Here is a 60,948-nt window from a genome sequence, read left to right as displayed (position 1 = left end):
CAACACAACTAATAATACCGGTATCAAAGCATCCGATAACCATTTCTTGTTTGTGTCATTTTTAGCCACCATCAAACATGGGTATATACTTTCTATTGACCGGCAGTTTTTTTAAGCTGTTCATCTGAATTTGGAATTGTATAAATGCTATTGCCTTCGGATTTCCTGATTTGTTTTAACTTTAACTTTTCGTTGTGTCCATTGAAATTCCTGTATTCTGATTAGCTGAATTGGTCACGTGTTATTGCATTCATTTCGCCCATACGCGGATTCATACAGTTTGCACATCGGTTTTTCGATTCATACCTCAATGAACCGAAAAAAGTGCTAAATGAATGTAAAAAAAATAAGCCACGCCCACCGAAGCGGACTACTTTTATTGCTACGGAATGTCGGGGAATCCCAATATTACAGTCGAGGGAAATCCCTTTCTCCTCACGTGTATCGCCATACACAGGACATGTAGCGACTTTCATGCATAACCGAAGGCCGAGAATGAATGAAACAGCAAACGAGTTTTGAATAAGGTGGGAAATTCCCTGTTTTGTGATATCGTCTTGGGCATTTTAGGCCAAGCAAAAGTACTGAAAATGACCTCTGAAAATTAGGTACATCCATTATACAAGTCCGTGGTACATCGTAAATGTCGCCATTATTTACACATTACTAAATCACCACTCACGGCGTTATTTACAGCATGTTTTGAAATCTAAATTTCGTATATTTACTCGGAGAAATGACTTTCAAAAATAGCATATTAGTGATCATGGGTATCTGTCTTTTATGAAATCACCAATGACCATTCCAAAACGTCTCCGATAACCCTAGAATCGTTTAGAATGTTTTGGAAAATACGTAAATACGAACGCCGAAGTGAGCTTTCCGCCATATTGGATAGTGTTTACAAAATCACGTTTCAGGTACATTGGTTATGAGGCGCCTGTAACATCACGTATATTTCAAACTTAGCTGCCATACACACATCCTTGAATTCCTCATACATTTTAGAATCAAATGACCAATGGTGTTTGTCACCACTATAAAGTGGCTGGATGAAATCAAGCAAAATAAGTTAGGTGTGAAAACGAACGCTGTGCTCGAAAAACTACATTTGTTTGAAATGTAAACAAAGAAAAATACAGATTTTATACAGTGTAGCATTTTCTCCTATTTTGAGCTATCCATTCGTCTATTCGTTCAAGATATTGGCTCAACATTTTCAGAATATGCATGGGAAGAGAATCGTAGTTTTAATTAGGGAATATAAAATAGATACATTGCAATGATTTGATATTTTCAACAGAAATTGTCAAAGTTACCGTACTGTGTGGCGCCATGACTGACGCAAAATCACGCACAACGACAACGGTATTTATCGAAATTTCTGACTATTTCGGTTTGTTTCAATGAAAATTATAACCACAAATAACAGGACATAGATTGTCAGAATGTTTCTGATTACTTAAATAGCACATTTATGTATATGCGATCCCTGAATCAACGAAAGTCCCCTCGTAAAATCCCGCGTACTGTTGACAGTGAACAACGCCATTTTGTGAAAGTCGGTCACAGGTAGTGATGTCATACGTCAACATTGTTTTACATATTTGGTAATTTCTATGAGGTGAAGGTCCTTGAATGAGAGTGCACACGATCATTGTATTATGCTGTTTACAGTTTCAGTTATAATGTAGATTTTGCATATATTTTATGCATTTTTTCACACAATTAATTTCACTTTGGATATTTGTCAATGTTTCGTATTTCTTGGGATGTGTGATAGTCAATATTATAAGTTCATATAACCAATGTCCTTGAATAGCTGTTTCATTTTATTTTATAACTAAAACTGAATATATTACTTTAACAAAATGGATAATATTTTACGGTAAAATATATGCACACATTTCTGAAAGAATTGTCTCGGTCTTGGAATTGTTTTTTATGTCGTTTGATACACAGAACAGTGATATCTAACGATTCGCCAGGTGCTCGTTATATTAGTCACAAACAATTTACGAATTATTCCTCTCGTTTTGCATTATATAATCAATGGGTTCATTCTTGTTTTCAATATTGTGATCACAGGATAGTAAACTGTTTACTTCTTTCTCTCCTAGAATTGTAAAAAGTATAAAAATAAAACCCATGCCAGGTACCCCGTTTGTTCAAACTTAGACGATTATCCCAATACCAATTGTATACCAATAGAGCTTTCTTCGCATCTTTTATTGTGTAACAATAGCATAATATTGAACAAATATATGTCCAATATTGAATATAATTTTGGTTGTTATGAAATATTCTTTGGGGTATTTCATTACGTAAATTGATGCCAAACAGGTGCGTGTCTTGTCACCATAAACTATCCAATTGTTTACATATTCAAGACATTATTTACTTGGTGAAAGCAGTCATTTTATGCTGTGTCGAAAAAGCGTCAAATTCCGTTTTACACATCGAGATTTTCCATTCCATGAACGAAAATTAAGGGGGATTTATATTAATCAAAATACCAGTGTCGTCTTTCTCCGACGTTATCAAAGACATAAAACCAGCTATGACGTCAAAAGGAATTATGTTATTTTGGGTATTTCATTACATTTGATGATAAAGCTTGTGCTCCATTAACAATGATGCAACATTAGTCAAATGACACTTACACAATCAGGAGAATGTTGGAATCTAAGGACTAAGTTATAGGTTAGATAAGGCCATCCATTTCTCTATTACCTCCATTTTATGAAATACGATTTCATCATTTCTTTTGGGTATATTTTATAACTAAACGTATACAGTTTCAAAATTGATATTTGTGTTGGAATACTTTGGTTCCTCATGAACACACCACACCACGAAAATATATTGTGCTTACCCACAGCTAATTCTCATCAAGTGACCTGAGTTACAATAAACTAGTGCTAAGCATAGCGGAGTTATGCCCCTTTTCTTTGTACGTGTGTAACCTCTCTGTCCCTTTCTGACGTCATAGAGAAAAATCAGTTTTCGTCATTTACGGCATGCTATTTTTGGCATTGAATGTATGTCGTTATACATACTCATATAACTCACATTTGATATGTAGTTATGTCGTTCTGATATAAGGCAGTTTTTTGTTCGCTCACAGTCTCCGTAAAGCTTCTAAATCTAAAATATCGTCGCACAGTACTTTTATCGCTGTACGATAAAAAGCGGAGAAATTTACTATTTTTCAACGCAGAATAATGAGTGAGTGAGTATGGATTTACGCAACTTTTAGCAATATTCCAGCAATATCACGTACACTTAGAAGTGTCCTTTTTTAAAAACCGATTTAATATGTGCAGTTAAATTTACACCATCAAAGAGGAAATTTAATATTCTCCACCTCTGCGTAAGTTTATAGCCAGAGGTAGACCCAGTGCCGCGTGAGCGCAATTCTCGCACAACCTTCACTTTTCCGATCTTAGGAAAATATGCGTCAGAAAAAAACCTCGGCATCCAGAGGGTTCTAGTACAATCTGTGCGACTTCTGACCAAAATAGCAGTAAATCGCAAAGTGGCGTTACCTAACCAAACTGCATGTCACACAGAAAGTCATTGGTTTATCGGTTAATATACCTCAGATAACGGTCGTTAAAATGTTTTTTCTGTTTTGGAAAAAAACCATAATTCATATGTCATCAAATAGCCTTACGTCAGAAGTGTTAATCATACAACTATTTCCGTCCATAATGAGAAAAGACCACGATGTTTCTGCATTATCGTCAGATTACCTTGTTGGATCAATACAACTCGGCGCTGGTGAAGATTTTTTTTAAAGAAAGTTCACCATTTGAATAATATTATTGAGATAATATGTCTCTTTTAAATGTTCGTGTTACTCGTTTCAATCTTGAGTACCCTTTTCGCGAACACTTAATGCTATGACTGAATTTCAGTGATCCATTCACAAATTATATCGTCCAATGGAATCTGTTTCGGTAGATAATCGAGACTGGTTATTCTCTGGCGTTGACACATTGAATTTGTTGAAAGTGTTTTAACTTTTTCCCTTTCGTGCTGGTATTGACTCTGTCACATCCTAAAAATCACGTCTGAACCAAATAAAACTGACGGATTACGATTTGACAATCTTACCATCTTATCATTCGTGACCAACTCGTGTTATTCCGGGACAAGCCGAATAGCGACTCGTGCCCCTATCATGGCCATTTTTGCGACCGGGTTCCGTCTTTGCACAAACGAGCATACCTAAAACAATTGTCAACTCGTTGCGTAATGGTTCACATATATTTCCCCATGTATTACATATATTTCAGATGCAATTTAAAGCACATCGGGACGTGCGGAATTATACAGTATGACTGAAAACATCTAACTATGTCTTCGGTATATTTTAGATGCAAGACATATGTGAAATCAAAAATTATTTCTGAGGGATTCTTTGACAAAGAAATTGAAATCATACGCGCATTCTGATTGGTTTGTCGTATTTTCGCACATAACATTCATCGTTAGGGGGACGAGTATTCTTGCAGGTTACGGAAAGGGGCGAGTGGTGACGAATTACCATCTTAAATGAAAAACGTGTTCTGGACTTATCTTATGGCGTTTTAACTGCACCGGACCTCTTTTAAGGGCGACACCATTTGTCACGCTTCAAAACAAACTACCGCCTCCGTGGTCTAATGGTAAAGCGTACGCCCGGAGAGCGGAAGGTCCGGGGTTCGATCCCCGGCCGCGTGATACCAAAGATGTTAAAAGATGGTACTTGTTGTGACCTTGTCATGCGCTCAGCATTAAGGGGCTAAAACAAGGACTGGTCGGCTCGGAGTCAGTATACTGTTTCTGAGTGGGGTATTCATGTTAAACTGCGGCATGGTATCTCAGTGTGCATCAGTCCGGACTAGTACAAGCAGCCACACACACACGTACATGCACGTCGCTATATAAGTGCGACGTTAAACCCATTTCACCTCAAACCAAACAGAACTCTTAGTGCTGAAATAAATAAGTCTTAGTAACTCAATAGATATGCTATCCCATCTAGCTTTCGTCTTTTTACTGATTGGCAAACCATATTTGCTTTTTAACCTTTGTGGCTATCTTTTTATGTCGTGTATTCAAATCATATGTGTTAAATAAGTCAGCCCTTTCGCATGTTAAAAAAATACCGTTTCGTGTTAAAAAGTATTGTAAATGCAACACTGACAGAATGGCAGGCGGCACTTGTCCATAGAAGTCTCCATCATGACCCTCGTCTTTCAAAACCTATCCAGACAGTGAGTGGGTCACATGACTACAAACCATACCTGACACCCCTTGGGAATTCAGGGTCAGAACTGGTCTCTAGCAACCTATACTAAGTGGTCAGGCTTGCTGACAATGTTAATGGCTTATCAACGTACCCCAAGGGAGTGTGTGGCGTCAATCACTGGATTGTCCGGTCCAGACTCGATTATTTACCATCTTCCCGATTTTGATTAGACTATTGGTCCAGCCAAAATGTAACTCCATAATTCCAATCTCATTAAAATCAGATCTTAGTTTTCGCTATTGCTGAACAAAGACCTGAGGACATCCCATTACGGGTCACGTCAGAACGACCTTTCATCCAACCAATCAGAGCATCAGTTACCAGGTCATGAAAGTGACAGTCGGAATGTGTTTTCTCATCGTGCAACCTCGAAATATTTAACAATATTTAACAGAGGGTATTCCGAACGACAGTTACAGGTTTTATGATTATATCCATACAATCTAGGCCATCTATGAGCCATTTCCAGAATTTTCTTTTCATCAGTTTAAAAAAAATTAATCGAGAATATGTCAAAATATCTTTCGAAGCGTAGTCGCCAGTTTGAAACTAGTGTCGTGAAGCTCGAGAAAGCTGCCTTCTGATTGGCTAATGTCGATTTCTTGTCAGTCATTTCATTGGTCGATCAAAGTTCGCGAAAGGTCGTTCTGACGTGACCCGTAAAGGGATGTCGGCAGATCTTTGTTTCGCGGTAGCGAAAAATAAGATCTGATTTTAATGTGATTGACATAATTCTAGCCTAGTTCGGCAAGGGTGGTAACTGGACGTTTATAGTCAGTTAACTCCCTTGCCTCAGGAAGATGAGTATTTACAGGCCACCGCCAAATAGCTGGAATATTGTAGAGGGCGGCGTTAACAATTGAATCTCTTACTACATGCCAACAATGAATCGTTCCTGGAATATACCTCCTTTCTTTAATAAAGTCACAAAAGGACAAACTTAAAAACTGCTATGGAAATACTACAATCATAGGTTTTATTCTTTATGTGTTGTAGAGTGTTTGGCGGTGATAGTTATGGACTATGCACTGTAAAACATGTGTAAACACGTGCAAGATATCCTAAACGGGATACCCATTTTGTGTGCTCTATCTAAACACATTTAGGGTCTAAACACATGATTTAAGGTATTCCTTCATAGCCTAAACATGTACCATATTCTAACGTCTATTGGTATATGATGCGGCCGGGAATCGAACCCCCGACCTTCCGCGCAAACGCTGTACCACTAGACCACAGATTCGGTCTAACACTTTATAAGTGTAGAACAGTTTGATCATTGTGATCAAACCCAGAAATCATCAACTCATGCAACATGCATACACAACAATATCGACCCAACTAATCCACGTCAAAGATCAAATTGGTAGATTGCTCGCTGGTTAATTTATTGTTGCAGCAGTAACGCGTGTACGCACTTCACAACGTACCGTATTTCCTCTATTAGACGCGGCTTCTATTTATTTCGGACAAGCGGCGTCAATTAGAGGCCCGGCGTCTATTGGAGGCCCGGCTTCTATTAATACCTCCATTTCACTATGACCACGAATGTCCCGAATCGTCACGAAATGGAAATATTTTGTGTTCGTAGATATCCGTAAGATACATTCGTCACCACTCGCCTCTTTCAGTAACCTGCAAGAAGACTCGTACCCCTATCGATGAATGTTATGCGCGAAAATACGACAAACCAATCAGAATGCGTGTATGATTTCAAATTCTTCGTCAAAGAATCCCTCAGAAATAATTTTTGATTTTACATATGTCTTGCATCTAAAAATATACCCAAGACACAGTTAAATGTGCTCAATCATACTGTATAATTCCGCATGTCCAGATGTGCTTTAAATTGCATCCGAAATATATATAATATATGGGGAAATATATGTGAACCATAACGCAACGAGTTGACAGTTGTTTTAGGTATGCCCGTTAGCGCAAAGACGGAACCCGGTCGCTAAAATGGCCATGATAGGGTCACGAGTCGCTATTCGGCTTGTCCCGGAATAACACGAATTGGTCACGAATGCCCTAAGATATTGACCGACCCGACGTCTATTGGAGGCCCGGCTTCTATTTTTTGCACTGAACAATTGACCCGGCTTCTATTAGAGGCCCGGCGTCTAATAGAGGAAATACGGTATTATAAATAGCTACGCCGGATCTAACGCATTAAACTGTATCTGTAGCATACAGGGAAGACCCTGATACATAAAGATAAAACACTAATAAAACCTGGTCTCTTTCACACTTCCTGAAACATATTATTTTCCCTTCCGCCTAACCCTCGTACTGTAACGCTAAAGCTCTAAATGAAGCAAGTCCACAGGTTCAATCTCTAAAAACCCCAATCTTACGAGGGATTCAATTTAAATGGTGTTGTTTGTTTCTATCAAAATGCTATATTTCAAATATTTTTGTTGTTGGTGTTGTTGTTTTGTCGTTTAACAATATTCCAGCTATATGACAGCGGTCTGTAAATAATCGAGTCTGGACCAGACAATCCAGTGATTGACATCATGAGATTCGTTCCACGCAATTGGGATACGATGTATCAACCAAGTCAGCGAGCCTGACCACTCGATCCTGTTAGTCGCCTCTTACGACAAGCATAGTCGCCTCTTACGACAAGCATGGGTTCCTGAAGACCTATCCTTCCCCGGATCTTCACGGGTTATATTTCAAAGACCAAACGTTGGTTTAGAATTATCCCAAAAGACGTAAATAGATTCAGATGCTAACAACCATGTATTTTAATCTATCCCTGCTGGCGTAAATAGCTTTGTTTAAACCAACATATACAAACGGAACATCTACGCGTGTGTTTTAACCTTCTTCACATTGTTTCGATCAGCATATAAATGAGTCTATGCATACGAGACTGCACTGACGAGGTATAAACAGATTGCGTTAGCCCTTGCATGTGTGGGAATCTGCCGTCGTCAGCACGTGAATCATTGATGCCCCCGTCAGCCCGTCTCCATCCATCCGGCCGTACGTTTGATGCAATGCATGGTGGTTAGACTTGCAAAGTCTCTAAGGCAATAATTCTTCGTTTAAATCATAATTTTCTAGATTATGTAAATAATAAGAACATGTTCCCTATACGTGACTGGAGTCCTTTGTACTGTCCACATATCTAGACTTGCATATTAGGAGGATAGAATTACTACACATCCATGGACGTATCCTTCAGTACAGCATTGAAGCAACTCTAGATGGTGGTGTTTACGCGTCTGTGTATTCTTAAGGTATTTGATTTGTTTTCAGATGTTTTGTTTGGGAGCTCCTTGAAGATAGTGTTTAATTCTGTACAGAAATACTACAAATGTAAACTCATTGTAGTCTGTGATATAAAATATAAGACCACGGTAAGTTAATTATTAAGATTTACATTTTGTTTCAAAATGATTTGAATATAATTGCCATAGGATTGACATTTAGCCTGAGTCTATTCTCCTATAGGCAGGTATCGTATACGTTATACACCCTAACATAGTCGTACTGACTTGACTGATGCACGTCATCGTATCCCATTTGCGTGGATCGATGCTCATGAACTCAATCACTGGATTGTCTGGTCCAGACTCGATCATTTACAGACCGCCGTCATAAAGCTGGAATATTGCTGAGTGCGGCGTTAAACAACAAACAAACATAACATAGTCGTGCACGATATTGTGCCAAGCAGCACTTTGGAAACAGGCCGAGACAAGAAATACTTTGCATGTAAACGTGTAGAATACTTGAATCTGATGTAGGTCAATAATTGAGCTGTGAGGCCAAACCAAAATTGTTTAAAAACTTAAAATGATTATTGAATTTTTTATTTTTTAGACCTACCAACCTAAAATATACCGATTTACGACAGTCGTATATTAACCACAAACTCTGCTTGTGAAACGAGGTACGTATCCTAAATCACAAGGCTTACGAAGATTTATAAGACTGCATGTGGAAGCTCGACGGTCGTATAACTTTGAAAACGGGGGCATGTTTAAGTTGTTGTGAAGTACTGGGTTACTGATAAACTATTCACTAAGCTCTATGCCCGTCGACATGTTCATTCATGTTCCGTGTGTACTACAATACATATCCTTATTGAAGATTGAAGTAAGTCAAATGAAATGTATTCTATATAAAAAGGTCAAACGCTTTCTTCCTTCATCGAAAAGGGACTCTCGCATGCATGTGTATATGTTTTCCGCGAAGTATAAGCTCATTGAAGTAGGCTTAGTCTTCAAACTAAAACACCTCTGTCTTCCGTCTACACCGCCCTCACACTAGTCCCTATTGCATTTCCGTATGCACATGTGAGGTCAAAATAACCTTTGTTATATCCACGCCAGGCAACTTCCAACAATACCTTGGCCTGCAATCAATAAAATTCCGTCGAATGAAACAACATTGTGCATGTACGTAGACATGGTCTTCCTCTCTTTTACATCCGTCAAAATATCGGGAAAATTAATTATATGTACTGAATATAATTAAACTGAATAACTGAATAACCTGTCGTCTATGGACAGTATACTATTGTTTGTTTATTTGTTGTTTTACGCCGCACTATTTTTAAGCTATATGACGGTGGTCTGTAAATAATCGAGTCAGGACCAGACTATCCAGTAATTGATATCACGAGATCTATCCACGCAGTTGGGATCGATGATATGCTTCAACCAAGTCAGCAAGCCTGACCACCCGATCCCGTTGGGTTGCTGAAGACCTATTTCACCCGGATCGTCACGGGTAGAAATAGCCAGTATTCACCCGACACACTGAAACCCAACGGAAGAGAAAGTTTAATATAATTACATAGTATACTAATTTTCGAGATATCATTATTTTTCTAGTAGTCTTGTTTAATTTCCCATCATCATAATTATTTTGTTTTTAGGAAAATAATAAAAATGTATCATTTTTAAAATCTAAATGGACATCTTTGAACACATGGTTTATATACACATGCACAAAAGTTAAGCGCCACCATATTCATAGCCTCTTGATTTAACGTGTGGGAATCAGAAATACGAAATATGATGATGTATGACTGGATTAGGCTTCCATAGTTTCATGAACCAAAATTATTCCAGATACCACAAGGAAAGCGTGATTTACGTGTTGCTGCAGTTCCCCTACCCTATAAATAGTGAAATTCAAGTTTCAGACACGTAGTTGCATTTTGCTCCTGTGTGAGATTCCCCTTCCAATAGAGGTTGAAAATCAGCCATGGTGAGGAGAAAGTTAACGAAGCTGAAAGATGGCAAGTAATAGGCATGAAAAATGCTGGCATGTCATGCAGGGTCAAACATTGATTGTCAAACATGGTCAAACCAATGATGTCAATGACAGGCATAGGTCTGGTAGGCCAAGAAAGACCTCTAACAGAGAGGATAGACGTCTTTTCAGGATAGTCAGACGAAATCCATTTGCTTCTTCAACAGATTTAAGACTGCAGTGGATTACCCATCAGAGACTCTCGACGATGACCGTAAGGCGTCGCCTCAGAGCGGCTGGTTATAACGCCAGAAGACCAGTAAAACGTCCTCAACTGACTGAGAGGCACATGCGGAATCGTCTGATATGGTGTCGTGCCCGTAGTCGATGGAACTTGGCCAACTGGAGAAGGATCCATTGGTCTGACGAGTGCTACGAACTGTTGATGGTCGAATACGTGTTTGGAGGCAACGTAACACTCGTTTTGCACCAAGGAACATCCAGAAGACCTTAGCATGTGGCGGGGGAGGTCTGTCATGATATGGGGTTGTGTTTCCTTCGGCTGCAAACTTCCTCTGGTGACAATTCGTGCAAACCTGAATGGCCAACAATACCAAGATGCCGTTCTTCGTCCAGTGGTAGTCCCTCATTTTGACAACCATCCTCTTCAGACAAGACCTGTTTACATGGACGACAATGCTAGACCACTCAGATCTCGGGCAGTTTGGGCATATTTTCGTCAAGAAGCTATTGCCACTCTTCCTTGGCCGGTCTGTATTCCGGATCTTAATCCGATTGAGCATCTCTGGGAAATTCTTGGCCGGAAAATCAGACATCGTGATCCCCCAGTTCAAAATCTCGCTGGACTTGAAGCCACACTTCATGAAGAATGGATCCGTTTGCCTCAGAGAAGCATTCAACGACTTGTAATGAGTATGAGGCGTAGGGTTGAAGCTGTGGTCAATGTCCGTGGATCATACACACGTTACTGACGTTTCTGTCTTGTAATAGACTCTGCACTCCCTAGGGTGTCTATGTGACACCTGATATGGTCTGCTGATATCGTGACAGTTACATGCCAAAAAAAGTTTTTCAAAGTTTTCTAATCCTTCAATTTCTGGTCTTCGGTAAAATTCCTTTCTGCTCATATTCTTTTGGAACACAAAATAATGTTGCTTTGGGAAAACTTTTGCATCACATGAAGTTTACATATACGGCTTATAACAATCGTACATCTCGTTATAATAGTCATCATTAAGTGCCAAAAGTAACAGCTCACAAATATGGTGGTTGCGCTTAACTTTTGTGCATGTGTATATATGCATGAAGATATCTTGAAAGCTGTATCTAAGTTTCGATCCAGAAACAAACTCCGATACTGCAATCAGTGGTACTAGTAATTTAAAGTTCGTTTCCATGGCTGAAAAATAACAACGATGAAATTTAATGACAGTATATATATGTGCGTGTCTTCACTTCCTCAAAGACGTCAAAATGTAGACGTCAAAAAGACGTCGAAAGACTAGATAACGTCATACATACATCTCGTCACAGGAAGGTCAATAGATTTTGTTATTCACGAGGGAGAGTTAAAATTTAGTGAGTTAGAATTTAAGGTCGCATCAGCATTTTTTCAGCCATATAGAGACTATTCACGAGGAAAGACGATAATATCGAAACCATATGCCCATCGACAAATGGATGCGTATGCATGTTATGGGTAAGTGAATGACAAATATGTGAATTGTTAATATATTCAAAGCCTTTTTTCACATTTTGTGAAATATGTTGTATTTACATGGAGTCTAGTTATTTATAAACATCACGTTTGTTTACAGGCTTACATTTCTCGACAATAATGAAATGGAGACATTTTGTATGGTTGCACTCGATTCGTAGATCGGCAGGACTCGGCGATAACACCGGTCTTGCGTAGTCACGTAACAGAGCATACGGGTGCACCTGATTGCTACAGTTTTCGCTCATTTTTAAAACAATATTTCTGCTTTAGAACAGAAGGTGTTTCTTTATATTTAAAAAAGAATATTTTGGCGCGGTGCTGACGCATGGTTTTAAAGTTTTCTTCGAATGTCTAATGCCTTTCATATTTATATCAAAGAAATCCCCAGGTATTTAACTAAAAATAAAGATTTCAGAAAATTCATATTTATTTATCCGCTATATAACGCTTCCGTCAGTGCTCAAAATAAATGGTCACATACATGTATAATTCTTGCAGTCGGCTAGACAATATCGTAATCCCTTTACGACGGTGTCGCTTCGCAACCATTAGCGAAAATGTAGGCGATGTTGCCATGGTTGCCCGCTGTATACTATCCTATTTGAGAAGGTAACTGTTCACGCGAACCTTACACGTGTCATTTACACCTGTAGCAATCGAGTTTCTTGGTAAATGTTATGACATCACGGGCTATATATACACCTTTCATCAGCGTTCCCATAATTCTTTCTCATCTTCGTCACAGTCGAGCATTGAAAACAGGAAGTGTTTGTTGGATTTTATTCTCGGGAATCACCGGCTGTCGAATTTTATACAAATTTCTTTTCTGCAATTTCAATCTTTGAAATTGTAGATATTTATGTTGTGATTGGATTTTCATTCTGACGTCTGACAGAAAACGGGCGTTTCTCTCCTGTCCATAAAATTTTGGTTGAGAGTCGGTCGGCGATCAAGCTTCATGTCATTTGGTAAGTTGGGAGAATTCAGTGTATCCAATGCGCAGGCGCCGTGACTGAAACGGAACGGTATGATAAAAATAGAAAAAACAAGGGTGACATATGTAATTTGTGCCATTGCATAATATGGATAACATTTATTTGAATCGACTTATGTATTCTGTGATCAATTTAAAAATAAAATGCAGTCCAAACAAATCTCAACATTATGCATCACTCCCATCGGCCGCACGTGTCGAAATAGGCCGCCATATTTGTTGGGTCTTACCCCCATATCAAGAGGAAATCATTACATCTCTCCGGCAAATTTCAGGTTTTTAAGTCATTTGGGGATATTTTGACGTTGTGTGTACATATAGTAACGCATGCATGTGTAAAGGGACCGCATAGCTTGTAGTGAAGCGGTCTGATGACGGCGGTCTCTTTGTGGTGCTTTGTCATGCAATGTTCTAGAACTTCAGATATTGCTTCGATCGCTTTATTCTGGAGTTTCGTCAGGTTTATTGTTGAGTTTGTTTAGCAATACGTATGTCTCTGATCTATTTTCGCAGCTAACGCAACATCGGTAGCATATATATACGTGTGTCTGGTACAGGTAGGTCTAAATTTTGCGACGCCACTTGGTTAGGAACTGTCATTCACCAGTCCAATCGTTACAAATATTGCTGGTGTCTATATGTGTTTTGAGTTAGGCCTAGATACAAAAGTGGACTGCAAGGTAGCTTTCCGTAGGAATTGACATAAGCACAGGTATAGATTGGTAACAGTGGTAGGTTTTAACAAGATAAATCTTTTTCATTACATTATAAAACCACAATGGTTGTTTTTACTACCTAGATTAATCTGAATTTTTTTTATGAGATCATACATACTCTTTTGTGCTGGCTGACAAATTACTATTTGCCAGAAATAGGGGCCCAGATTTAGGACACCAAGGTTAGATGGTGTTAATGCCTACAGACATGTTCGAACATTTTCATTCTGTTGTATTTGTTACGTTTACTTCATGACTTAATTTGTTGTGAATGCTTGTTGACAGATTTCAGCTCCTCTGAACTGAGTTTGTCTGGCCATACATCCATTCATTACGACATTCTGAATCGTTAGAAGACCTATAAAGCTGAAGCATTTTGGATGATTACAATTATAGGATAATATGACTAGGGCAAGACACCTTGAAGTAAATCCATAGATCTTGTTGTTTATCAGAGCTCCAGATCAGCTGCATATCTGTGTTAAATATGCATAAAAAATGCAGAAATACACAGTAAAATAAAATCCAAGCGTATCAAATATGCAACAAACATTACAGAATCGCTACAAAAATAAAACTTGTGCGTATCATCAAAATGTTGTGAAGTAACCCGGCGTATTCGCTTAGCAAATCAGCAACATATTTTGAAATTATAAACAGACATTCCGTCAACCTTGCCAAACTCCACAATGACAGTTACATCATGAACATTTGCCATCACACTTTCTTGTGGAAGTATCGTTGTATTTTTGAGTCCTTATAAAGTTCTTGAAACCACACAACACCAGTTTGCAGGGACTAGGTGAATAGTGTTTTTAAATATTTAACTTAAATACCCACATGTGTAAAAACTAGTGGGTAACTGAAATTTGGGAAATTTGAATACCCAGATAGAATTACTGATGCCCAATGATTTTAAAATGCATGGGTAAAATACCCACAACACCAAAAGCTTATCTGGAGCTCTGTGTTTATGTAACATTACTTCTGTATTAGAAGCTTCCACACACTTCAAACTTTTGATAGTTTTGGGTCAAGTCAAAACCCTACTGAACTAATACTATATTCAAGAAAATAGGATCCAATTTTAACCAATACACTGCAATCCCTGACTATGGCAGCTGTGGTTGATAATATTGGGTATCCATCAAGTCAAATTTAATATTCAGTTAGTTCAAATAATGTTTTAACTTTCCTTGAAAGGTTAAACTGTGGTACATGTTTTGTTAACACAATGACACCCCTTGAACATGTTTAAACATAGCACTCAAAGAATGCTCTTAGCATTGACAAATAGTATGATGGTGAAAATTTTGTCCTTTGTCCTCAACATGCTCAAGGTAGCCTAGTGGTTAAAGCAGTCGCTCTTCACACCGAAAATGGATACAATGTGTGAAGCCCATTTCTGGAATATTAATAAAAGCGGCGTAAAATAAAACTGATTAGTAATTTAGTCTGTAACAAGAAGTCAATTAAGAGCAATTATTGGTAAGTAAAATCACAATAGATTCTCTACACTGGTTTAAGTTCACATTTTATCTAGGACTCAAGCCTGAGGCAATAATACTGAACGTTTCTCATATTCAGCGTTTGTGAAAAAGATTCCATTGGTTGATCAGTTGAAACCTTTTTCCTTCAACAAACATCCCACCAAGAAGTAGGAATTGATGACAAACATACTTCCTGGGGGAAGTGGTAAAGCGTTTCCTCATCCTGCCAAAGTCCCAGTCTCGATTCCCTACAGGGGTACTTTGTGTCAAGCCCATTTCTGATGTCCCCTGCCACGATGTTACTATCTGGAATATTGATAAAGTGGAGTAGAAACCACACTCTCCCCACTTTTTGCATCCCAAAATATTTCAAACCCCATAATTTAATTATTGTAAAAAAAAATATTGACAGAGAAGAAATAAACCCATGTTGGCCCATTTCACTTGTCTGGTACTGCAATCGGTAATGCTTACAACAAAACCTCCTTTGCGTTCTTTGTTGAGAAGTAACAAAAAAATTACACATGAGGAATGAACTTGGTTTGAAATGTGCTGTAAGGACAGTGCTCACCTGTGATATTCTAACAAGTGTGACCTGTGAAGATCCAGGTTAGAATAGGTCTTCAGCAACCCATGCTTGCCGTGAAAGGCAACTATGCTTGTTGTAAGAGGCGACTAACAGGATCGGGTGGTCAGGCGGGCTGGCTGGCTTGGTTGATGCATGTCATCGTATCCCAATTGTGTGGATTGATGTTCCTGATGTCAATCACTGGATTGTCTAGTCAAGACTCGATTTTTTACAGACAGCTGTCATATAGCTGGAATATTGTTAAACGACAAAACAACACCAACAACAAAAATATTTGAAATATAGGATTTTGACAGAAACAAAAAACACTATTTAAATTGAATCCCTTGTAAGATTGGGGGTTCAGAGCTTGAACCTGTGGACTTGCTTCATTTAGAGCTTTAGCGTTACAGTACGAGGGTTGGGCCATCATATAGCTGGAATATTGCTGAGTGCGGCATTAAACAAAAAACAAACAAACTGTAACAAGTGTATTGGAATCCAATGTAAAGGAAGTACGTGCCTCACTTCCTCAATGGAAGGATTTGTCTCGTGGCATATCTTGCGTCATATCTCACAAGCATGACAAGTGAGGCAAAGTCTCTTGGTTGCGTAGTAAATTTGAACACTCTATGTTCAGTGTAAGTGACCGATTGTGTTGTGTTTCAGATGTCCAGTAATACGGACGCTCCACCGGCCAAGAAACCTAGAACTGAGTCCAATACGGGTGCAAACTGCACAAATAACTCAGGTGTAGCTTCAAATAGCAGGGTAAGTTAAATCAGAATTACATTTTCTTCAGTGTTGACAAGGTTGAAATTAGGGGTGTCACGATACAGGTACCTCACAATACGATACATATCTCGATTTTGAGGTCAAGATACAATATGTATCTCGATACAGGAATACCGACCTTTTATGCCTCAATTCAGAAGCAAACTTTTTAATAACATATCACATTCACAATTATGTGTTTCTAATCACTATCAGTAGAAAATTTTGTAAATTAATAATACATAGAAAAGGTTGATTCTGTTTATTCAAGCAAGCGTCAGACACTAACAACTTTTCGTATGTGTCAAATTCAGAAAATATGATGACATTTCGATTTCGAAAAGAAAAATCAACCGTTAGGCGAACAAATGGATACCGATTTCAATAAAATTTTGTATCGATATAAATTTACATGTATCTCGTATCGTGAGAATTATCTACTGATGCATTGGTACTATCAGTGAATCGTGACATCTCTTGTTGAAATCCTAACGTGTCCCTGATAGTTGTATATACTGTATGGGGATATTTATTTGTGGCTGCATTTGTGCACTTGTTTTTAGTCACATGGTTGAAAATTTCTGAAGCACTGAGAGAACTGCTTCATCCTGTCAAGGCCAAATAGAATAAACATAATTGTATTTCAGGTAACCCAGTTGACCTATTGTTTTACTTGAGTCCCAGGAGCAGGACAATTGCCAACTGGACAACTGCCCCCCATAAAAAATTATCATTATCATGTCATGAATCCTTTATTCAGTTAATTATACAAAAACTTAACATGAATAATTGTGAATAAAAGTCATGTCTAAAGTAATACTTCAAATGTCCCATGGACAACAGAGAAAACAGTTCAAAATCTGTAGTTGTTAGCCATAGAGCGCAGGTCGTTCATGCTGTGTCCGGGACGCAATTGTGTGAAGTCGCTGTTGGCAATCCTTATATTGTTTCCGATTGTTGGCCACATTTTGCCCTGCCAGCATTTTGGTGATGACCTGATCATTCAGGGCTTGGACATCCAAGAAACACCAAATACTTGGGTGACAGCCGGCCATGTTGGTTGGAAGGTTGGTTGTTGGTTGGTTTGTTGTTTTACGCTGCACTCAGCAATATTCCAGCTATATGTCGGCGATCTGTAAATAATCGAGTTTGGACCAGACAATCCAGTGAATGATATCATGAGCATCGATCCACGCAATTGGCATCGATGACATGCATCAACCAAGTCCGCAAGCCTGACTACCCGATCCCGTTAGTCGCCTCTTATGACAAGCATAGTCACCTTTTAAGGCAAGCATGAGTTGCTGAAGACCTATTCTACCCCAGAATCTTATCTTGCTTATATCCTATCCAAATGAGTCTCGTTTTATCAATATTTATCAAACCTGATTTTTTATCTTGCACAGAAGTTTAATACTGCTGAATATTTTTCCACAAAGATTGGCAGATATATCAAACAGTTCCAGAAGAGGTGCCTTTTGCTATTTGTTTTTTGTTTTTTCGTTTTTCTTTTTTCTCGTTTTCCATGGAAACAATTTGGACTTAGTTTTGAAAAAATAAATTTCTAAGGCATCAAGAATTGAAACAATCTTGACACACACCCACAGATTGGATGTATGTATTGTATGATTTAATTCTGAGTCGTGACGAGGATAGATATGTTGTTATTTATGTTTGATAGTACTTGGATTCCAAAAATATTTGCTTCATTATGTGATAGTGTTCAAAGTTATGCATGAAAATCAAAGGGGTCCTTCCACAACCCTAATGCATCCATGACAACAGGTTTAGAATAGGTCTTAAGCAACCCATGCATGCCAAAAGAGAGAGAGGCAACTAACAGGATCGGGTGGTCAGGCTTCCTGACTTAGTTGATGCATGTCATCATATCCCAATTGCTTGGGTCAATACGCATAATATCAATCACTGGATTGTCTGGTCCAGAGTCAATTATTTACAAACCACTCTCATAATAATTATAGCTAGAATATTGTTTGGTGTGGCATTGAACAACAGAAAAAACAAACATAACCCTAATGTTAAAAGTTTAGGGTTCAGTGAGTTGGTGATTTAAATACCATAGCAACTAAAGGACCCCAGGATCCCGCTTCATCTTGAACACTCAAACTTGTGATAGATATTTTAGTGGACCATTCCAACTTTATTCTATTCTTTTGTGTTGGAATATTGGCATGATTACTTATTAATTGTTTTTATTGTAGGTTGACATGGCGCAGAATGGAGCGACAGATGAAATTGATGAAGGCCTCTACTCCAGACAGCTGTAAGTAGGATTTTCTTCATTCACAGTTTGCAGAGAGAACAGTGGTGATAAATGGAGTATAAGTATGTTAATTGTGATGATGTTGTTTATTTTCTCCCTGAACTTTAAACCCTATGCTCATATTTACTTGAAGTGGTGAATTTTACTTGTTTGAGAGGATTTATAGATATATGTTATTTGCCTGTTAGATGGGACAATTTGGACTGAGACTAAAGTAATACTGTATTCAACATAATAAGTGCCCTGCTCTGATAAGCGCCCACAGCGATTTTTGCTAATATATTGGCTAGTGAACAATCCAAATTAGCACCCCTTCCGATTGATCAATGTACACAAGACTTATTTATTCGCGTATAATACGCACTCGTGTGTTATATGCACCTTTGATTATGGGCAATTAAATTCTGGAAAAATATCTGTCGTATATAAACATTTCAGGCTGTCAGCATAAACCACAAAATTTATCTTTCAACTCCACCAAAAAATATTCTAATAAGCACCCCCATTTCTAATTTTGAAAGTGCCCTGGGCGCTTATTATGTCAAATACGGTAGTAAGTTTTGTTTCAAAAGCTGACCTTAAAAATAATGACATCACGATACACTTGCTTCATATATCAGTAATGATTTAAATAACTAGTTTGTGTCATTTGTGATTAAGATCCATCCCAGCTAACAAGAGGTTGTCTATCAGCCTGTTTGTTAAACTTGTATGACTGGTTTAAGAGCAAATATCAATTTTCCTAGGTACACTAAGTCAATTGCCGAGAGAAAAAAAGTCTCTGAGACAGCCGATGCAGAGGTGCATGGCAATATGTAGACTTGATTACAGTGTGTAAATCATGATATTAATGCAAAAAATGCAAGTGTCTCTTGCTCACAGGATAAAAAAGTGACACATTTTTATGTTGATGTATTAAAGTTTATTTTCATGTCAGGTTCACTCCACATGTGCTAAATCAATGACAAACATAAGAAAACTCACAATAAACAATGAAATTGAATGTTAGATGTAGAAAGTGCTTATCATCAAATTCAAGTGTTGGGCTGGCTAAAAAGATCGATAATCAGAATTACCGTTGATGGGGAGAAATATCATCAATTATCGATATGAAATTGTTGTCAGCGATAATAACTTACATAAACAATTTTAATGAAATAAAGTTTAGATTTTCCCCAAACAGACTTGTTATTGTCAATCATGTCAATTGTCGAAGATGGAAAGCAGCTGTTTTTATTATCTCAAATGTCCACAAAGTATTCCATGCATAAATGTGTCACTGTGATGTGAAATATGTTGATTCCTTTCAGGACTTTTAGCACATTTGCTTAATGATGCTTCTCTGATATTTATCGATAACCAATCGATATTAAGTAAGCGATTATCCATCTCTGTGATCTTTATCGATGACCAGCCCTAGTCAAGTGCGATCAGTTTGTTGATGCAAGTTTATCAAGCAGTTATGACAGTTGCCAACGGTGTATTACAGTGTCTTTGTCCATGGTAATCTATCAAATAATCTTATAATTACATAAAAGACTTCTCACCCAGTGAAAATGTTTGGTACAGCAAGACAGAATACAGAACACTCATTTAAGGTCAAAGAATTGTGATATTTCGTCTAACAATACTTTAAACGTGTACAATCTCATTTGAATATGAAGTATATGTGATATGGAATGGAATTTCCTGTTTTGATTTCCTGTTTGTAATATATACCTCATGAAGATGTAAGTTTGTGAAGAAAGCAAATGATATTATTAATTAACTGCTCAATGATAGGTTTAATCACTCAATACTGTGTCATGGAATCGTAAGTCTACAGTCTTGGTAATATTTTTTTAGTCCGAAGGCACAGTTACTCGCATTAATGATTGGTGTGATGATGATTGTGTTACAGGTGTGACGATGATTGTGTTGCAGGTGTGACGATTGTGTTGCAGGTGTGATGATTGTGCTGCAGGTGTGATGATTGTGTTGCAGGTGTGATGATGATTGTGTTGCAGGTGTGATGATGATTGTGTTGCAGGTGTGACGATGATTGTGTTGCAGGTGTGATGATTGTGTTGCAGGTGTGATGATGATTGTGTTGCAGGTGTGACGATGATTGTGTTGCAGGTGTTACGATGATTGTGTTGCAGGTGTGATGATTGTGTTGCAGGTGTGATGATGATTGTGTTGCAGGTGTGACGATGATTGTGTTGCAGGTGTGACGATGATTGTGTTGCAGGTGTGATGATGATTGTGTTGCAGGTGTGACGATGATTGTGTTGCAGGTGTGACGATGATTGTGTTGCAGGTGTGAAGATGATTGTGTACCAGGTGTAACGATGATTGTGTTGCAGGTGTGACAGTGATTGTGTTGCAGGTGTGACAGTGATTGTGTTGCATGTGTGACAGTGATTGTGTTGCAGGTGTGACAGTGATTGTGTTGCAGGTGTGACAGTGATTGTGTTGCAGGTGTGACGATGAATGTGTTGCAGGTGTGACGATTATTGTGTTGCAGGTGTGAAGATGATTGTTGCAGGTGTTACGATGATTGTTGCAGGTGTGATGATGATTATGTTGCAGGTGTGACAATGACTGTTTCAGGTGTGACAATGACATTCAGGTATGATAACGACTGTTTCAGTTGTGACAATGATTGTGTTGCAGGTATGTTCTTGGACATGAAGCTATGCGGCGGATGGCCAATTCGAATATCCTTATCGCAGGGATGAGAGGTCTGGGCATAGAGATTGCCAAAAATGTTGTGCTAGGCGGTGTAAAATCTGTCACTGTGCACGACACTGGCAATGCTTCATGGATGGACTTGTCTAGTCAGGTATGTTCAGTCACATCTGGTGAAAGATGCTAGCTTTGTTTTTGTTACTTGCATTGGAATGTTTGCTTGATAAAGGCAGTGATTTTCTTCATGAGTGAGTATGGGGTGTTATGTCACATTTAGCAATATTTTGGCGGAGCAAACGAGAAATGAGCTGTACACATTGTACCTTGTTGGGAAACGAACCTGGGCCTTCAACGTGATGCGAGTTAATGCTTTAGCAACTAGGCTACCCAACCGCCAATGAGATTTGGTTAGAGAAAAGTAGCACTCTGACATTTTCATAATCAGATCATTTATGTACTTATCATAGGACATTTTTCGATATTACCAAATTTGAAAAATGTTGGTCATACTTGCCCTTGGTCAAGTAACATTTTCCATAAATTTTCAACCCCTGTACAGCTGGATTTTGCTGACTGTGCGCACACACACACACACGTGCATGCACATCGCTATATAAGTGCAATTATCTTGGACGCGATGTTAAACCCCATTTCACCTCACATTAACCAAACTCACTCACTTACTCCCTGTATAAGTGATATGGTAGTACTCCTAGGGAGAAAGGCTTCATGCGGAAACTGAAAAGTATGGACAGTACCACCCTACCCTCCATTCCAGTTTTTCCTGCGTGAGGAAGACATTGGGAAGAACCGTGCAGAGGTGATTCAGCCTCGTCTGGCAGAGCTGAACAGCTACGTTCCTGTCTCGGCCTACACAGGGGACCTATCGGAGGATTACCTCAAACAGTTTCAGGTGAGAGAACTGTGTAGTGTGTAGAATCAGTGTTCGAAATAATTTTAAAACCCAACAAAACAGTCTGGCAGGTGACCCATAAGTGTAGCCTGCCCATCTTCAACGTTACCTGCCCGCTTTCAGACATTATTATTATTGAAAATTTGCAAAAATAAGACACAAATGATGTCTTGATACAGTTGAAATATTGCAAACAATTACTTGAGAACCTACAAGGAGTATTAAAACTAAATACATAAGTAGGCTTAAAATTATCTGCAGGATAGTCAGGCAGGTGAAGGAAAATTACATGCAACCTGTCAGAAAAGTTACCAGCCACGGGTGACCCGTGAAGATTCCGGGGTAGAATAGGTCTTCAGCAACCCATGCTTGCCATAAAAGGCGACTAACCAGGATTGGGTGGTCAGACTCACTGACTTGGTTGATGCATGTCATCAATCCCAATTGCGTGGATCGATGCTCATTATATCAATCACTGGATTGTCTGGTCCAGACTCGATTATTTTACAGACCACCGTCATATAGCTGGAATATTGGTGAGTGTGGCGTAAAACAACAAGCAAACAAACAAAACAACCAGCCACGGGCAGGTGGCCAGTCATTTGTTTCGGACACTGGAGAACATTTTCTATCAGATGCTCTACCATTAAGCATGAAATTGAGAAGGGTCAATGGGAAAACCCTAATGCAGAAAGTTACAGATTATCTGGTTCCGTGATTCAGATAAGAGTATTACTGCAGCAGCATCCTTTAGGACCACTGATATAAATATCAACTTCGTAACTTGGTCACATGATGAGATAAATTGTTTTTGTACAAGAGAAAACAAATATCCTATATGCAAGCAAGAATAACATGTGCATGCCTCTAATGAATGGAAACTTGTTATTAGAGTACTTTCCCTTTCCTTTCAGGTTATCTGTTTGACAAACTCTTCACAAGATGAACAAATCCGTATTGGAGAGTTCTGTCATTCAAAGAACATCAAGTTCATTGTGGCAGACACAAGAGGATTGTTTGGGTAAGTTAGGGTTTTAGGGAATGGGGAAGTGGAATTTATGTTTTGAGAGTTTCATTTTATGGGATATAACTGTAGCCGGGATTTGTTTAGACCTGCTCAGGAAGTCCTGATGAAAAATGTCAGTAAAACTTCCCAAATTGGAATTACCGTATTCAACGTAATAAGCGCCCCACTCTAATAAGCGCCCACGGCGATATTTGCTAATATGTTGGCTCGTGAACAATCCCAATTAGCTCCCTTTCCGATTGATCAATGTACACAATACTTATGTATTCGCATATCATACGCACTCGTGTGTTATATGCACCCTTAATTATGGGCAATTAAATTCTGGAAAAATATATCTCTCATATATAAACATTTCAGGCTGTCAGCATAAACCACAAAATTTATCTCTCAACCCCGTTTTATTCGACAAAATAATATTCCAATAAGAGACCCCTATTTCTAATTTTGAGAGCGCCCGGGGCGCTTATTACGTCAAATACGGTTAAACTGTTCCAGTTCATGTTATTATTATGCCTCAAAGTGAGATACTACTGACCCCACATGAGCCCGTATACCGTCAGTAAAAAGATGGTTGATACTGCCCTAATATGAGACTGTATACCATCAGTAACTGCCATCTTGGATTTTGCAACACCTACCTCACATATTTCACATGAAAATCTGGCACTGAAATTCGCTATTTCGACACTGTTTTGTGTTTTACTATTATTAATTGTGATGTGCAAGGACATTAATCTGTTTAGATCACGTTTTTGACTTTATTAATAAAGATTATAGTTAAAATTGTCAACAAGGTTTGGCCTCTAAGATTTGAAGAGTAGTCTCCCTTTGACCCTTAACGTCAACCTATGGTTGTAAGTGTCATGTTTTCATTTTGACATGACACGTGCCATATAGCTACCAGAGATTGTAAACATTTCGGCATAATGAATTTGTTATGGTGTCTTTAGTTGCCGTAAACGGTGTCATATTAGGTTAGCAGAAAAATATTGGGGGGGCTGATGGCGTATACGGCAACTGAAGACACCAGAACTAATTTATTAAACTTACAACTGATGTTATGGCTTTGTAGCGGTAACTGTATATGACTAATAACAGGTCCTACTTGCACAAAGTGATCGTAGTGCTACGATGATCGGAACTCTACGATCGCTTTGGGCAAGTGGGTCTTGGACCAATGAACAGGAAGAGGCTTTGATGCTTGTATTTAGATTATTGCAATGTCAGAACACCTCAAACCTTTAAAAAATGCTAATTTTGAACAAAATTATGTGGTTTTTTTTTCAAATTTGCCTGTCAAAAGTGCTTGGTTTTAAATCCTTGATATATCCCTGCTTTGGAATCCTGTGCTTGTTATAAGACGAGCTGATTAAACTGGGCTGGTTCATGTGCTTGATCACAACTCAGTGATTTCCAGGGCCAGATTTGATTATATCGAGGCAGACATGATGTGACTGGAATGTTGCTTTGACAGAAAACACCTTTCACACACTCACTCATGTAATTTGTTTGTTTTGTTTGTTTGTTGTTTAACACCGTACTCAGCAATATTCAAGCTATATGACGGCGGTCTGTAAAATAATCAAGTCTGGACCAGACAATCCAGATATTGAAGTCATGAGCATCGATCCACGCAATTGGGATTGATGACATGTATCAACCAAATCAGTGAGCCTGACCACCCAATCCCGTTAGTCGCCTTTTACGACAAGCATAGTCGCCTTTTACGGCAAGCATGGGTTGCTGAAGACCTATTCTAACCCGGATCATCACGGGTCCACTCATGTAACTTGTTGAATACCCTAGTTAGAATTGGTCTTCAGAAACACATTCTTGTCGTAAGAGGTGACTAACAGGATTGAGTGGTCATGCATACTGACTTGGTTGATGCATGTCATCGTATCCCATTTGCGTAGATCATTGCTAAAGATGTCAATCACTGGATTGTCTGGTCAAGGCTCAATTCTTTACAGACCTAACTATAGCTGGAATATTTCTGAGCGCAGTTATAAACAACAAACAAAAACCTTTTTAGTTTAAAATTCTGTTAGTGTGTTCATGCTCTAAAGGTTTTGTTTATGGCTATCTTTTCAAGGTGATTTTATTACGCTTGTTAAGGGTGCCAGTATTACCAGTATATCGGTAAATTGAGGTTCATTCTTTCCTTGATTTGTATCACAATATAATTTTGTCATGCTCAGTATATCGGGTGATTTGAAATAGTGACTTTTATCATGTGTTTCATGTTATGCACTTGCCAAATACCCTCGCTGTCCTGGATCCAGGATCCAGGGCCCCAAGGCCCCAAGATGGCTTCATATTTATAAAATGAGTAAACATTTTGTTGTACCAGCATCCTTTTTGGTTCTATTTGTGAACTCCCATCCATACACTGATGTTTCAGATTTTTTTGAATTCAAAATATATACATATACCTAATATATTGTGATACGTATCGCAATACGGCCATGTGGATCTCTAACCTCCAGTAACCATTCCTTATGCTGGTCAGTTAAATGTAACGTGTTGATACGTTTCCATTGCAGTCAGATCTTCTGCGACTTTGGTGAAGGGTTTGTTGTTACTGATGTAGATGGAGAACAACCAAACAGCACTATGGTGGCATCTGTCACTAAGGTATGGCATGTGTTGTGCTTAAAACTTGAATGTCCCAAAAATGTAGGAATGTACCCTTCTTGGAAACATAATAGCAGGGATTTGGTGCATAATATCCACCTCTGAGCAGGCCCAGATAAAGTCCCTGCTATTACGGTTTCAGCCAAGGGCAAATGTCAGTAAAATTCTCATATTAGAATTAATAGTTCCTCGGTGTGTAATAATGTTTGGTTTTACAGTATTGCATTGAATGCAGTGTTATTAAATCTAACAAAGTAAGAGCTTTACAAAATTATTTGACCCGTGAAGATATGGGGTAGAATAGGTCTTCAGCAACCCATGCTTGCCGTAAAAGGTGACTATGCTTGTCATAAGAGCCAACTAACGGGATTGGGTGGTCAGGCTCGCTGACTTGGTTGATGGATGTCATCGATCCCAATTGCGTGGATCGATGCTCACGATATCAATCACTTGATTGTCTGGTCAAGACTTGATTATTTACGCAGACCTCTGTCATATAGCTGGAATATTGCTGAGTGCGGCGTAAAACAACAAACAAAATTATTACAAGTTGGACTTTACTGAAAATGAGGGTAGTGATTGTTTCCCATGTAGATCTCCAAAACTGTTAAATATTTGTAGATGAAACATTCCACACAGAGACAAAACTATGTGTAGTTCTGATGATGATGATGATGATGATGATGATGATGATCCTGTTCCTTGCATGTATTGCAATCTCCTTGCATGTATTCATATGTTGCAGGAAGTAGATGGTATAGTGGCTAGTGTTGATGAGACTCGGCATGGCTTTGAGGACGGAGACCACGTCACATTCCATGAAGTCCAGGGCATGACTGAACTCAATGAATGTGAACCGAGAAAAATCAAAGTGTTAGGTAAGGCGACTGTCTGTTGTCATAATGGGGGACCACCTCCCTGGTCTAGTGGTTGAGCGTCCACCCGGAGAGCGGAAGGTCCGGGGTTTGATCCCCGGCCGCGTCATACGAAAAGACGTTAAAAGATGGTACTTGTAGTTACCCTGTCTGGCGCTCGGCATTAAGGGGCTAAAACAAGGACTGGTCGGCTCGGAGTCAGTATACTGTGTCTGAGTGGGGTATTCATGTTAAACTGCGACATGGTATCTCAGTGAGCTAGCACTATAAATCGGCATCAGTCCAGACTAGTACAAGCAGCCACACAAACGCACACGTACATGCATGTCGGTATAAAAGTGCAATAATCTTGGACGCGAAGTTAAACCCAATTTCACCTCACCTCATAATGTGGGGTTAAAATGACCACTAAAACTGCTAGTTGTGGGTTTCAGGGGCATAACATGGTGCTTAGCTGCCAACGTCTCAAATGTTTCATAACTGTTATGTGGGCACGGGTGGCCCAGTCATCTAAGGCGCCGCAATTCGCTGTGCAGAGTTGCATCCCTTGGGCATGCCAGAAACCTATAATTGTGGGTTCGAATCCCAGTTCGCCGGATTATGTTTTTAGGTTTGTTGGCACTATACCCATGTTCGTGGGTTTCACCGAAGTGGTAAACGTCTAAGACCTGCATCACTTCGGTCTTTCCTCCCACATCAAGCTGACACGCTGTGATATAACTGGAATACTGTTAATAGCTGCGTTAAACCCACTCGCTCACTTATATTTGTTATAAATTTGCAACTAAAATAATATTTCTTCTGTAATACTAATAATAAGCCAATCTAGGTATGCTTACTGGTACAGATACGTACAGATACACGAATATATGAATGTAGTTGTAGTATACAGTCTATTTGTTTAAGGGCCGGTCGGGTAGCCTAGTGGTTAAAGCATTTGCTCGTCACGACGAAGACCCGGGTTCAATTCCCAACATGGGTACAATGTGTGAAGCCCATTTCTGGTGTCCCCCGCCGTGATATTGCTGGAATATTGCTAAAAGCGGCGTAAAACCAAACTCACTCACTCACTATTTGTTTAACTTGTTTCTTGTGGTAGTGGTGGTTTGTAGTACAAGTTCCTTGTATCCTATTGCAGGGCCCTACACATTCAGTATTGGTGACACAAGCGGCCTGTCTGACTATGTACGAGGAGGAGTGGTGACAAAGGTTAAATTGCCAAAGACTCTGAACTTTGTAAGTACTGTTTAGGAGGATGTGGTAGCCATTGTTTTGTTTCCAAAGCCTGACCCATTTAACTCTTGGTGGTGCAAAATAGACAAATTCTGATAAATGTTAACATATTGATATGAGGTTAATTCCCTTCAAGAAATCTTGAAATAGTAGTTTTGAAAATGAATTTAGAAAACCATGTAAAAATATTGCAAACATCATGTTTTGACCTTTGTAAGCTAGGCACGAGAAAATAGATTGGTCTGGTTGTATCTAAAACATGTAAGTTGTGAACTGCGGTATAGTTACTGAATAGTTGATACTTATTGTAAACTATGCTTTTACCCTTGAACACCGGCCATTGCTACAGTTAAGTTTCCCTGCTCCTTAGTGCGGGATAATATTGTTTGTTTGTTATCCATAACAGCACGGAAAGTATTTATGTATTTCACTTCTACTGCAGAAATCGATCAAAGCGGCCTTGGAAGCTCCTGAGTGTTTGACTACAGATTTCGCCAAGTTTGATCGACCTGGACAGCTTCACATAGCTTTTCAAGCATTGCACGAGTTTGTGAAACAGAAGGGGGCTCTGCCAGCACCAAGGAACAAGGTAGGGTACCGGAGCAATACAGCATGTGGTATATACTGGCATATATAGCATGTGGTATATACTGACAAATATAGCATGTGGTATATACTGACAAATACAGCATGTAGTATATACTGACAAATATAGCATGTGGTATATACTGACATATATAGCATGTGGTATATACTGACAAATACATGTAAAGCATGTGGTATATACTGACAAATACAGCATGTAGTATATACTGACAAATATAGCATGTGGTATATACTGACATATATAGCATGTGGTATATTCTGACAAGTATAACATGTGGTATATACTGACAAATACAGCATGTGGTATATACTGACAAATATAGCATGTGGTATATACTGACAAATAAAGCATGTGGTATATTCTGACATACAGCATGTGGTATATACTGACAAAGCATGTGGTATATACTGACAAATACAGCATGTAGTATATACTGACATACAGCATGTGGTATATACTGACAAATACAGCATGTGGTATATTCTGACAAATACAGCATGTGGTATGTTCTGACTATATAATGACAAAAGCAGCATGGAATATGCTGTAATGACAAAAGAGCGTGGGATATGTTGTAATGACAAAGGCAGGGTGGGATATGTTGTAATAACAGGCAGCATGGGATATGTTATGACAAAAGTAGCATGGGATATGTTGTAATGACAAAAGAGCGTGGGATATGTTGTAATGACAAAAGAGCTTGGGATGTGTTGTAATGACAAACAAGTAGGATATGTTGTAATGACAAAAGGGCGTGGGATATGTTGTAATGACAAAAGAGTGTAGGATATGTTGTAATGACAAAGGCAGCACGGGATATGTTGTAATGACAAAAGAGAGTGGGATATGTTGTAATGACAAAAGAGAGTGGGATATGTTGTAATGACAAAGGCAGCGTGGGATATAATGTAATGACAGAGGCAACGTGGGATATGTTGTAATGACAAAGGCAGTGTGGGATGTGTTGTAGTGACAAAAGAGAGTGGGATATGTTGTAATGACAAAAGCAGCGTTGCCAGTTTGTTCACCTAGGTTGTCCTGATACAAAAGGGTTCTCCTCTCTGTAGGCTGATGCAGATGCCTTCCTGGCGGTGTTCAAAGAGGTCAACTCTAAGTCAGCTGCAAAGTTGGATGAGTTTGATGAGAAACTTGTGAAGGAGTTTGCCGAGGAATGTCAGGGAGATGTGTGCCCAATGGCTGCAATGATTGGTGGCGTCACGGCTCAAGAAATAATGAAGGTAGGATTTCACAAACTTGTCTAGTTTACCTCTTTTTTTACCCTAATGATAACATCAGGCTGCTGTTGTGTCTGCCAATTCTGAGCCAGGAATCCACTGGCGATTCATTCTGGCCAAGTAAAACTGATGCAACTGTAGGTCATAATGCAGGATTGTAGAGAAATTATATATCGACCATAACTTGGTTTAAGTTGCAGAAATCATGAGAATCGTTTGATTCCAGAAGTAGAATGAAGCCCTGACCTCTAGATTTGATGTGGTCTGGAATCCACAGATTCTCATGTTTTCTCCATGACAGAATCCACATACAAGGGCACAGTGCGGTCTCATTTGGTTTAGGTCACCACTCTTTCACTTGTATGTTGGAGACAAAATTGTAATTTGTAATAGGGCCTTTTGCTACAAAGGTAGTTTTCAAAATACTGATTTTGACTTTAGACTTAGCAGAAACGAAAGTAGGCGTGATTTCCGGAGCAGAGCTAAAAAAACTTCATCATTTTTCATCCAACATGTATTAATCAGGGGATGAAGTGGTGCCTTTTGCTATTTTAGGATTTTAAGAAAATATAACAAATTCCTGTTTCCATGGCAACAAGTTTGACTTTCCCTCTGTTCATATTGGTGTGATTGTCTGGCCCATATCTCTATAAGCAATAGGTATTCTTTCATGACACTTTCCACACACACAGACCTGGGCCTCGTTCCTCAAAGCGATCTTAGTGCTACAATGTTAAAAGTATAAGGCTTGCAATCACCTTAGCGCTAAGATTGCTTTGAGGAACGGGGCCCAGGTTGTTAACTGGTGCCTTTTGCTATGTAGGGATTTTTAGTATTCATAAAAAAAATTATTTGCATGGTTTGACTTTCACTTTGACTCTCACTTTTCACTTTGAGAAATACAAAGTTCCGAAATCCCAATTCCATGGTATTGTTTTGATAGCTCAATAACTACTCTTGTATTGACAGACAAATTAGATAGAGATTCTCTCATCAAGCGTCACTTAAAGTAACAGTCAAATGATTTGTTCTTTCAAATTTGTTGTGGCAGGGGGATTTATCTTTATGATGACTCTTTGTTTAAGGCTGCTGTGATGTATTTGATTCTGTATGCGAGGTATTGGTTGTTTCAGGCGTGCAGCGGGAAGTTCAGCCCTGTATTCCAGTACATGTACTTTGATGCCCTGGAGTGTCTGCCTGAAGACAGAAGTGTCCTGACAGAGGAGGAATGCAAACCTGTGAGTCATGAGATTCTTTGTGACATTTCAGAGCAACCATCATCCACTGAAACGATGGCAGTGGGGTCGGAAACATTTGGTTATCGACCTGTCTTATTGTGTAATCAGCCCCATGAAGTGGAATTGCTTTGAGTTACTTGAAATGTTAAGGCTGCCACCACCGGTGATCTTTCTAATGTCTACTGGGCAAAGATTATTGACAGCAGAAGTTGTTCTTCCTTTGGCTTCTTCTGATTGGCCTTGACCGCCTCCTTGGTCTAGTGGTAGAGCGTCTGCCTGGAGAGCGTAAGGTCCGGGGTTCGATCCCTACCGCGTCATACCAAAAGACGTTAAAAATGGTACTTGTTGTTACCCTGTCTGGCGCTGTCCGGCATTAAGGGGCTAAGACAAGGAGTCAGCTCAGAGTTAGTATACTGTGTCTGAGTGGGGTATTCATGTTAAACTGCGACATGGTATCTCAGTGTGCTAGCACTATAAATAGGCATCAGTCCGGACTATATAGTACAAGCAGCCACACACACACACACATACATGTGCATGCACGTCGCTATATAAGTGCAATAATCTTGGACGCGACGTTAAACCCCATTTCGCCCCGTCACCTCTGATTGGCCTTTGGGAAATTCTTTGGGTCATGGTCACGAGAAGTGGAACTGCTTTGAGGTTACTTGAAATGTTAACGTGGCTGGTGACTTTTCTGTTGGGCTGCTTGAAATTTCTATCCACCTGCCCGACTGCCTGGCAGATAATCATAGGACTACCTAGTTACATTCAGTTTTATATGTCTCCTTGTAGAATCTCGAGTCATTGTTGGCATTATTTCAACTGAATCAAGACATGATTTGTCTCATACTTTTTCCGATTTTTCAATATTTATAAAGCGATTGTGGCAGGTAACTTTGAAGATTGGCAGCACTTATGGATCACCTGCCCAACTGTCATGTTTGCTTTTTAAATTATTTCAAACGCTGCATTTCAAACTTTTATGCTTGGTATATACCTCTTCAAGGATGAGGACCCGATTGAAAAGGATTTTACGTGCAAGTGTTTGCAAACACCTCTAGTTTAATGAGTGCAACTCTTTAGACTAACTAATGTTACTTGTTTGTTAAACTTAATGCCCATTTTGACTGTTTAATGATCGAAGTGGATCGTATGTTATGCCGTAGTCTGCATTCGTCAAGCTAAATTGACTGTAAATACACCATCCTCGTCCAGGCAAACCTGATGTTGACCATGTGCTTACAAAAAAATATAGAAGAGCAAGAGTCTGGTCACCATTTTTCAAATCTGAAATCGCTGAGCTGCTGTATTTTTTGTTACCAAATATTGCTGACTGAAGCTGACAACACTGCCTCTGACTTGTATATGTTTTGCATGAACAGTGATATTTTAGAGTCTTGAGTTATTTAATATTTTCCATTTAAAGGTCAGAGGTTGAAGTTTATTTTACAATTCTGTCTTACAGAGGGACACACGCTATGATGGCCAGAGGATTGTGTTTGGAGAAGAATTTCAGAAGAAGATCGGTGATCTCAGGTACTTCTTGGTAAGTAGTCTTAAAAACTTGCTGGTTGAAGGGATGAGTATTGGAATCAATCTGTAATACCGTGGTCAACGTAATAAGCGCCTTGGGTGTTCTCAAATTTAGAAATAGGGGGCTCTTATTAGAATATAATTTTAGTGAGAGAAAAAAGAGAGAGAAAAAAGTTGAAAGATCGTGAATTTTGTGGTTTATGCTAAAAGCCTGAAATGATACAAAAGAAAAGTCTGTGTGTATTATACACGACAGATATAATTTCCAGAATTTAATTGCCCATAATAAAGGGTGCATATAACACACTAGTGCGGATTATACAGAAATAAATAAGTCTTGTGTACATTGATCAATCAATCGTGTTCACTAGCCAATATATTAACAAATATCGCCATGGGCGGGGCACTTATTTCGTCAAATACGGAAAATGAAATTTGAGTATCGTGGCCTGTTTGTGCATCAAGTGTTGTCCATCGTAAACATCTCATAAACCACTGGACCAGTGAGGTTGAAACTTCACATGCACGTTCCCGCTGATGAATTGTGAAGTTTCTAGTAGTGTTCAGTATGCCTTATGGTTGTTTCCAGGTTGGAGCAGGAGCTATTGGCTGTGAGATGCTCAAGAACTTTGCAATGGTTGGTTTGGGATGTCGTAAAGGGAAGGTGATAGTGACAGACATGGACACAATCGAGAAGTCCAACCTCAACAGACAGTTTCTCTTCAGACCCTGGGACGTACAGGTATGGACTGTAGTCACGCTGCCAGTTGGAACATGATGGGGAAGTACGGCATGTCAGGAGTTACTGCTCGTCAATCACTGGATTGTCTGGTCCAGTCTTGATTGTTTTCTGGACGCCCCCATGTAGCTGAAATATTGCTGAGTGCTGTGTTAACAAAGCAGCCTGAGATGGAATTGGACTTAGTTTGTAAATAAACTTTCTGGGACTGCCAATACACTTAAGCTTAGTTTCTATGATGTTCATAGATGAGAATCTGTTGTTGATTTTGTTATGTCGAGGGTCACTTTTGTGATACATGCCATAACAAAATAGTGAATATACACACAAATAATAGCCCTCCACAGTTATTTTAATTCTACAACGGCTCTGTTTTGAATTGTATTTAATTGAAGGAAGGTTGTCTGTGGCAAATTCTTACTCCTCTGAACAGGGGGCACGGGTGGCCCAGTCGTCTAAGGCGCCGCGATTCGCTGTGCAGAGTTGCATCCCTTGGGCACGCCAGAAACCTATGATTGTGGGTTCGAATCCCGGTTCACCCCGACTATGTTTCTAGGTTTGTCAGCACCATACCAGTGCTCGTTTGTTTCATCGAAGTGGTAAACGTCTGAGACCTGCATCACTTCGGGCTTTCCTCCTACATTAAGCTGACACGCCGCAATATAACTGGAATACTGTTAAAAGTGGTGTTAAACCCAACTCACTCACTCACTACTCCTCTGAACGATACGAAGCCACCTCTGATGATAAGATAGCTATGAAAAACGATACGTGGTTTATTTCATTTTAAAACATTGTTCTATCATCTCGTCATTTCTGGAGATTTGAACATACGCTCGCAACTTGATGACGTTACAAATTGGATGATGTTATGTTTGAGACAAAAGTGTCTAGTAAGTTGTTCCCCATAGATGTAGCTAGATAGCGCAGATGAACACAATGGCCAAACAATCACACCCAAAAGTGGGAGAAAAGGTGCGCATAAGCAACAGGAAAATTGTGAGAATACCAAACTTACACCCCACCCCCACCTTGGAGTAAAACAAACGATAAACAAATCCGATAAACAATTTCTCCAGTACAAGTATGTCACTGAAAATATAGATAACATTCTGCATTTTTAACATGTGTAGCAGTTTCATGCCTGCTAAACTGACCTACCAAACAACATCGTGCCATCTATGACAAAGAAAAGGTGCTAAATATTTTCCAAGTGAATGACTTCTGTTAGCAGAAACAGACATGATAGGGCCACTTTTCCTGTTGCAGTGATGCTCGATCCTTGTTCACTCTGTTGCCATGATAGCGAGAACTACAAAAAATGTTTCAGAAAACCAAGTCCTCGACTGCAGCTAATGCTGTGAAGCAGATGAACCCCAGTTTCAACATTGAGTCCCGAGAGGATCGGGTGGGACCAGAAACAGAGAATGTGTACACAGACGAATTCTTCGAGCAACTGGATGGCGTCACCAATGCCCTGGATAATGTAGACGCAAGTGAGTAGCATCTGATCAGGAGGCTCATTTTTGGAAGCCATGTTTGTCTGGAATATTGCAGGGTGGTCGGGTAGCCTAGTGGTTAAAGCGTTCGCTCATCATGCCGAAGACCCGGGTTCGATTCCCGACATGGGTACAATGTGTGAAGCCCATTTCTGGTGTTCCCCGCCGTGATATTGCTGGAATATTGCTAAAAGCGGCGTAAAACTATACTCACTCACTCAACTTACTCACTCACTCATGGTGGGATGGGATGGTCTAAAGGTTAAAGCATTTGCTCTTCGAGATGAAGGTCCGGGTTCAATTCCTGACATGCGTACAATATCAAGCCCATTCCTGGTGTCTCCATTAATAACTGGAGTTTTGTTAACAGCAGTGTAAAACCGTACTCGCCGACTCTTTTCCTGGATCAGTGTAACAAGTCCCTCAAACACTAGGGCCAGGTACAGCAGCTATAGTAGAGCCTGCAACAAGAACTGCCTCTAACTTGGATCTCTACCAGTGTTTTGCTTGAAAAATAGAACGAGTGTGAAAAAACTTGGACCAAGTATGAATGATACGACCAGTAGAAGGTTCAGGATGTTTCAAGTGGTGATGCCCACTTCGGCACGTGCAAAATTGAAAGAGTTTGATTTTCTCCAGATCTGACAGGTTCCGTATTTGACATAATAAGCACCGGGTGCTCTAATAAGCGCCCACGGGGATATTTGCTGATATATTGGCTAGTAAACACCCCTTCAGATTGATCAATGTATACAAGACTTATTTATTCGCGTATATGCACACTCGTGTGTAACATGCACACTTAATTATGGGCAATTAAATTCTGGAAAAATATATCTGTTGTATATAAACATTTCAGGCTGTCACCATAAACCACAAAATTTATCTTTCAACTCTGTTTTTTTTTCCACCAAAATAATATTCTAATAAGAGCCCCCTATTTCTAATTTTGAGAGCGCCCTGGGCGCTTATTACGTTGAATACGGTATATTGAATTGAGATTGTTTGAATTTGTTCATGCAAGTAATGCTAAAACTTGCATTGGTAAAAATGGGCAGATCCTCTCCATATACGATACAAGTATGGTATTGCTGGCAAATGAGCCTCTGATCCGATGCTTCAGTACTCAAAAGACACACCACACATTTTGTCTGATTGTAAAGTATATCAAAACCAACTCGCCACCATATGTGCTATGCTACAAGCTGCATGTGAAGGAAAGCGAGGGGTGGAAGGGAGGTAACTCTGGGGTAAGCTGGTCGGTGGAGAGCGCCCCCTACTGGTGAGACATGTTTTGGTTCCTGAGATGGAAATTGTGCTTTGTTGCATCAGGATAAGTTGGCTGATGTCATAAATATTCTAATTTATTGAATGTCCTCCTTCCAGGAATGTACATGGATCGACGGTGTGTGTACTACAGCAAGCCCCTGTTAGAGTCAGGGACACTGGGAACAAAGGCCAATGTTCAGGTAGGCATTGAGTGACAGACAGCTGCCAAATAGTGGTACACTATTGACATAAATGTCAAGTTCTAATTCTGTTCAATTTATTTAAGCATCAAATTTTTGGTTAAGCATTGGGTGTTTACAAATGGGCCCTGGCTGATAGTATGTCCTGAAGGCGTAGATAGTTTCTTGACTTTCCTCATAATTTCGACCACTGTTTTGTATTATTACATAATGGAAAGTTTTCTGCCATATTCAGTCTTCCCAAGACTATAAAAGTTCAGTTTTCACCCTTGCCAAACAAGAGTCTAATTATGGAGTTACATGTTGGCTTGACTAACGTGTCTATGCATAGTACAATCAAATCACGTAACGAAATAGACATCTGGTTCGTAAACTGCTGTGCAGATTTCGGTCAATTGCAGGATTGGCAAAGCATGAATGCTTTTAATCTAGTTCCTAGGGTATTTGATGCACTTTGCGAAGTAAGACCCGGACTTTTACAGTCAGTTAACTCCCTTGCCTCGGGAAGATGTATTCAGTGGCCATGTTGTATGCAGTGACATGTCATTTGACGGATGCACATATTTTTTCCAGTCAGGTCTGATAAATTAACTGTATGAACCAGAGTTACTTAAAATAGAATGTGAATTAAGTATTCCCTAAACTTAAGCCAATCCGATGTGTTCATTTGTTGGAACCTTACATTATTGTAGCTACTCCGTTTGATACTGTAAATCTTGAAATTAATGCGAGCGTGAATTAAATGAGAAAAATGCGAATAGCTGGAATATTGCTGATTGCAGCGTTTAACAATAAACAAACAACAAATTAATTCACAAGGGGTGATGCTACCTAGTTAATTTGTAACATGCAGTCTATGCCCAAACCATTTGAGGCTACTAAATCTAATTGTCTCTTGCATCATATTTTGGAAGATTTTAGTGTTGGTATGTGGACCATTATTAGCTGAGGTCATGAGAAAAAGATGCTGACCGAACATGTTATGGTTGTCATGGCGACATGGGGCTTCAGCTGATGCTGACAATGTGATGTATTTGTTGTAGGTCGTCATTCCTGGTGTAACAGAATCCTACTCCTCATCCCAAGATCCACCAGAGAGGTCTATACCCATCTGTACTCTAAAGAACTTCCCCAATGCCATAGAACACACTCTACAGGTATGTTCACTTAAAACATTACACGTATATTAATCCGGGGTGGAACAGGTCTTCAGCAACCCATGCTTGGCGTAAAAGACGACTATGCTTGTCGTAAGAGGCGTCTAATGGGATCAGGTGGTCGCTGACTTGGTTGATGCATGTCATCGATCCCAACTGCGTGGATTGATGCTCATGATGTCAATCACTGGATCCGTCATAGCTGTAATACTGCTGAGTGCGGCGTTAAATAACAAGCAAACAAATATCTATAAAAAATACATTGATTGGGTGGTAGGTCTCTGCGACTTGCTTGATTTTGCATCACTTTACCCCGACAATGTTGGATGTTGTTTATGATATCAGGATCTGGTTTGTTTTGTGCAGTCTGGATTATTTACTGCTGTGCAGCTGGCATTTTGCTTAGTGTAGTGTTACACACTCAGAACATTGTCAAGCTTTCTCTAAGATGCTGTAATAGGTTAAGAAAGGGTAATAATTGTTGTAAATTATTTTCATTTTGTAGGGTTATCACAGCTTTGGGATTGAATCAGGTCACATAGAAATTTGATATTCCAGGGGTCGAGTCATATAAACAATGTTGCTCCTCAAAATCTAATACTTGTACTGTGACCCCGTGAAGATTTGGTGTTAGAATTGGTCTTCAGCAACCCATGCTTGTTGAAGAGGCGACAAACGGGATCGGGTGGTGCGGCTCACTGACTTAGTTGATGCATCTCTTCGTTTCCAATTACATAGATTGATGCTCATGACGTCAATCATTGGATTGTCAGATCCAGACTCCATTTGTTTTCCTGACCACTTGAATATTGTGCTAGGTGCGCTTGTTTGAGTCCATTGTCTGATTTTTGTAGTGGGCCCGTGACGATTTTGAAGGCATGTTCAAACAGCCGATGGAGAGTGCCCAACAGTATGTCACAGATCCCAAGTTTACAGAAAAGACTCTCAAAACACCAGGATACCAGTCTGTAAGATTCCAGAGAAAAGAAATTTGTTTTATGGAAAACCAGTATTTAAATAGTCACATGTCTGTGAACATGTAGCATGTCTACTTAGATGAAAAGAATATTGTTTCTTTCCATTTCATGATTTTGGAGATTTGCAGCTATTAGGAAAGATTAATGCATAATAATGATTGAGGTGAGCACAAGGGAGCATACGGGTGGCCCAAGTCGTCAGATGTGCTCCAGTTTGCTGTGCAGAGTTGCGTCCCTTGGTCACGCCAGAAACATGATCGTGGGTTCGAATCCCGGTTCTTTTCCATTATGTTTTTAGATTTGTCAGCACCATACCAGTGCTCAGTGGTTTCACCAAAGTGGTAAATGTCTGAGACCTGCATCACTTCGGGCTTTCCTCCCACATCGAGCTGACACGCCGCGATATAACTGGAATACTGCTCAAAGCGGCATTAGACCAGACTCTATGACACCTATACACATAAAAAAGACGTGAAGCATGTAAGATTGCAAAAAAATGCTGTAAAATGTATTTGTTCAAACAGCATAAACGTCACCTCTCATCCCCAAGACACAAGGACAACTGTCACAAGCATGCAATGTCTGACCCTTTCTCCATGTTGTAGCATATTGCTTCCTTGTACTTACTTACCTTTTGTCAAAGAAACAAAACAAAATTGTTAACATGAGACATTAAAAAAGATATAATAACATCATTGTGTCATGAACAATAATAAAGGCATGTTGCTGAAAACACTGATAAAAAAACAGGACTAAAGTGCCTCGTCTCAATCGTCAGCATGAAAGTCAAGAGGGCCGTGTCATAGTCTTAATGTTGACGGGGGCACCGATGGCCATGTCGTCTAAGGTGCCACGATTTGCTATGCAAAGTTGTGTCCCTTGGGCACACCAGAAACCTCTGATTGTGGGTTCGAATCCTGGTTCGCCCCGATTATGTTTGTAGGTTTGTCAGCACCATACCCGTGCTCGTGGGTTTCACCAAAGTGGAAAACGTCTGAGATCTGCATCACTTTGGGTTTTCCTCCCACATTAAGCTGACACGCCGTGATATAACTGGAATACTGTTAAAAGCGGTGTTAAATCCCACTCACTCACTCACTGTTAAAGGGGATTTGGGGGTGCCTGGTGATTAAAGCATTCCCATGCAGAAAGTCCTGGTTCGCTTCCCAACATGGATACAATGTATGAAGCCAATTTCTGTGTCCTGCACTCTGATAATGCTGGAATATTGCTAAGCATTGTGTAAAACCATATACGCACACACTCTAATGTTAACTGTTACTTTATCACCAAGACTCTTAACTTTCATGATGGTTATGTATTTCACGTGGTTTACTTTACTACACAGTTCGAAACCTTTGATGCAGTGAAGAGAGCACTCGTAGATGAGCGTCCAGCTTCCCTCGAGGACTGTGTCACATGGGCCCGCAATGTCTTTCAGAGAAATTACTACAATCAGATTGCACAGCTGCTGTTCAATTTCCCTTCCGATCAGGTGAGCAATGCTCTGCTTCACACAACACACTAAACTCAATAAATCAAGTCTGTTGTTTCAAAGTATTGTTGTTTTACAACGTTGACCTGCTCCCCTGTTTCTGTCAACCATGTATATCAGTCTGGTTACCCTGAGTTTTCCCGTGGCTGTGTCCTGTGCTTGTTGGGGGCACGGGTGGCCCACTCATCTAAGGCGCCGCGATTCGCTGTGCAGAGTTGCGTCCCTTGGGCATGCCTGAAACCTATGATTGTGGGTTCGAATCCCGGTTCGCCCCGATTATGTTTCTAGGTTTGTCAGCACCATACCCGTGCTCGTAGGTTTCACCGAAGTGGTAAATGTCTGAGACCTGTATCACTTCAGGCTTTACTCCCACATTAAGCTGACACGCTGCGATATAGCTAGAATATTGTTAAAAGCGGCGTTAGACGCAACTCACTCACTCACTCCTTTGCTTGTCATGAGACTTGACTGAAACTGAAGGTCATGTGGTTGAAAAGGGAGACATTGTTTGGAGCTCGGTTCCCTTAGGAAATGGCATCAGTGTTCCCATCCTATTTCGAGCCTTAACTTGAAAACTGTTCAGCATATTTCAACAAAACTTGGTGTATCCATTGCTCATCAGCTTCACTGGTGCATTTTGTTATTTAGAAATTGTTCCAAATTATATTTGGGCATGGTTGGGTAGCCTAGTGGTTAAAGCGTTCGATCGTCACACCGAAGACCCGGGTTCGATTCCCGACATAGTACAATGTGTGAAGCCCATTTCTGGTGTCCCCCGCCGTGATATTGCTGGAATATTGCTAAAAGCGGCGTAAAACCATACTCACTCACTCACTAAATTTTATTTTTGTTATGCTTCCATGGAAGCAAAAATTGTCCTGTGCCTGTCATAAGACTTGACTAAACTGAGGGCCAGGTGGTGGCCGTGTCTGACCTGGGTTCACTTGCACAAAGCAGTCTTAGCATTAACTCCCATACTCCACTCTTACCACTAAGTTCACGTTCATGCAGGTGTACCCAGGTAATGTGAATCATTATCTATTTGCGGTAGCCTGAAGGGTTTCTACGTCAAAATAGGTCCTCAGTACATCATGTTTGTCGTAACACCCTACTAGTGCAGGAATTGGGTGGTCGGCCACTGATTCCAACATTTGCAGGCTGGTAAACAAGAATGAATATTAACACTTGGCTGTTGACTTGCCCACAGAGCCTGTAAGTTTTTGACATGGTATAATTATATATAGTTCCCCTTGCCATGTCAGATATTGGCCCAGTACTTTAGAGTGCTTGAATACTGAAATTTGAATGTCTTCTTATTTTATAAGGACTAGTAATCTTTTGCAGGGCTAGCAGAAATAAAATTCCACTATCCCTGTCGGCTTGTATGTTTTTTCAGTTAATTTCCATCCCTGGTAAATAGCTGGAGTATTTCTGTTCATCCAAATAAAGTTTGTCTCAAGTTTCCATGGCAACAACTTTGACTTAAACTGAAAATGGGGGTAGTGCAGATCTTGAATACTGCACAATATTTCTTCACCAAACTTTGCATATAGATAGGCCTAGTGGTGAACTGGTTTTTTTAGTTTCCATGGCAACTTTGACTTATATCTAGACTGGAAATGTTTTCTGAATTTTTTTCTAATATTTTTGTTGAAGAAAATTCCATGACAAATACCATTACATTTGACATGCAGTCAGTGTAACTTGTTGACATATTCACGACAAGTATTTGCCATAACAGGGAATATTAATGACTTTTTCCCCTTGTTATCCAAAACAATAAAAGCATTTCTGATAATTGTAATTGTACAAGCTGTCTAACGTAACACTAATGGCAAATGATATTTTCAGGTTACAAGTTCGGGAGCCCTCTTCTGGTCTGGTCACAAGAGGTGTCCACATCCGCTGAAGTTTGATACAGAAAATGTGAGTGTCATGTCTTGTTTGTTACTACTTTGCTTGTATAGACCCGTGAAGATCTGGGGTAGAATAGGTCTTCAGCAACCCATGCTTGTCTCCCCAGTGAAGATCTGGGGTAGAATAGGTCTTCAGCAACCCATGCTTGTCTCCCCAGTGAAGATCTGGGGTAGAATAGGTCTTCAGCAACCCATGCTTGTCTCCCCAGTGAAGATCTGGGGTAGAATAGGTCTTCAGCAACCCATGCTTGTCTCCCCAGTGAAGATCTGGGGTAGAATAGGTCTTCAGCAACCCATTCTTGTCTCCCCAGTGAAGATCTGGGGTAGAATAGGTCTTCAGCAACCCATGCTTGTCTCCCCAGTGAAGATCTGGGGTAGAATAGGTCTTCAGCAACCCATGCTTGTCTCCCCAGTGAAGATCTGGGGTAGAATAGGTCTTCAGCAACCCATGCTTGTCTCCCCAGTGAAGATCTGGGGTAGAATAGGTCTTCAGCAACCCATGCTTGCCATAAAAGGCGACTATGCTTGTCATAAGAGACGACTAACGGGATCGGGTGGTCAGACTAGCTGAATTAGTTGAAGCATGTCATCGATCCCAATTGCGTGGATCGATGCTCATGTTGTCAGTCACTGGATTGTCTGGTCCAGACAGGATTATTTACAGACTGCCATCATATAGCTGGCATATTGCTGAGTGTGGCGTTAAACAACAAACAAAAACAAAACTTTGCTTGTGACTTTTGCATTGAGCATAATACATGGTTGACAAGCACAGAGTAAATTCAAAACATCAGTGCATGAATATATGCGATGTGAAGTCCTACATAATATTAATTCTGAAAGAATTTTCTCTGAAAATATACAAATTGTAGAAATTAGTTATTTTACATGCTTCTTTATGCAGCTAATGTGTCACATGGAGTCAGTGCTAAACTGATTGATTGCTGAGCTGCAGTGTGAACTTGTATTTTTAAGAACTGGATTGTTGTCCTCAAACGCAGCTGAAGTTTTTCTTGGTCATGGTTTCAGGAGATGCATATAGACTATATCATGGCTTGTGCAAATCTTCGAGCTGAGATGTATGGCTTGAAGCAGGTGCGAGATCGTCAGACCATCAAGGACCTAGTGTCCAAAGTGGTTGTACCTGACTTTAAGCCAAGGAGTGGTGTCAAAATTGACGTTACGGATGCTGAAGCTCAGTCAAGGCAGTCTGAGGGATGTGGTGAGTTGATGCTTGAACTTTGGAAAATTAGAATTAGAATTCTGTAACACCAGCCATCAATCAGTGGAAGTTTTGCTGTTCTTCTTTTTGGGCTTTGGACCTGTAACCTCGAGAATCTGAACTGACCAATCAGATGCAGTATATTGTCTTAGACTATGAGCACTTGAAGATTGTCCTGCATATACCAGGAAAGTCCATAGAAACAGGTCAGAAATTCCAATTTCTCAGTGGCTCAAACAGTAATTGGCTGCAACTAGCTGACTGTTTTGCAAAAATATAATTCATGACATTTTGTGCAGGAGCAGTGGTAATTAATTGTATAAATAGAGTCACTGTTGAATCATGCAAGGTGAAGAAAATACTCTAATCAACAAAGTTTGGATGGGTAGATTATGATTTAAGAGGGGAGCCTAGAAGCAACCCAGTCCTTAAGTATTCCGCGTCTAGAACACACGACCCCAAAAGTGAAATGCTACAATACTTAAAAACAATGCAATCCAAGTGCAGTTACTTCCCTTTTCATGCGCACTGCTTTACTGCGCATCTCGTGTGTTATCATGGTTATGGTCATGGCGGCAATAGGAGTTTGTGCTTGTTTCGCTGTTTACAAATTTTGTCAATGAAAACGTTAAATTTGTGATAAAACATCACCAGACATGATGATTCACAAATTCAATGGTATTTGTGTACTGTATGCCGGACAATGTTTCATATGCAGAGGTTAAGATTTACAATTACATGTGTATTTGTCTTTTAAAATAAGCAGTAAGTGCTAATTTATGCCAAAATGAATTTAAACAATATTAAATGAAATGTTGAATAAAATTAATAAAATAGATTACAAATATAAATCTAGAAATATGATGAACTCTTTTTATAACCAGACAGTGTAATTACATGATGAGTTTGCATACTTCAGAACAGATTTGCTGACATGGTATTGGTGTTACGTGCTCACAGTAATGTGTTTGCATAAAAAAATCCTCTTCTATGTATAAGATGTGTCTCTCCTTCCCCCCCCCCCAAAAAAGCATCCTAATTCTAGTTATGAAAAAATCGCCTTATACACAGCGATATACAGATTTGGATTCTTACTAGTTTGTACTAATATTTTTAAAAAAACCAAAAAACAAAGCTGCCTGATATTTTCAAAAGCTATTGCCTGAGGACCAATTCTTTTCTCTCTTTTTTTTCAGCCTTTGGGTTATTTTTTATACTCTTATTTGGTACGCTTTTGTTATGCAGACCAAGAACAGCTTGAGACATTGCTTAAGTCCCTCCCATCTGCCGAATCTTTCAAGGGGATCAATCTCTTACCCATCGAGTTTGAGAAGGATGATGATACTAACTTCCACATGGACTTCATCGTGGCGGCATCCAATCTCAGAGCAGAAAACTATGAGATCCCTCCAGCAGACAGACACAAGGTGACCGGTTGTGCATTGTACAAGGGGAACAGTTATACAGACGCCAACTATTACAATTTGAAGCCTAAAATTAAGCTTTTACGCCTCTCCTCCCCCACAGAACGATATTTGTCTTTTTTTAAACAAATTTATTATGTGAGTAAAATATGGAGATCAAATTGTTAATGTACCGCTGACATGAAGCATAGTCAGTGATACGAGGTATCTGATTGGTTGTCCTTGAAACACACGTCATTTTATCGATAGAGAACTAGAACTTGTTGCATGTTCACCGATATTACAGACTAACGGGATCGGGTGATCCGGGGTAGAATAGGTCTTCAGCAACACATGCTTGCCGTAAAAGGCGACTAACAGCATCAGTTTGTCAGGCTCGCTGACTGGGTTGATGCATGTCATCGTATCCCAATTGTGTGGATCGATGCTCATGATATTAATCACTGGATGGTCTGGTCCAGACTTGATTACTTACAGACCTCCCGTTATATAGCTGGAATTTTGCTGAGTGCGGTGTTAAACAACAAACAAACAAGCTGATATTACTTCGGAACTCAAAACACCACATTGTCTTTCTGAAACACATATAATAGTGTCATAATGAATTTTATGAATGTGTTTAGTTTTGACCATGACCACTTATGTCTACGTTTTTCACATGAAATTATGCTTTTTTACCCCACTGAATAATCCAAATATTCAATTAATAGGGTTGGCATCTGCTGGTATTTTATATTTTGCCATAGGATTTTTTTTATTAATTATAATATGCACGACAAGTTTATTTCTTTGTTGAAATAACCTTAACTACTTTGCAGTATGTCAGGGAAATTACAAAAATACTTGATGTCAGTAATTGTTGTATTCTTAATTATGACTTTCAGGCTCTTTTTGGTTTTTTTTTAACCCGTGAAGATCCGGGGTAGAATAGGTCTTCAGCAACCCATGCTTGCCTTAAAAGGCAACAATGCTTGTCATAAAAGGCAACTAATGGGATCAGGTGGTCAGACTCGCTGACTTGGTTGATGCATGTCATCGATCACAATTGTGTGGATCGATGCTCATGATATTGGATTGTCTGGTCCAGACTCGATTATTTACAGACCGCCATCATATACATGATATAGCTGGAATATTGCTGAATTTTTATTTGCAAAAATCTCTCAACATAACTTGAGAAGCTTCTGACTGTTTTCATACGACTTATTTCAGAGCAAGCTGATTGCTGGTCGAATCATTCCTGCTATTGCTACTACGACTGCCATGGTCGTAGGTCTTGTTGGTCTAGAACTCTACAAAGTGAGTAATGTGTAGAAAATTGGCAAAGAATGTTCTTGTAGTTGGATGGTATGTAGTTATCTGTGATATGAAAGTTGTGTCTGAGTTAGAGTTGGTCTTCAGCAGCCCATGATTGTTGTAAGAGGCCACTAACGGAATCAGGTGGTCAGTTTCACTGACTTGGTTGATGTATGTCATCGTATCCCAATGGACCCTTCGACGCTTTTAAATGCCCCTTGTGGGGACTACATGATAGAATAGGTACCTAGCAACTGTGACCTGTGAAGATTCCGGGGTAGAATAGGTCTTCAGCAACCCATGCTTGCCGTAAAGGGCGACTAACAGCATCAGGTTGTCAGGCTTGCTGACTTGGTTGATACATGTCATCGATGCTCATGATATTAATAAATGGATTGTCTGGTCCAGACTCGATTACTTACAGACCGCCGTCATATAGCTGGAATATTGCTGAGTGCGGCGTTAAACAACAAACCAACCAACCAACCAACCTAGGCTTGTTGTATGAAGTGACTTAATAAACTGGGTGATCAGGTTTGTGATATCATACCCAGTGGATGGTTACTCATAATGAATATCAATCACCTAATTGTCTGGTCCAGATTTGATTATTCATACCATGCCTTATAGCTGAAGTATTACTGAATCTGCATTAAAGACAAACCAAGGATGTTTTGATTATGTTTGCTCTGCTGATGGACCAGTATTGATGCAGGATGCTATTGATATTTCAGCTTGCTCAAGGACATAGGAATGTAGAGGTGTTCAAAAATGGATTTGCAAACTTGGCGCTGCCATTCTTTGCATTCTCTGAACCAATCCTAGCTCCCAAGAACAAGGTGGGTATATAGCAAATAGTCCGTAGTCTGTGTTCACCATATTAAGCACCGGTTCCAATAAGTGCCTCCAGGCCATTGTGTGAGTAATCTTTATAAGCATCTGTTCTAAGACTGGAAAGGTGGCTGGTTTGGTAGATGCACATCGCTATATAAGTGCAACAATCTTCCATGTGACGTTACTCCCCCATTTCTCCTCAACTCAACAACATGAGGTGTATGGTAAATGTAAAATTATTTTTGAAAATGTTCGGAGGTTGATAATGCAGGGTAGCAGAGCCTTAAACTTTTTGCAGCTGGAACTATTCAATGTGTTGCCAAACCGGGTCTGGCTCTCTGCTTGTATTTGACCAACTGTTCTCTCTATGTTGCAGTACTATGACATCGAGTTCACATTGTGGGATCGCTTTGAAGTTCAAGGGGAGATGACTCTCAAAGACTTCTTGGCCTACTTCAAGGTAATGCCAGTACACTTTTTCAATGTAATACTTCAGAGGGCACACTTATGTAGGGGTGACTATTTGTCTAGAAATCACTATTGCAATAACTTTTGATATTGAAAGAAACTATTGCGATAACTATTGATATTGCAAGCAACTATTGCGATAAACATCGATGGTTTTCAGTGTATCATTTCAGATGGATTTTAGTGTTGAATTAAACCTTGCAACTGAAGTTTCCTTTGAATGTGATAACCATAACAACAAATAAAAAGTAAAGTTTGAGATATGACTGATTTGTTTTTTCTCTACCCTAATAATTCAAGAAAAAGAAACTTCAACATTACCATGTGTAAATTACTACCACTCATGATTTAAAAGAAAAACAAATTTGAACAGCATTGCATGTATTTTATTGATATGGTAAATACAATCAAAACTATCGACTTTCCTAACTGAAATCTATACTATTGATCGGAAACTGATCTAACAGTTGATTTATTGACTTTAATTTGTTACCAATAGCAATATATCGATATTTCAATTTATCGTGACACCCCTACACTTATGTGACATTGGGGATTAGAATTATGCTTTTTATCGGAGGGTATTTGCGATTTATTCTGTATGTGTTCATTCTACACTTCTACTCACTGGACTGTGAGGAGTCCTTCATGTTTTCATACTGTACGCGGGATCACGGGCGGCCTCATCGTCTCAGGCACCGCTATTCACTGACCAGAGTTGCTACTTTTGGCACGCCACAAACCAATGTTCGTGGGTTTGAATCCCGGTCTGCCAGATTATGTTTCTAGTCTAGGTTTCAATGTAGCCTTTCCAGCTTGCATACTTTGGTGTCTTTAATGGTCTTTATTTGTTGATCGAATTCAGGCATCATGTATATATGACGTCTACTGCAGTGTTAAAAAGTGTAACATCTCGCTAGTTGTGACTTAGACATGTATTGCAGTAGTGAGCTTATGAAACCTGTGATACGCTTCGGGCATCACATGGACAGGTGCGAAAAAATGAAAAAGGTCTGGTCATTGCTTTGTAATACCATATTCGACATAATAAGCGCCCAGGGCGCTCTCAAAATTAGAAATAGGGGGCTCTTATTAGAATATTATTTTGGTGAAAAACAACAGAGTTGAAAGGTCGTAAATTTCATGGTTTATCCAGAATTTAATGTCCCATAAATAAGGGTGCATATAACACGTATTACATTGATCAATTGTGATACAATGTTCAATCGAAAGGGATGCTATTTGGGATTGTTCACTAGCCAATATATTGGCAAATATCGCCGTGGGCGCTTATTAGAGCGGGGCGCTTATTACGTCGAATACGGTAACCCTTAAACTGAGTCCAAAGGAGTAAACAGTCTTTGTTCGGAATACCCCGTGTTGAATATATCGTGGTTGCATGATTAGAACACACATTCCAACTGTCACTTTCATGATCTGGTAAGCGATGCTCTGATTGGTTGGATGAAAGGTCATTCAGACGTGACCCCTAATGGGATGTCCTCAGATCTTTGTTTAGCGATAGCGAGAACTAAGATCTGATTTAATAAGATTGCACTTATACTAGACTCAGACTTCGGACAAGTTGCCAAAATTACAGACAGATTAAATACCCAAAGAAAACTAAACAATACCCAATGTGAATTGTAACATGCAAGTAAATACTCGATGGCTCACAACATTATGTGGCGCTCTGTGAATGTTTGACTTGTTGATGGAAGTTTGTTTTTGCTGCTGTTCCCAGGACAAACACAAGCTGGAGATCACCATGCTGTCACAGGGGGTGTGTATGTTGTATTCATTCTTCATGCAGCCTGCGAAAAGGGAAGAAAGACTCAATTTACCGTAAGTACTCTACGTCTGTCTTTGTCTTTGATTTTTTTTTGGTGGTGAAAACCAACATTTGACCCTGCTTATTTAGCGGTTTTTTTGGTCAGTTTTTGTAAGTCAGCTTGATAACCAACCCAAGCTTATCGTGAGGGCCGACTAATGGTATTGGGTGGTAAGGTTCACTGACTTGGTTGATGCATGTCATCGTATCCCAATTGTATAGCTCATAATGGCAATCACTAGTGTCTCGTCCAATTTCGATTTTTTACAGACCATTGACTGTGATTCGCTGTGCAGGGTTTCGTCCCTTGGGCACGCCAGAAACCTATGATTGTGGGTTCGAATCCCGTTTCGCCCCGATTATGTTTCTAGGTTTGTCAGCACCATATCCGTGCTCGTGGGTTTCACCGAACTGGTAAACGTCTGAGACCTGCATCATTTGGGGCTTTCCTCCCACATTAAGCTGACACGCCATGATATAACTAATACTGTTAAAAACGGCGTTAAACCCAACTCACTCACTCACACATGTACCAACCAAGTCAGCGAGCCTGGCCACTCAATCCTGTAAGACGCCCCTTACGACAAGCATGGGTTGCTGAAGACCAGTTCTAACCTGGATCTTCACAGGTGTTTAATGTGTGAAGGCCGTTCTTGGTCTCCCCCCTGATAGGGCAGGAATACTGACAACAACTCTTCTCACTGGTTATAGACCTGAAGACCTATTCTACATTAACAGTTACCAGGCAAATATATATACTCCTCCTATGTTGCAACCTGTGAAGATCCGGGGTAGAATAGGTCTTCAGCAACCCATGCTTGCCGTAAAAGGCGACTGCTTGTCATAATAGGTGACTAACAAGATTGGGTGGTCAGGCTCATTGACTTGGTTGATGCATGTCATCGTATCTCATTTGCATGGATCAATGCTCATGATATCATTCACTGAGTTGTCTGGTCTAGACTCGATTATTTACAGACTGCTGTCATATGGCTTGAATATTGCTGAGTGTAGCGTTAAACGACAAACACTGGTTATGTGACATCGCTTTGATTTCTATAGAATCTCCGAGGTAGTGAAGAAGGTCTCCAAGAAGAAGATCCCACCGCATGTGCGAGCCCTGGTGCTGGAAATCTGCTGTAATGATGAAGAGGGTGAAGACGTTGAAGTGCCCTACGTCAAGTATAACCTCCCCAGATAGACACGTGAACAGCAAGCCTGCTCGCATTCACTCACTCACGTCCATCGCGCACTTCTGTCGCTTCATCTGACAGGCAGAGACGCCAGTTCCAAATGTAATGATGCTTACTGTCTGTAACTTATTCTCAGTTAACCATTCTATCAGCGCCATGCCAAGTTTCCACCACAATTTCAATCTTTTGTTCACAACAATCTCAATATGTTTCATCCACTTGATAAATAGCAGCACTGCGATATAACTGGAATACTGTTAAAAGCGGCGTTAAATCCACACTCACTGATAAAAAGCAGATTGTAAAAGAGTCGACTTTGCATCGTTATAAGTTGCAGGCACAAATAACAGTTTGAATTGTGTTGGAAAGTTAGCGGTTGTTTGACATAGGTTGTAGCTGGTTGTAAGATGAAGCGACCCACCATGGTTGCCATTGTGCTGTGTTAACGGAGAGGTCTTGAGGCTGTAGTTGCCCTTTTTTCTCCAGTAGACTTGGTGCCTCATTGCAGCCAAATACAGTAAGACAATATTTTCTTTTTGTAAAAGTCTGTATTCACACTAGGTGTTCATATTTTCAAATGAAAGGAATATTTTTGCCCGTCTGAAAGGACATCTCAAAAAGAAATGTAAATTATTTCGGTGTATAAGATGTCTGTGTGTTGACAATGTTGCGCTGATGGATACCTTGTTATACAACTGTCTAGGTCGTATAGCTGTGTACAAAAAGCTTCTAGTATTGCTTCATTTTGATCTGCCTCCGCCTCACTCTCCAGACCACTTCATGCAGTGCATGTTCGATGTGCACTTATTTATAGTTGTTGCAATAACTGTATCCTTGAGAAACTTAAGAAAATCTTGTATGCGTGATATGTTTAACTGTCAAATCATTTGGTACTTGTCAATTCCATTTGTTAATAAACTGATGAAATCTACAATCTTGTCTGTTGTGTGCAACTAGAGTTTAGCAGTGACTAATGAAGCTCACCTGAACAAATGTATGATGTAGGCAATGGATCTACCATATTCAACTTTATAAGCACCCAGGGAGCTCTCAAAATAAGAAATGGGGGCTCTTATTAGAATATAATTTTGGTGGTAAAAACAGAGTTGAAAGTTAAATTTTGTGGTTTATGCTGACAGCCTGACTGTTTATATATGACAGATATATTTTTTCAGAATTTAATTGCCCATAATTAAGGCTCCATATTAAGGCTCACGAGTGAGTATGAGTGAATAAATAAGTGTTGTGTACATTGATCAATCGGAAAGGGTGCTAATTGGGATTGTTCACTAGCCAATATATTAGCAAATATCGCGGTGGTATTATTTTTTATTCTCGAAACGTGATGTGATGTTGAAGTTTGTTCAAACCATGAAAAAAAGATCATCTAAAACTTTCAAATGGGGTCCACCAGGGAATATAGGGAAGGATTGTGCACACATCAGACATGCTCTTAACTGGTGCCTTTTTGTTGTTCAGGAATTTCATTTTTGTGAAGATCCGGTGTGGAATAGGTCTTCAGCAACCCATACTTGCCGTAAAAGGCGACTATGCTTGTCTTAAGAGGCAACCAGGTGCCTTTTGCTAGGTGTTATCATTATAAGGACTATAGGACTAAAGTCGTTACTATGCTTGTCGTAAGAGGCGACTAATGGGATCGGGTGGTCAGGGTCCATGTCATTGATCCCAACTGAGGGATTGATTCTCATGATGGCAATCACTGGATTGTCTGTTCCAGACTCGATTATTTACAGACCACCGTCATATAGCTTGAATATTGCTGAGTGTGGCGTTAAACAACAAACCAACCAACCAAAAATGTTATTTTCTAACGCTGGTAGTCTACCAATGAGAAACAAAGATGGTAGTAATGGCATCAATCATACAATGGTATAATTTCATGGGTAATGACATGGACAAGTGTTCATTGTGATACCACTACACCTTGCAACTGTATCTTGGACACCAAACGTTTTGGTCCTTAGCTAATGTTGAGTATCATACTAACTGCTGCATGCCAGTAGAGACAGGTGAAGGTTTTCAGCAACCCATACTTGCCGTAACGGGCGACTAACGGGATCGGGTGGTCAGGCTCGCTGACTTGGTTCATGCATGTCATCGTGCCAATTGCGTGGATCGAATCTCTTGATGTCAATCACTGGATTGTATGGTCCAGACTCGATTATTGACAGATGCCGTCATGTAGCTGGAATATTGCTGAGTGCGGCAGTAAACAACAAATAAACAAACAAAGCATGCAAGTAGAGAATGTTTATTCACATTAAGATAGCATGGTTAATGTAGTTTCATGGTTTACATAAAACAGCTGTGATATTTTGGAATGCTTTGTTATGACACTTCGCTCGTCACGCCAAAGACCCAGGTTCGATTCCCGACATACTCACTCACTCTTATGACACAATATGCCCCCCTGTATGCAGGATGCAGTGAAAGATGAATACAAAGATGATACACTGACATGCCGAAAGTTTTTCTGATTTGTGACCAAGAGAAAAAATATGCTTACTCAGTGTACAGTTTATAGAAGGTTCCCAGAGTGTTTTTTAAGGTTTTATTCAAATCAGATCTATCAATACCAAACAAGACACTAATGCTCAAAACTTCGGCTCCAAACATAAGTTTAGGTCACACAAAAAAGTGGATGGAATTCCTGGGTATAACTATATACCCCCAACGTGAAAGGGCCGTCTTTCTGACGACATTTTTGTGTGCGACCTATAACTTGAAAACTAATGCACAGATTATTTTCAAACTTTCATCATTTGGAATTTTGGAAAAATACAGCTATTTTTTGTTTTGACTTAGGTTTTTACTACACATTTGTTCAACCTTTAACTTGAAAACTACTGTATGGATTTTTTTTAAATTTAGGGAAAACTTTCTGAGTTTTATATTGATATGTTGATTTTCTGAGAAAATATTGTTTTTACGTTTGGAACTTCATGGATTCTTTTTCCAATTTGGGGAACTCTTTCTATACCAATAGGAGAGGTGCAGTGCAAAGTTTGGTTTCAATAAGTGGATTTTCTGAGAATGTTGCTTTTTTCATGTTTTAAACTTAGAAATATAATATAACTGTGTTATTGTGCCTTTAAGAGAAACCGGCTCAAATGTTAAGGCATCAAGATATCTCCAATTTGAAAATGGTTCTATATGAAATATGCTATTGTGCTCATTTACTGTGGAAAGACTGTGAAGGACATACTCGTAGTAGTGAAAACCATGGGTAAACATGTAAACATGTAAGACGAGAAATGAATTGAAACCAGTATTGTTCATAAAGTTTTTTAAATGCTTGTGTTGATTAAATATTTAGAGGAAGTTATTTGTCCGTCCAATTTTATTTACAATAAAAGTCTTTGCCGCCTTGTTGATGCATCTCATCAAACCTAGAAACATAATTGGGGCGAACCAGGATTCGAACCCACAATCATAGGTTTCTGGCGTGCCAAGGGACGCAACTCTGCACAGCAAATCTCAGTGGCTTAGACGACTGGGCCACCCGTGCTCCCTAAGCACATTAGTGGCGTATTGCACGCACGAGTGATGGCCATACTGAAACCGGTTTTGTGCATTGTGAAAATATTGCTTCGAATAGCCTTTGGTACCTTGAGAACATTTCTGTAGTACCTGCTAACGATGCCCCCAACAGCGCTAGTTAACCAGGTGAGCTACATACTATTAGGTTATTTTTAATTTGCCATTTACAGATTTCTTGTGCATCCAACCAGATAGTTGTTGAAATGAAAACAGAATATGTTGAAACCATGAAAGTTTTGAGTTAATCCCTAACAATTTTTGCACAAGAAATTAAAGGTTCTTTTAACAGCTGTTTCTAGCACAATTGGTCAACTCAGTTTGTCCATCTGTTAGCATTTCATGTTGTTGTTTTTTTAGCTCACCTGAATAAATGTTTCAAGCAAACCACACAGAGGAGCATAAAATCTTCCTGTTTGGAGATATTGTTTAATGCTGTGAATAATCAAGTCTGGCCCAGACAATCAACTGATTGACATGAGCATCACTCCACACAATAGGTTCCTGGGGACCTATATTCTTACCTGTATCCCTACATTGGGATTAGTTCATGCTGAAATGGATCATAGAATTATGATATCAAACAGTGTGATACTGCGGATATTTTGGTTCCATTGGGTCTTTATCATGGCTGTTTAAATGGTAAAGACACTTTATCAAACTGATTAAAAAAAAAAAAGAACCACGGCATTAATGATGCTAAACCTTTTTAGTATTCTCCTAGATTCGTTGTGCAGAGTTGCATCCCTTGGGCACACTAGAAACCTATGATTGTGTTGGGGTCAGAAGGGTACTGATTGGACCTGGGTACCCGGCTACCCAAACCTGTGTACAGGCCAAGTCCATGGTTACACTACAAGTCACTAACGTTCGCATTTCTTCCCGACTTCAGTGTATGCATGATCAGATCTTTTTTTGTATGTGTATCAAAATACTTCTTGCCACACCTCTGGTAAAACGAGGCCCAATCAGCCATTTTGTACCCAACTCTTGAGACCTACAGCGGGTACCCGAGTAGTAAATTTGGACTCATCCCAGCCCTAGATCGAATCCTGTTTCACCCCAATTATGTTTCGAGGTCCGTCAGCACCATTGCCCAGCTCACGGGTGTCACTGAAGTGGTAAATGTCGGTGACCTGCATCACTTCGGGCTTTTCTCCCACATGCTGTGTTGTAACTGGAATACTGTTCAAAGCAGTGTTAAACCCAACTCACTCACTCATTTAAGAATTTAAACTGTTAAAAATGTCCTGTGTCATGTCAGAAGGAGACATCATGAGAACCTGTTGATTCTAATCCTGGAATCAATAGATTAGAGTGATTTCTCAGACTTAAACAATGATGATATGTAATTTTGCATAACCACCTATGGTTCAGAATGGCCAGTGAAATCCTAGCGCAGAATCCATGTCACGCTATTGTTGTTGCACTTTTAAACAAGTAAAACTAGAGGTCATTATGCAAAATTAGAGAAATTACATATCAGTTTTGAAGAAATCCACAACACGAGTATTTCAACATCTAAGGCGACGTGAGAAAGCAGAATTGCGTGCAAGCCAGTTTTACCCGGAATTCTTCTGCAGCCATCACCACCCCATGGCGGAACAGAAATAATGTTTAGAATACTGTACCAGGGATAATTCTAGGGTGGAGCCTTGTGCTTTTAGCCCCTAAATTTGAAAAAAGGCATTTTAACATTGTGGGTGTACCTCTGGAATATTCAAAATTTTCACATAAATGTCAGAAAATTAAGCTCACACTTTTCAAATACAATTGGGCATTTTAACATTGTTGGTGTACTCTGGAATATTCAAAATTTTCACATAAATGTCAGAAAATTAAGCTCAAATACTCCAAATTTCAGTATGGCCATCGAAATTGGTGTATTAGTCCACATTTTGCTTATGACTATTATTTGTTTTTTTGTGCACTTACATAATGTGTCGGGGCAAACCAGTGTTTGCACCATCAAATAAATGAGGTTATATGGCTGTAAACTGAGTTGGTTTACACCGCTTTGATCTTTATGTCTGCTATATCACGGTGTCGGTCCCTTTAGTCCCCTCTTGCGACAGGAAAAGTTGCCGTAAAAAGGTGACTATGTTTGTCGTAAGAGGCGACTAATGGGATCTGGAGGTCAGGCACGCAGACTTGGTTGATGCATGTCAGTTGCGTAGATTGATGCTCATGATATCAATCACTGGATTGTCTGGTCCAGACTTGATTTTTTACAGACCAACGTCATATAGCTGAAATATTGCTGAGTGCGGCGTAAAACAACAAACAAACAGAGTGTGTCGACTTGATGTGATGCAGGTCTAGGACATTTATGACTGTGGTAAAACCCACGAGCACGCGTTGAGCTACCTCACTGTTCGTTCCCGAGTGAAGAACATTCGGTTGTTTCCTTTATTGTTTCCCCAATTTTCTCAAACACTGGAACCGATCCCATGTGAACCCTGTTTTTATTCAGAAACGTCAGTCACAGGACAAAACAGTTTTGTTCCAATTTGAGAAAAAAACACATACTCATCCGATTGTACAAAAAAATTTATTATAACAATGACTCTACTACAACACACTGCTGCATCAGGACCCGAGGGACGGGCGGGGTCGCCGAGGTCGAGTTGCACTGCTTGGCGCGACCCCAAGCCAGCCAAGTGACGAGTCACCCCATCCGACCTCGCCCCGAGAGAAGTAACAAGACAAAGGAGGTGGGTGGGCCTGGTAACAGCCCCGCCAAGTATCACTCGAGCACCACAGCAGCCAGTCACGAGGCAAGACTCGTCTGTTGCCATGACTACTCATCACAATCAAGGGGGGTGGGGTTAGGAGTTGGCAATGTGCCACACCCTTCCCCTGCCCGGGGGACAGGCTCACCAGTAGCCTGTTGTAGGGTGTATGAAGGTAGAAGTATGTACAAGGTGGAGGGGGTGATGGCATTGACATCACATAATGGGCGCCACCACCCCAGCATCATGCATTGAGCTACTCTACAATAAAGTACCAACACTCCTGCAAAACTACATATGGCAAAGTTCAAACTAGTGGCGAGAAGGGGAGCCATTTGCAGAAGATGTCCCATACTAAAAAGTCTTCAAACATCCTATATTGCCAAACGCTCAACCAAACATAGCAGCAGCTAAAACGGTTTGGCAATAAATGGAATAACACAACAAGAATAACAGATGTTGTTAATAATAATTTAAAAAAACCACTGAGTATGTGAAAGTATTCATCAATTGCCAATGGTGTAGTAATTTCTTATAATAAATAATATGAGACAGGGTATAGAGATCAGAATTTACACCATGATATTCATATATACTCTCTTTCCTACAACACACAGTTCCAGTGGATGGTAACACCACATATATATAAATTTATATATAGCTCCAAAAACCTCCATACATTATCATCCAAGATGAAACAAGAAATGAGTTATGAGTACTAAACACACAAATGCATCATGGGTATGCGGTAGTGTCTACAAGTGTGCTAGCCCAGTCGACGGCGACACCATCGCCACCCGGTACATCTACGACACAAAGTAGGCAGACTTGTTGTGGTAGTTGGTCTTCTCATCCTGACATCGGCGTCGGCGGCAACTCCCTCCTACACCGGCGGCCTGGGTGCTGACGTGGACGCCGACGCTACTGAGCTCAGAGGCAGCAGACACATCTCGGGGTCTCGCTCGTTAACAAGCCGAATTGTCTGTCGGGACTAACCGGTTATGTTATTAAGGAAGGGTGGGATGGGGTGTTCATTCGTATTAGTAAACGTGAGGGAAAATAAGTCTAGTCTACGCATCCATTGGGCAGGTTAAAGAAAGTTGCAAGAGTGTTATGTAAAAAATCATCTGAAGATGAAGAAAATCTACTGTAAATAAATACTCTAGGCATGACAGTGACAGTGACAGCGAGCACGAGGAGGACACGTCCACACAAGCAACAATCAGGCAGCAGCAGCAGCCCAGGAATGAGGGGGCGTATCATGGCAGACATTGACAGACGAGCGGACCAGATCAGTAACATGCAAGAGCAAGGCATGATGGGGTTGGACGCTCACACGTTGCAGGCATTGGAAAGAGGCAAAGAAACATGTAGAGGTGAGGGGGAGGTGATATTAATACAAGCATTGCAACCCTCTACTGCTTCCATCCTTCACAACATAGAAAATAACCCAATATAAATATCTGTAAAAAAATGAAAATGTATCTACAATGAATTGAAAGACTAGGCATATACACAATGCTCTACCCTACAGCCTTCTAGCTATGCTTAAATATTATAAATAAATGAGAGTTATGGGCAAGATTTGAATTTTCCATATTACACACTGGTTGATCTAGGAGTCTTTATACACGTGACGTCATTTACAATAATTACAGTATGAACATAGAGAGGGTAGTGGGAACCTCGCACACGTCTTTCACACAGCGCCCTCAGTTTGCATAGAAGGAGGAAGCAGTTAAGAGGGAGTAAAAAGTGTTAATAGTAAAATTGTAAAATAATTTGGTAGGAAAGCCCTCTTGAGCTACAGACCTTGTGCCTACATACTGCAGCATGAATCGGCTGACGAATCAATGAGCCTGTACATGTGATGGAATGGGTAGAAATTTGACCACTGGGCAGGTCACCAATCTGTTCATAAATATATCTTCAACGTCCCTGAGAATGATGACCTGGCACCGAAAAAGCATTCAGTTATCTCAACGAAAGCCATGTTACATTGTCTAGACATCGACGTACGACATACCAATCATGCTTGCAGTCAATGCGTGTTATCAGTATGCTCTACACGATCTTTCTCAAGAGTTGTCTTTCCTTTGGGAACTCTCCAAAAGAGAAAGCAAGGAAAAGGTGTAGGGATGACAGTAAGTCTGTCCAAGAATTCTTTTGTAACTCTCACGAGCCGGGATGTGAAAAAAGACACAAAAATAAGGGAATCCCTGGTTCATTCATCGGCATAAGGGATACTTTCGCTTCGCCCAAACCAAGGTGAAGACGGCGATTCGTCCGCCTCGGGCGAACTTGTAAGAGTGGGCTTCTTTGAAACCCCAACTCTTTGGGCCTGAAGAGACTGAAGGCTAATAACAGAGGGCCTGCTACGCTTGTCATAACTGTCCAAGTGAGTATCTAAGTCCATTTGGAAAGCATTTACAACACGAATCTGAAAACAGAAAGAAAAAGCAAAAAATTAAGAATGCCAACATTGGTTTTGTAAACCAATTACTGTGAAACGAAGAAAAGTTCTATCTAGAAGCATGGTGTTGCATGCAGCAGAATCGCTATGTAAAGAAAAGAGCATGCTAAAAAGTCTACAAACTACCAAATGGAAGCAAAAAAGCAGGCAAACCATGCAACATGCCTTGATAAACCCAAGCAAAATCGTGCAGCATAAGTCACAGAACCTTTTTACGCCAGCAATGAGAGCTAAGGTACTAACTGTGCTTTTGACTCAACAATTGTGAGGAGTGTTCAGTTGCCTTCAAACAATTTTGTCCAAGTTGTAGAAGAATAATTATTGTTAAAAGGTTAGCATATGTTAGTGTTCCATGTTAGTAGAGAATGACCATAGTGGATGAAATGTGATTAAAATGCAATAGATATACATCAGTAAATACATATACAATTAAACGGGAAAAGTGTAGAGTCACTTTTCCATGGTAAGTAGACTTACAGAAACCGTTACTGATCTGGAAAAGGGATACAGAGATTAAGGGGCCCTGGTTGTTAAGAGTCTTACAGGAGTGCAAAGGACTCCACTTATCAAGGGTTTGAGGTGCAGTTATGCCCCTTGACCAAGCAAAGCAGACGTGAGTGGTATGTGGCGGGGTGAGACAAAGTGGGACGGACAAGTGGGACCGTGACCAATTATAGGTGAGGACACATCCAGATACTAGGTCGGTGACCAATCAGAAGTGCTGTTACATCCATACATGACTTGCGATATTTTGGCTCCTCTTCTGTGGTTGTCATGGCTGCCGATTTCGATCGCTTTTCTTTACGTCTTCTTGAGTTTTTCAGATTTTCTTCCCAGCAGAAATCTCAAGACATTTCATTAGTATCTGGTACCATGAAATATTTTAACATTTCCTCTCAGAAGTCAGATTGACTGAGCAGGAATGATCTCAGCAGAAGTCTGCAATGCAGCCTTGAGAAAAGGTCGACCATGTTTTGTTTGGCGAGATATGGGCTCCCTAAAGTTGGATGACCCGTCACCAATGTTAAACTTGAACCAAAACAATAACAAAATTTAGAAAAAATAAAAAAATTCCAGAAGGGAAAAAGAGAACTGTATGGTTTCAAGATGCTTAACGGAGCACAGGCATGACACACAACACCGACTGCATTACACAGAGACCTGCCGAGGACCACGTAGGGCTAGAAACTACTTCCCTAGAGGCAACTTTGGATATAACCAAACCCATGTCGACAAAGTCAGTTATGGAATACCGTATATGACCGCAGATAAGCCGACCCCGTAGATAAGCCGAGGTATTAACTTGACCATTGAAATATGAAAGAACATAATGACCCATAGATAAGCCGAACCAGGAAGTGAAAGGCATCGACACACCGCGAAGTCAGGTATAGTACTTCAATAATATAACATGAAAAACGTGATTATATTGAAACATTGGTGTATAATAATAACTTTTTTGAATATTTATAACAATAATGGCTCTAGTCGTGGCAACTTCCAAACTTTTGGGCAGTTGTAATCTATCAGACCGTCATTCAGGTGATGTTTCTGACAGATCACTATCTGAAAAAATACTATCTTGAAAGTGTATCCCGTGGATAAGCC

The 60,948-nt window shown here is 39.8% G+C and overlaps 2 protein-coding genes across 5 annotated transcripts in view; one reads left to right on the top strand and one right to left on the bottom strand.

Annotated features, from left to right (window-relative positions):
• Nucleotides 1-13,012: 13,012 nt before the first annotated feature.
• LOC139444592 (ubiquitin-like modifier-activating enzyme 1) lies at nucleotides 13,013-51,515 on the top strand. Of its 3 annotated transcripts, none has more exons than XM_071225491.1 (27): nucleotides 13,013-13,225; nucleotides 16,695-16,796; nucleotides 19,022-19,083; nucleotides 21,739-21,907; nucleotides 22,532-22,666; nucleotides 23,581-23,687; nucleotides 26,243-26,333; nucleotides 27,079-27,211; nucleotides 28,347-28,444; nucleotides 28,884-29,030; nucleotides 30,116-30,286; nucleotides 31,417-31,521; nucleotides 32,990-33,070; nucleotides 33,647-33,799; nucleotides 35,127-35,292; nucleotides 36,682-36,764; nucleotides 37,808-37,921; nucleotides 38,776-38,889; nucleotides 40,247-40,393; nucleotides 42,245-42,319; nucleotides 43,339-43,531; nucleotides 44,777-44,958; nucleotides 46,168-46,254; nucleotides 46,986-47,090; nucleotides 47,462-47,545; nucleotides 49,298-49,398; nucleotides 50,447-51,515. In XM_071225491.1, the coding sequence occupies exons 2-27, from the start codon at nucleotides 16,695-16,697 to the stop codon at nucleotides 50,583-50,585; spliced, it is 3,144 nt and encodes a 1,047-aa protein (XP_071081592.1). In that variant the 5' UTR covers nucleotides 13,013-13,225; the 3' UTR covers nucleotides 50,586-51,515. The 3 variants fall into 3 exon arrangements, with proteins under 3 accessions (XP_071081592.1, XP_071081594.1, XP_071081593.1); XM_071225493.1 differs by lacking the exon at nucleotides 13,013-13,225 and adding an exon at nucleotides 13,262-13,282; XM_071225492.1 differs by lacking the exon at nucleotides 13,013-13,225 and adding an exon at nucleotides 13,437-13,526.
• A 5,157-nt stretch (nucleotides 51,516-56,672) lies between these two features.
• Nucleotides 56,673-60,948, bottom strand: part of LOC139446763 (plasma membrane calcium-transporting ATPase 2-like) — a 186,237-nt gene continuing 181,961 nt past the window's right edge. Inside the window, exons 26-27 of one of the 2 annotated variants that reach the window (XM_071228085.1) lie at nucleotides 59,115-59,307; nucleotides 56,673-57,858 (exon numbers count right to left, since the gene is read on the bottom strand). In XM_071228085.1, coding sequence (XP_071084186.1) covers nucleotides 57,833-57,858; nucleotides 59,115-59,307 — 219 coding nt within the window. In that variant the 3' untranslated portion in view covers nucleotides 56,673-57,832. Of the gene's footprint in view, nucleotides 59,308-60,948 lie in introns of both variants that reach the window. The other variant, XM_071228086.1, reaches the window with a different exon arrangement.

This window comes from Haliotis cracherodii, unplaced genomic scaffold (genome assembly GCF_022045235.1).
Source record: "Haliotis cracherodii isolate W230 unplaced genomic scaffold, xgHalCrac1.p SCAF_6, whole genome shotgun sequence".
In the NCBI taxonomy this organism is placed as follows: domain Eukaryota; kingdom Metazoa; phylum Mollusca; class Gastropoda; order Lepetellida; family Haliotidae; genus Haliotis; species Haliotis cracherodii.
This window is presented reverse-complemented; position numbering and strand designations above follow the sequence as displayed.

Excerpts from the sequence above, each read along its gene's own strand:
- LOC139444592 (XM_071225491.1), top strand. The coding sequence starts at position 16,695 with ATGTCCAGTAATACGGACGCTCCACCGGCCAAGAAACCTAGAACTGAG. Across the intron at positions 40,394-42,244 it reads TCAATTTCCCTTCCGATCAG|GTTACAAGTTCGGGAGCCCT; the intron begins GTGAGCAATGCT and ends TGATATTTTCAG. Across the intron at positions 47,091-47,461 it reads TCCTAGCTCCCAAGAACAAG|TACTATGACATCGAGTTCAC; the intron begins GTGGGTATATAG and ends TCTATGTTGCAG.